General features: G+C 41.4%; 2 protein-coding genes across 8 annotated transcripts; both read left to right on the forward strand.

The window, feature by feature from the left end:
- Window positions 1–827: 827 nt before the first annotated feature.
- On the forward strand, window positions 828–35,218 carry bin1b (bridging integrator 1b). 7 transcript variants are annotated; one of them, XM_061716002.1, is made up of 16 exons: window positions 828–1,180; window positions 11,824–11,904; window positions 11,989–12,043; window positions 13,569–13,663; window positions 15,054–15,089; window positions 17,571–17,666; window positions 20,160–20,267; window positions 21,269–21,361; window positions 23,652–23,737; window positions 24,598–24,673; window positions 24,755–24,810; window positions 24,893–24,937; window positions 26,220–26,262; window positions 30,093–30,146; window positions 30,228–30,329; window positions 33,738–35,218. In XM_061716002.1, the coding sequence occupies exons 1-16, from the start codon at window positions 1,100–1,102 to the stop codon at window positions 33,837–33,839; spliced, it is 1,209 nt and encodes a 402-aa protein (XP_061571986.1). In that variant the 5' UTR covers window positions 828–1,099; the 3' UTR covers window positions 33,840–35,218. The 7 variants fall into 7 exon arrangements, with proteins under 7 accessions (XP_061571986.1, XP_061571981.1, XP_061571987.1 ...); XM_061715997.1 differs by lacking the exons at window positions 30,093–30,146; window positions 30,228–30,329; window positions 33,738–35,218 and adding exons at window positions 27,199–27,384; window positions 29,389–29,409; window positions 29,674–30,075; XM_061716003.1 differs by lacking the exon at window positions 24,893–24,937.
- Window positions 35,219–44,631: 9,413 nt separating this feature from the next.
- LOC133424847 (tubulin alpha chain-like) lies at window positions 44,632–51,196 on the forward strand. Its single transcript, XM_061715380.1, has 5 exons — window positions 44,632–44,665; window positions 46,622–46,844; window positions 47,814–47,962; window positions 48,854–49,534; window positions 50,656–51,196. Exons 1-5 carry the CDS (start codon window positions 44,663–44,665, stop codon window positions 50,947–50,949), a joined length of 1,350 nt encoding a protein of 449 aa, XP_061571364.1. The 5' UTR covers window positions 44,632–44,662; the 3' UTR covers window positions 50,950–51,196.
- The last annotated feature ends 235 nt before the right edge of the window (window positions 51,197–51,431 follow it).

The raw sequence follows: 51,431 nt of genomic DNA on the forward strand, positions 1-51,431 counted from the left end.
TTTTGCTCCATTAGCCCTGATTTTAACTCATGTTTGTTGCTCCATTAGCCCTGATTTTAGCTCAGTGAATCCAGGTTTTAGCTCCATTAGCCCTGATTTTAGCTCAGTTAATCCTGGTTTTTGCTCCATTAGTCCTGGTTTTAGCTCAATTAATCCTGGATTTTGCTCCATTGGCCCTGATTTTAGCTCAGTGAATCCAGGTTTTAGCTCCATTGGCCCTGGTTTTAGCTCCGTTAGCACTGTTTTTAGCTCTGTTAATCCTGGTTTCAGCTCCATAACCCTGGTTTTAGCTCTGTTACTCTTGGTTTCAGATCTGTTAATCCTGGTTTTTGCTCCATTAGCCCTGGTTTTGACTAGTTGAATCCAGGTTATAGTTCAGTTTATCCTGGTTTCAGCTCCATTAGCCCTGATTTTAGCTCAGTTTATCCTGGTTTTTGCTCCATTAGCCCTGTTTTAGCCCAGTGAATCAGTGAAAATAGCCAACTGTGATTGACAGTTAGTGGGTGTGTTCCAGCTGGTTCCAGGTCTGGGCGTTCCACCCATTTACAACATGGTAGCCTGCAGTAAGAAGAAGAAGAGGCTTTAAAAGCACTCTTGGTGCGTGATGTCACAGGTTGTGAGTCCAGTGTTACACCATCTATGGTTTTTATGAATGTATGGTTTCCCCCCTATAGTGGCCCTGAGCTCTGCTAGAAACAGCACTGGACGTGGTCGGTGAGCAGCGCAGCAGCTGCATGTGCAACAGTTGTCTGCTAATAATACCAACCTGCTGCGCCTTTAAGAGGAAGAGTTGAGAGGAAACCTAATATGTTTCCATTTGGAGCTGAACTCTGCATCAGTTGACAGAAAGAGTCGAGAGCAGCAGGATATCTGAATCTGCCTCTGCTTTGTAACCAAACGTCCCCCGACCTTTGTTTTCACACACAAAACCCGGATTAAGTTGCACACTGCGCCTTTAAGAAACTGTCAACTGGATTACTGATCCAGGTAGATCACCGGAGGGGTTCTTACGCGCCGCCGTTGCCCGAGGAGGCTCTCCCTCAGCCACATTTCTCCCTCTGCTTCTCATCCTCCTCTTCCTCGCCGGGAACCCTCAGACATGGCTGAGATAGGGAAGGGGGTGACCGCCGGGAAACTGGCCATCAACGTCCAGAAGAGACTAAACAGGGCGCAGGAGAAGGTAGGAGGACACGGTGTCCTGCTGTGAAACTGGATCCCTGACTCTGTAGCACAAATACCAGGAGCCCCCGGTCCTGCTGGACCGAACCGGGGCGACTGGGGCGACTGGGACACCCTGGGGTGACCCGGGTGGGCACCCGGACGCCCTCACCCCAGTCTCACCCCAAACCGCGTGATTGAGTCGCTCCTGTACGTATGAGGTCAAAAGTAAACCGCTTTTAAAGATTTAAAACCTTTAAATAAAACAAGAGATGCTGTTGACATTTGAAGAAAAAGCTTAAGCGAGGTATTTTAAAGCATTATTCTTATTTTTAAATGCTACTTCTGACCACATGTGAGCATAGAGAGCTGCCACTGAGGGGGGACGGTCTCTTTATTGTGATGTTCTCCCCCACCTGGTCACACGTGGTATTACTACATCTGGTGGCTTTAAGAAGTAATGTTTTAGGCCCCGTTTACACGTAGCAAAAACGGTGGTGTTTTCATGCGTTTTGGCCGTTCTTTACACGAAAACGAAGCTCAAAGTCACCAAAAACGATCATTTCTGAAAACTACGGCCAAAGTGGAGATTTGCAAAAACTCCAACTTCACGTTTGCTTGTAAACGGATGGAAACGGCCATTTAGGCTTCAGAACGTCACATTATGAGACAGAAACGTCACCAGCATCATGTGTTTACAATTTGTTTGGCTACGTGTCATTTGTTGATGTTTTTTTCCAGGATTCTGATTGGCTAGCATGACTTTATCTTCTCGTTACACTGCCCCCTGCAGGTTTGGCTGCTCATAGCACCTTAACAGCATATTTATGCCGGTTTGTGTAAATTATGGTATTTTTCAAAACGTAGAGGGGGAAATATCAGTTTTTGTAAATACCTGTCTATGTGTAAATGTGGCCTTAGACTACATGGAAGCTATTCTTTCAAGTCTACCTGAAAACTAATTAATCGAGGGCTTTTCAAGGCCTTTACATCAATTAAGAAAGTGCTAAGTAAGTTATGCTCGTTAAGGGGTTTAACATACATTTATGATTGCAGTATTTTAATGCGGTAAGTTAAGCCTTTTTTTAACAATCATGCACTTTTAAGGGTTCAAAGTTTTGAATTCATTGTTTCAAATCTCATTGAAGCCATCAGCCGATTAAACACCAGGAGCTTTTTGAAAGGTTTTGTACAATTAGATTACTACGATGGGTTTAAAATGTAAAAACAAACTGTAACAGTAACAAAATGTAACGTTGGCTGTGACCTAGACTTTAACCTGGGTGTTTTGTCAGTCAGACGTTTCTACACCATCTTGACATCTCTGTCCCTAAAACGTGAATCCAGAATATTCTCTTTCCCATTAGTAGTAAGACGTTAGTTTGAGGGGAGCTGCTGAATGAAATACTCGTCCAGGACAGAAAACCAAATGAAACCCGAGCGAGCGTCTGTGTCGGGCTCCGAGTTATTATTGTCCGTCCTAATCACTCTTGCTGCTTAAGCCTGCTGAGGTTTTACCCTCTAATCACCTTAGTGCCACGCCAGGAGTGCTGTCACTCAGTCAGCAGACGCTTCACGCTGACACCCCTCACGGCCGGCCTGGTCTGCAGCTCCGTCTCCACCTTAAACCCCTGGAAACGGATCTGGGAGTGGAGATAGATTCTCCTCCGGAGCTCCTCGGGTACCGACCGGGTCACTGGGGGTTTTTGTCCTGGACCTTGTTGTCCAACCAGGAAACAAGTCCTGCTCATCAAAACATTACACTTTGTTTACACAGAATATTTGAATGATTCGTCTTTACGAGTGGGTTCCTCTGCAGGTCCTCTACAGACCACCAGGATCTGGATCCAGACCTGCAGTTCCTCTGCAGACCACTAGGGTCTGGATCAACTTTACAGCAGAAATAAACATATTTACAGTCTAGAACAGGGGTCGGCAACCCGCATGCGGCTCTTTAGCGCCGCCCTAGTGGCTCCTGGAGCTTTTTCAAAAATGTTTGACCTTTTTTTCCTTCTCTTTTTTTTCCTTTTTTTCTATTTTTCCTTTCCTTTTTTTCTTTTTTCTCTTTTTTTCTTCCCTTTTCCTTTTTTAATCTCGACATTTCAACTTTTTTCTCGACATTTTGACTTTTTTCACAACATTTTTACTATTTCCTCGACATTTTGACTTTTTTCTCGACATTTTGACTTTTTTCTCGAAATTGTACTTCAACTTTTTTCTCGACATTTCAACTTTTTTTCTCGACATTTCGACTTTTTTTCTCGACATTTCGACTTTTTTCTCGAAGTGCATAATGAAAAAAAAATCTTCCCCCAGTTATAACTAATATAGAAACATGCAGCATGTGTTGCCTTCATTCTAAGGTTTATACAAGACTTTTCATTTTTTGCGGCTCCAGAAATATTTGTTTTTGTGTTTTTCGTCCAATATGGCTCTAAAACATTTTGGGTTGCCGACCCTTGGTCTAGAACAAAAAACAGTTTAGTCCCCGGAGTTGGAGATGAAATCTAGAATTGAGAACTAGTAATTAATTTATTTATTTATGCATAATTAGGGGGCGTGGATTTATGAATGACCGTGGAACGGCAGTCTGTTGACATGGCTTGGGCTGAGCTAGTAAGCAGGCTAAAGACTCGTCACCTTTCTGGACTAACCAGGGTTGGGCAGATCCAGTTTCTGAGAGTCCCACGGATCCAGAGACCTGAAACTGGACTTTAAACATTTAAAGGGGACCTATTATGGCATCTAATACCTATTTTAAACAGGCCTTGAATGTCTTAAAAACAAACTTTTGATTGTTTTTGCTAAATAAATTAGAAATTCAGCCTCTAAGCCATGTCTTTATCATCCCAGTCTCTAACCTCATTATCTATGCAGGATTCTGAGTGGGCGGGGCTATGATAATGAGGCTCTGTGCTGATTGGCTGCCTGAATGACGCGTAGAAAATGGCAGAAGCTCCGGCCGGCGGAGTTGTCGTTGTTGTTCCGGCCAGAGTTAGTTGTGGGCGTGGTTTCACGCATCGCTCCTGTCGTTACGTAACGACGGGAGCAGAATCTTATTGGCTCGTAGATCCACATCACACTGGACGGCTCATCCGGGCGGCTGTACAGACACTGCAGAATTTGGTTGCTTTCCTCCTTCTCTGAGTTTAGCAGGCTGAGGGGAGACCACTTTATATACAGGACTGTCTCAGGAAATTAGAATATTGTGATTTTCTGTAATGCAATTACAAAAACTAAAATGTCATACATTCTGGATTCATTACAAATCAACTGAAATATTGCAAGCCTTTTATTATTTTAATATTGCTGATCATGGTTTACAGCTTAAGAAAACTAAAATATCCTATCTCAAAAAATTAGAATATTCTGGAAATCTTAATCTTAAACTGTAAGCCATAATCAGCAATATTAAAATAATAAAAGGCTTGCAATATTTCAGTTGATTTGTAATGAATCCAGAATGTATGATATTTTTGTTTTTTTAATTGCATTACAGAAAATAAAGAACTTTATCACAATATTCTAATTTTCTGAGACAGTCCTGTATGTTAAAGCAAGAAAAACGTGTTTTTCATAATAGATTCCCTTTAAATGAGGTCACAGAGGCTTTGTCCAGTTTTCATCATACAGTGGATGATCAGTAAAGGGATATTGAAATATTACTGTACCTTTGACGGGTTGAATGTTGCTTTTATGGAACTTTAAAGGGGAGAGATTTTAAATAGTATGATAGTTAAAGGTTTATTCCTTCACAGAATGACGAAAAAATAAAATAAATACAGCAGCTCTGGAACGACCTGGTCAAAGTCCAGACCTGAACCTGGTTGAGATGCTGGTGGACCTTCAGAGATCTGTGGAGACGTGAAGGTCCAGGGACTTCAATTAACTGAAGTATCGTTAGAAATAAAAGCCAGAACTCCTCCAGAACCATGAGAGACTGATGAAGTCAGACAGGAAACATCTACTGCAGGGGTCGGCAACCCGCCGCTCTAGAGCCACATGCGGCTCTTTAGCGCCGCCCTAGTGGCTCCTGGAGCTTTTTCAAAAATGTTTGACCTTTTTTTTCCTTTTTCTTCTTTTTTCCTTTTTTTCTTTTTTTTCTTCTTTCTTTTCCTTTTTTTCTTCCTTATTTCTTTCCTTTTTAATCTCGACATTTCAACTTTTTTCTCGACATTTCAACTTTTTTCTCGAAATTTTGCCTTTTTTTCTCGAAATTTCTACTTTTTTCTCGAAATTTTGACATTTTTCACAAAGTTTTGACTATTTCCTCGACATTTCAACTTTTTTCTCGAGATTGTACTTCATTATTAATCCCGACATTTCGACTTTGTTCTCGAAACTTTGAATTTTTTCTCAACATTTTTCACGAAATTTTTACTATTTCCTCGACATTTCGACTTTTTTCCTCAAAATTTTTACTATTTCTTCGACATTTCGACTTTTTTCCTCAAAATTTTGACTTTTTTCTCGACATTTCGACTTTTTTCTCAACATTTCGACTTCTTTCTCGAGATTGTACTTCATTATTAATCGCGACATTTCAACTTTGTTTTCGAAACTTTGACTTTTTTCTCAACATTTTTCACGAAATGTTGACTATTTCCTCGACATTTCGAGTTTTTTCTCAAAATTTTGACTTTTTTCTCGACATTTCGACTTTTTTCTCGACATTTCGAGTTTTTTCTCAAAATTTTGACTTTTTTCTCGAAGTGCATAATGAAAAAAATAAATCTTCCCCCAGTTATAGCTAATATAGATACATGCAGCATGTGTTGTCTTCATTCTAAGGCTTATACAAAACTTTTCATTTTTTGCGGCTCCAGACATATTTGTTTTTTGTGTTTTTGGTCCAATATGGCTCTTTCAACATTTTGGGTTGCCGACCGCTGTTCTACTGAGTTCCTGCTGAAGCTGGACCTGTTGAATCACAGCTGTCTGTAGTTCTGCCCACATGCTTTTCTCCCTTTTTCTTGCAAAAATAACAGCACATTCACAACTCAAGTTATTTCACCATGTTCCTAAACAGAATCCTTCAGCTACAGAAAAGTCTTTTCTGTCCAAGGAGCAGAAAACGGTGTTAAACTGGCCTGAGGATCCGAGAACTCAGAGGAAGGTCAGGGTATCATCTTCCCTGTGAAGTCGGGCTGAGCTGGAGGTGAGGGGGTGGAGGGGGTGAGGGGGTGTGTCGGCTTCAGCTGTCTGTCTGCTGGCATGCTGCCCCCTCCACCTCCTCCACCTCCTCCAGCTCCAACCTCCTTAATCTAGTCTAAAACAAAAGAACCAATGCATCTGGATCAGGGGTGTCAAATGTGCGGCCCGAGAGAGATTTTCATGCGGCCCGCGAGAAGTTTCCAACGCAAAAAAACGAAATGTTAATTTACTAAAAAGGAAGGCATAAATAATTGCCATGAATCGCAGCATATCCGATAATATATTTCTTCTACAAATCCATCGTTATTCCACAAAGACAGTAGTTTTCGAATTTTTTTTAGTTTTCTAGAATGCATTTGCCGATTTTATTTCTTTGTAGACGGTCGTTTATTTTTATTAACTGACTACTATTATATATTTTCACAGGAAAAATATCACTGCTAAAAAAGATGATAGAAGATATTTATTCTGAGAATTTCAGTTTTGAATACGAGGATAGTGACAAAGTAAAACAGTTAAAAAAGAAGTGCTGACTTTTTCGGCACACTGGCGTAAATATCCGCGCCAATTTTTAAAAATAAATACACTTAATTGTACTGGAAAAATCTCTAAATCACAAAGAAACACTCGGATGTAATAAGAAAGATTTTGCTTTTAATTAAATTTCCTATAAAAAAATACTTGTTTCTGTTTATCTTTGTAAAATGATATTAAAAGTATCTTACATAATTTGAAAAAAATGAGAAATGTCAAGAAAAGATCCTGAAGAAATATATTTGACATAATTAGAGTGTAAACAAAGGGCATATTTCCTTTAAAATTAACTAAACTGATATTGGATTAAATAACAATAGTAAAAAAAGAATTAGAAAAAAAAAATTTCACACCGTTTTTGTTATTTTGAGCGTGCGGCCCGCGAGAAAAAAGTTTGTCAAATCCGGCCCGCCAAGCAAAATGAGTTTGACACCCCTGATCTAGATGATTGACAGCTCTATTACAATATCCCCTCAGTAAATATCCTGTAAGATTCAGGAAAAGATTGTGTCCTCCTGAGATGGCTACTTGTTGGTGCTCTTCCACCCTGCAGCAGAAACGATCCAAGACGGCAAAGACGACTTCGGTTGAGTCCGGTTTTCCTCTGGATTATGATTTATGAGGGCTGTAGACCAAATCCAGAGTTGGGCTGTTTTTGTGTCAGAGTGGTCATCTTCACGCGTTACAATCTGTACACTCTTATTTGGTTTGGTTAGTTTCCTGTGGTCGTTCTTAACGACGGGTTCGTTTAGCTGTTTGGAAGTTTTTTGGTGGAAATTACGTTTTTCCTCTTGATTTAAATACTTTTTCAGTCCACGCCAGCTTTTTTAAGGAAGTATTACGTTTGTAGGTGGCAGTAATGAGCAACCGTGCTTGTTGTTGGTGGAACCACGTTGGCCACGGTTACATGATGTTTTTTAATTCGGATTTTTTTTTTTTTTTTTTTTAAATTAACATACAGTGCAAACAACGACAAAAGACAACATCAATATGTGTGTGTGTGTGTGCGTGCGTGCCGTGTGTGAGTGTTAATAAGATGATGAAAATAGATACATAAATTGAGAATATTAATTCGAGAGTAAACAAATAAATAATTATCGAATAGAGTGGTGTAGCATGATATCATATAAATATAGCATAATAATATAGTAATATCCTAATATAACATAATTTTTATAAAATATTATAACATATAACCAAATTATATCACCATACTATTATATATAACAATATAATGATACTATTATAATATATATCCCATGAGATTTCATAACTTAATATAATAATATGAAACAATATATCATGTTAATGCCAGGAATAATTATTAGGGTTAGGGTTTTAATTCGGATTTAATTATTCCGAATTAAATAATTCCGAATTAAACTATTTTCCTTCAAGTTTATATGGATATAGTAATTCTGAATTGAGGTTTACATGGAAAACACGTTTGATCGGCTTTATCCAATTCCTCTACAGGTCTGGGGGTTGGGAAGGTTCTGATTGGATAGGGGGGCGGACCGGAAGTTACGTCTATCTATGTTTCCTGCCATCTGTTATTTTAATTATTTCCAGGTCCTCCAAGATATTTATTAAATAAATGTTCTCTGCTCTTGACCACCGTTTACTGCGTGCTGCCATCTTGAAACTTTGTTTGGAAAACAAGCCCAGCGGAATATAAGCGTCATGGAGACAGACGGGCGAGGGAACGAGCAGAAAGAAAGACCAGAATTAATTTAAAGAGGAATGAGTGTATACATGATCGTGGAATTATTCTATTTGGTAATTTTTACTCATTTTAAATCGGATTTAATCTTAATTCTGAATTAAAGAGGAATTAAACTTCCCATGTAAACGCACTGATTGAGACATCGACGGCGTTGCCGTGGCAACCGCGAGGATGTTCAGGTTCCTCACGACTGACTGACAGCCGTCACCAGGTCCAGTCCTGACCCCGGGGCCTCTGCTGGGGGCTCCATGGTTGCCATAGTGATATGTGATTGTAATGCCATCTGGTCGGCTGCACTATGCAGGGCATGCTGGGAAACTCCTCCCGGTCGAGCCGGGAGGAGTTTGGTTTTATGAAGCCGGCGGGGCGACGGGGCGACGGGAGCCGACCCGAACCCTGGCGAGCGGAAGTTGATAGATGAAAAGCAAACAAACGAGTTTTTATTTCCCTGGAAGACGAACGTATGAGAGGTGGAGGCGCCCGGCTCGGCTCCTGCACCTGTCCTCCCCGGACTCCCGGCTCCGGCGAGTGCATCTATATTTACCCTCAGACCGCCTCCCCGTCACCCTTAATACCCCACAAACCGCCCGTGCGCGTCTGCGCCGGGGTATTTTTGGGGCCTGAAACTGAACACCCGGCCCGACGCGAGACTCTTCTGGACCAGGTCCTGAGGGTCCGTCCCCACGGTGACCAGAACGTCCTCACTCAACACAGGAACCGACCGTGTCCTCGCAGTATGGAGCTAGAACAGTCTCATAATTCGCAAATGCACACACCGTTTCACAAATGCACAGGACAAGTTTCACAAATGCACAGGACAAGTTTCACAAATGCACAGGACAAGTTTCACAAATGCACAGGACAAGTTTTACAAATGCACACACCGATTTGCAAATGCACACACCGTTTCACACATGCACAGAACAATTCACACGTGCGTAGGACAAGATATACAAATGTATTTTTGTCTGTGAGCTGCGCTGGATTTGTGTGTGAGTTTTGAGACTCCCCTGACGTGACTCGATCCACAAATACATTTTTTTTAACACAGAAGGATCTGCAACCAGACAGATGTCTTCCTTTGTTTCATCCAATCATAAGAGCGCACCCCACGTGGGAGACGCAGAGCAGTGGATAAAACACGACTTACTCGTAAACCAATTAGATTAAAGGGGCGGATACACCTGCTGTTTGAACTGCATTAGCGCCGTTCGCTTAGAAAAGTAATTAATATTTCGAGTTGGTGGAGTAAAGATAAATAAACAGCAACAGGAGATAAAAGATAAATAAACAGGATGGAGAGGAGATCACTGTTCTGCTTTTCTTGTGATCTCGGTAAAGAAAACAGCGCGATCGGAGATGGTTTGTCGGGCCGTTCAACCAGAGCCGTGTGACGCACGTGTGAATTGTTCTGTGCATTTGTGAAACTTGTCCTGTGCAATTGTGAAACGGTGTGTGCATTTGTGAAACTTGTCCTGTGCATTTGTGAAACGGTGTGTGCATTTGTGAAACGGTGTGTGCATTTGTGAAACTTGTCCTGTGCATTTGTGAAACTTGTCCTGTGCATTTGTGAAACGGTGTGTGCATTTGTGAAACTTGTCCTGTGCATTTGTGAAACGGTGTGTGCATTTGTGAAACTTGTCCTGTGCATTTGTGAAACGGTGTGTGCATTTGCGAATTATAAGACTGTTCTAGCTCCATACCGCAGCGTCTGACACACAAGTACAACTGGAGGCTCTGCCAAACACTGAAACAGATCCCACAGTTGTCCTGAAATAGACCTCGATCTCATCTCTGAGCATTTTGTAAAGTGAAGGAAGATGGTTCTTCCTAGCGAGCTGTGAGAGTGTTAAACACACCTTGGCAGCGCTGCCGCGGAGGGGAAGTCCCGTCCGTCGCAGGATTAGGGAGGCAGGTGGTGGAGGTGACGAAGGAGAAGGAGAAGGAGGAGGAGGTTCGTCCACCTGCTCATCTGCTCAGATCTAGAAACGACAGAACACAAACAAACAACTTTGGTTTGAGTTTCGGAGTCTTGAAACAGGTTTTTGAGTCGGCAGATGAATGTGGACGCTGGATTTGGTTCCCGGTCCGCAGAGATGTTTTTACATGAGCCGCGAGGCCGCGAGGTCTTGATCTCTGACCCTAATAAATGAGGAAAGGAGGAGCTCAGGCCAACATGCCTCACCTCTGGTCGGCTGTGCACATTTCTGTCCTGGTGTCATGTTGAAGGAACATCTACTGAGTTCCTGTTGATTGAAACATTTACTGATGTTTCCAGTACTCGAGTTGTAAAAAAAAATCAGGGGGGATGGTGGATTTTATCCTATGGGGACAGATAATTTGTGCTGATTACAAATAATATAATATATTACAAATAATAGCAGTGACCAAAACACCTGCAGAAATACTGCAGGAATGACATAGCAGCAGTTAAATGCAGCCTTCTGTAAGCTTTAAATATCCACTGGGCTTACATCAAATACATCAAAACACAACAATAAAAAACACTTTTCTGAACTTATCAATATGACTCTGTCCTTCACAGGATAAGGAAAATGGATCACTGCAAAAACTCAAAATCTTAACAAAAATATTTGTCTTATTTCTAGTTAAAATGTCTCATTTTAGTAAAAAAAATCTCATTACACTTAAAACAAGACTCATCACTGGAAAAAACAACAATTTTCACCTGTTTCAAGTAGATTTTCACTTAAAATAAGTAGAAAAGATATTTTTGCTTGTAATGAGAAGATAAATCTTGTCCCACTGGCAGATTTTCCTACTTATTTCAAGTGAAAATTTACTTGAAACAGGTGAAAATTGTCAAATAAGTAATTTTTCTGGTGTTATTTTTCTGGTGATGACTCTAAATGTTGAAATAGCAGTAAAACCACATTCATTGATGAAATGACATAAGGGATGGAAAGGAGGGATGGCAGTTTTACAGGGGGGATGATTTGGACCGTTTTTATTTCAGGGGGGGATGCCATCCCCCCTCATCCCCCCTCAACTCCAGAACTGAATGTTTCCTACTGAAGGAACATCTACTGAGTTCCTGCTGCTGAAGCTGTCTGCAGTTTTGCCCACATGCTTTTCTATTTTGCTGGTTTGGATTCTCCTCTCTCCATCCTCCAGTTTCCTGTGAGGCGTTTTGCCTCTTGTGTGTTTATTTGCGTCGCTCCTCTGAGACGTGACCGCCGGGTCTTGGTGAAGGTGATGGAGTGACGGCGTCTGCTCGTCTCGCCCCGCAGGTCCTACAGAAGCTGGGAAAAGCAGACGAGACGCGCGATGCCGCCTTCGAGGAGATGGTGGCCAACTTCAACAAGCAGATGGTGGGCGGCCATTTTCCTCCGTTTCTGAGTCACGTGAGCCTCGGATGCAGAATCCCCCCCTCTCATCTGTGTTTGTCGTTTCAGGCAGAAGGAACCAAACTGCACAAAGACCTGAAGGCCTACCAGGCTGCGGTGAAGAGTGAGTGTCCCGGGTTTCATGGTCCGGCAGATAAACATCACCATTTATTTAACAAGATTGGAGCCAAAAACCAAACAAAAACATTGTGGGCAACCCCTTTAGTGATTCTCAACCGGGGGTCCGCGGCCCCCTAGTGGTCCGTGGTGTTAATGCAGGGGGTCAGTGATAATAAAATATAGATTTTTAAAGAAGATCCTCTGAAACTTTTATAGAAATAGATTATTTTTTTATTCAAATTTGACCGACACCTTTATCTACCTAAATTACAGAGGGTCACATGACCTTCTTTTACTGTTTTACAAAATGTTACTCTATTTTAATAAGAAATCTTGCAATCGTTTGCCTTGTTGAAGTTACTGCACAACAATAACAATAATAATAATAGATTATTTATAGAGCACTCTTCATTCAGGGAATCCCCGAGTGCTTACAAGATTAAAACAAGTTAAAACAAGTACAGGAAAAGGTCAGAATCAATAAAATGTAAAAACTCAGAGACTGAGAAGCGGCGAACAAATACACCAGCCTCCTCTCCTCTCTACTCTCCTTAACAGTTAAAAGCTTTCCTAAATAGGAAGGTTTTTGACACTGTTGATACAAACGTAACATGATCTGCATCCTTTTCAAATTAAAAGCCCCCCAGTTTCAGTGGGGATATGCCTTTCAGTTCTCCAAAAATGCTTTTATTTTGAAATATTTGCAGGAAGCTGTTGGGGGAACACTCATTAACTTCCAACGTTCAATTTAGCGCTTGATATTCCAATAATGTTAAAAAAAAACTAAAACAAAGAAGAACAGGATAAGTACAAAGAAGAAGAAGGAAAAAAGGAGTAGTAGATGATAATGGATCGTATAAAAAAAGACGGCTTGTTCTGAACGTAGCAGTACGGAAGAGTATTAGGGCCAGGCAGGAGAAAAAATATTTGAGAGGGGAAGATTTTTTTTTATTGTGCACTTCGAGAAAAAAGTCGAAATGTCGAGAAAAAAAGTTGAAATTTCGAGAATAATGTTGAAATACTATTTCAAGAATAAAGTCAAAATTTCGCCTTTTTTCTCAACATTTCAACTTTATTCACAAAATTTGGAATTTTTTCTCAACATTTCGACTTTTTTCTCGAAATTGTACTTCAACATTAATCTCGACATTTAGACTTTTTTCTCCTCAACATTTCGACTTTTTTCTCGAAATTTGGAATTTTTTCTCAACATTTCAACTTTATTCACAAAATTTGGAATTTTTTCTCAACATTTCGACTTTTTTCTCGAAATTGTATTTCAACATTAATCTCGACATTTCGAAAGAAAACAGACTCAGAGTTGACCAAAAATTTGCATTTGCAGGGGGTCCAGGACCCCAGAAAGGTTGAGAACCACTGACTTAGATCATTATTATTGGTGCCGAGACGCAGCGTTTCACCTCCAACCCGCCCTCAAGCACGGAGGTGGAGGGATGATGGTCTGGGCGGTACAAGGACGCGCCGCAGAAACGTCTGCTGAAGCTGAAAGGTGTGTGTTTGTGTTTCAGCGATGCACGACGCCTCGCGGCGGCTGCAGGACTGTCTGGCCGACATGTACGAGCCCGACTGGTTTGGAAAGGAGGAGATGAACGCGCTGGTGGAGGTGAGGCAGGGAACCGGGGAACCAGGGAACCAGGGAACCGGGGAACCAGGGCCAATTCAAACCTCAAGAATCAATTTGATTTCTATTCTTAAGATTCAGAATCGATTATCACGATTTGATTCAATCCTATTCAAGACTTCTTTCAGTCGTCTGTCTGTCAGATGACTAAAAGTAGTGATTCATAAACATACGGTGTATGATGTACATTCAGAATCTGCTCTCTTCAACTCGTACATGTCTTCTGTAGCATCTCATATAGGGCTGGGGATCGATTCAAATGTCAAGAATCGATTCGATTCCGATTCTTAAGATTCAGAATCGATTATCACGCTTTGATTCGATCCGATTCGATCCCATATTGATTTGGGTTAGTGTTATTAAAACTGTTTTTTGAGCTGTTGCCTGAATTACATGACTATATATTTATGCAACATATCAATACTAGTATTGTATTGAGATTCAACAGCAAGTATTGGCAGCTAATGATGCTGTAAGGACCAATCAGCTCCCAGAATGCTGATAGAACTGCTTTAGAAACATCATGTGGGGCAGAATTACCGAACACGGACGCCAGAGATGTTTATATCTGCTATTACGACACTAACCTGGTGCCTAATAAAAAATATGACTTTAAAATTCACCCTAAAGCTGTTATTAATTATGTACTAATGCACTTTTACTTTAAGTTTAACATGAAAAAGACATTCTCAGCCAGTGACAATGTAAACATTGTTTTTACTTTTATTAAAAGTCAAATAAAAATATATTATTTTTCAAATTTTCTTGGACCGACTGATACATGTCTATTACCTCTTGCGAGACACCATGACGTAGTTTGGTTCCGTTACTGAGATCCTCGTTTTCAACTACAGAATACGGCGCATATCTTTGCATATTAACCCTGCAATCTTTTGTACTTCTTCCTACTCCTTTTCAAGCATGTTAATTATGATGGATGCATGTTTTTATTCATATTTTAGTTTAGTTTTCTTATTTACATTTATTTGTTATTGATTATAACTGTTTTGTTTTGTATTCACTACTGTTTCATGTTCGATCAATTCAATTTAATGTAACAATGACAAAAAACGATCTCTATACATAGGAATCAATTTCTAGAAATTAATATGAGAATCAATTTGGAATCGGAAAATCTATTTTTTCAACACAGACCTGCATGAAACAAGTTCTCCAGAAAGGTCCTAGAAGCTGAACGGCGGTGGCGCCGTCTCTGCAGGCCCACGTTGGGTCAGGTCCTGGTCCAGGTCCTGGTTCAGGTCTTAGATTCAGGTCCTGGGTTCAGGTCCTACATGTGTGTTTTCTGAAGGTCCGGCTCATGTCTCCTCTCTTGTTTCCCTCTAACTGCATGCGTCTCTCTGCTCACCTGAAGGAGATGATAGAGAAGGAGTTGGACTGTAACTTGGAGGTAAAGTGCCAGAGGCTTCCAGTGTTTCCCACAGACCCCTGAACCATCACACCAGGGGTTCTGGGTCTGCTGCAGGTCCAGGTCCCTGAGGGGGTTCTGGGTCTGCTGCAGGTCCAGGTCCCTGAGGGGGTTCTGGGTCTGCTGCAGGTCCAGGTCCCTGAGGAGGTTCTGGGTCTGCTGCAGGTCCAGGTCCCTGATGGGGTTCTGGGTCTGCTGCAGGTCCAGGTCCCTGAGGGGGGTCTGTGGGACTCACTGTTGCAGCTCTGCAGGACAAGACCTTGTTTCCACACTGCCAGACACCCCACACCACGAAAAACTAAGTACACCCCTCGCTTGTAGATCCACCTCCAGCAGGAACCCCCAGTAGATGTTTCCTTCAGTAGATGTTTCCTTCAGTAGATGTTTCCTTCAGTAGGAACATCAGTAGATGTTTCAACCAGGTTCAGGTCTGGACTTTGACCAGGTCTCTCCAAAGACCAGCATCCCTCCACCTCCGTGCTTCACAGTGGGTCTAGTGCAGGGGTCGGCAACCCGCGGCTCTAGAGCCGCATGCGGCTCTTTAGCGCCGCCCTAGTGGCTTCCTGGAGCTTTTTCAAAAATGTTTGACCTTTTTTTTTCCTTTTTTTTTTTCTTTTTTCCTTTTTTTCTCTTTTTTCTCCTTTTTTTCCTTTTTTCTTCTTTTTTTCCTTTTTTTTCTTTTTTTTCTTCCCTTTTCCTTTCCTTTTTAATCTCAACATTTCGACTTTTTTCTCGAAATTTTGACTCTTTTCTCGACATTTCGACATTTTTCTCGACATTTAGATTTTTTCTCAATATTGTACTTCGACATTAATCTCGACATTTCAAATGTTTTTCTCGACATTTTGACTTTTTTCTCAACATTTTGACTTTTTTCTCGACATTTCGACTTTTTCTCAAGATTGTACTTCAACATTAATCTTGATATTTCGACTTTTTTCTCGAAATTTCAACTTTTTTCTTGACATTTCAACTTTTTTCCAGAAATTTCGACTTTTTCCCAGAAATTTAGACTTTTTTCTCAACATTTCGACTTTTTTCTCAACATTTCGCCTTTCGCCATTTGCCTTTATTCTAAGGCTGATACAAGACTTTTCATTTTTTGTGGCTCCAGACATGTTTGTTTTTTGTGTTTTTGGTCCAATATGGTTCTCTTTCAACATATTGGGTTGCCGACCCCTGGTCTAGTGGGTCCAGACGTCTGCTGGTTTGTTCAGATGTAGTGCAGCAACCTTTTCTTCTCAGGCCCTGACACACCAAGCCGACTGTCGGCCGTCGATGAGCATCAGTGCGCGTCGGGCGAGCTAGTTTCCCCGGTGTGTCCCGCATGTCGCCACAGGTCGGCCGCCCGTCGGCAGCTTTTCAGCCGACATGTCGAATTGGCATCGGCCGTCGGTCAATCACTCTGTGATTGGCTGTTCCCAGAATTTCCCAGAATGCTTTTCGACGTCATTTGCGGACTGAATAAAAAAAAAACAACATGGCGGACATTTCTTATTTTTTAGTGAATAAAATCAATATTTTGAGTTAGTTTCTGCATAAAAATGCGTTTTGATTACATTTCTAGCGAGAAATATATATTTTACCTTCATAATATTCACTCAGTGAATGTATATAATCACTCGTTTTCTCGTTATTGCGAAGTCTTTTTCAAACCTCGCCAGAATAAAGGCTGATTTATGGTTCTGCGTTACACCAACGCATGAGCCTACGGCGTAGGTTACGCGCCGACGCGCGCCCTTACGCCGTACCCTACGCTGTACCCTACGCCGTACCCTACGCCGTAGGCTCTGCATCGATTTAACGCAGAACCATAAATCAGCTCCCGAGCCGGCAGGCAAGCAGAAATCTTGAAATTTTCGAAGCAAATTTCTTAACAGGCGTAGCTACAACTGTTAGATTTCATCTATTAAACCAACATTTATCTTCCTAAATGATTTATTTCAGCCAGCGGTAATTCTCCACAGAGCTGCAGGTTTCTCCCCGGGACGACGGGAGGTTGACCTGGCGATCTGGGCTGCTGCTGCGCCCCGGACCGGCGGCTCTTCTCCGAAAATATTGCAGCAAATTGAAACGCAGACTGCGCAGAACGTACGCGATAGTCGGCCTTTGTGTGACGTCTTTGCGGTGTGTTCAAGTGCTTCTTTTTGAGCCCGACACAGGCGACGCGAGGCGACACAGCAGTCGGCCGACAGCGGGCGACGTCGGGTTGGTGTGTCCTCGGCTTTATACCATTGCTAATGTCTCTCCCTCTTAGCATTGTGTTGCTATACACCTGTTTACCCCATTAGATCCTGCAGAAGCAGTGGGGCTACATTTACTTTAGCTGTTGTGTGAGTATAGAATGAGACTGATCACTACGTCACTACGTGACTACATCACTCATGTGTTGGTGGCAGTGTGGAAACAGAAGGTTCAGGGGAAAGGCTTGAAGGAGAGTGATTCTGGGATGTTGTTTTTCAGGACACGGACACGCTGTGGCTGGACTACCACGTGAACATCACCGATAAATCCCTGCACGGCATGGACTCGTACCTGACCCAGTTTCCTGAAATCAAGGTGGGAACCCTTCTGAGAGGAAACACATGCAGACGCAGAATAGACTGCAGTCCTGCTGGCCTTTCAAAATAAGAGACTTTCATCATTCAATGTGGCACAAAATGACGAAAAGTTTCAGAGCAATGCAGAAGAATGGATGGCCTTGAAGACGACAAAATACGATGCATGTGATAAATGCAGAAAAACAAACAAATGGCACTTTTCCACTAGTACTTACTCAGCTCGGCTCTCCTCCACTCGGTTTGGTTCTTTCCCACTAGGGGTCTAACGTGCTGAGTAGATACTTTTCTGTAACTTTTCTGCCGAGGTTCTAAGCGGCTGAGTCGACTGTATCTGACGTCATCACACTACAGGCCACCGATTGGTCGGGGGGTTGGAGTCAGACGTCTGAGTCAGGATGTGACATCAGAGAAAGAGCGGCTTCTTATTTTATTTTATTCAACCAGCAAAAGTCTGTTCTGGTCCAACTCTGAGGTGCAGATGTTCATAAACCTGGTGCTGAGGAGAGAATTAAAAAGGGATCTAGACGGAGATAAGGAACGATCAGATCTACCAGGAGCTCTGTCACTTCATAGCTGCTCGCGGCTCCAACTGACTTTTCAGCAGCGCAGAGACAAACTAAAAAAATTAAAAAGCGTTGCCGCTTGAAGCTTCTCTCACTAATTTTTTAACTTGATATATAGAGGGTCTGCATTGACGTCACATTCCTGCTGGACCAGCCCCCTTACTCGCACTGAGTGGCAAAAATGTCTGCAACTAGTGGAAAAGACGGGATAACAGCTGATTATCAGCTTAAACTAAAGGCAGTTGGACTTGACAGTGACCCGTACAGTTACCCCAAGAACCAGTGGTCCATGGACATTAATATTTGGTACAGTTACCAAGAACCAGTGGTCCATGGACATTAATATTTGGTACAGTTACCAAGAACCAGTGGTCCATGGACATTAATATTTGGTACAATTACCCCAAGAACCAGTGGTCCATGGACATTAATATTTGGTACAGTTACCCCAAGAACCAGTGGTCCATGGACATTAATATTTGGTACAGTTACCAAGAACCAGTGGTCCATGGACATTAATATTTGGTACAGTTACCAAGAACCAGTGGTCCATGGACATTAATATTTGGTACAGTTACCAAGAACCAGTGGTCCATGGACATTAATATTTGGTACAGTTACCAAGAACCAGTGGTCCATGGACATTAATATTTGGTACAGTTACCAAGAACCAGTGGTCCATGGACATTAATATTTGGTACAGTTACCAAGAACCAGTGGTCCATGGACATTAATATTTGGTACAGTTACCCCAAGAACCAGTGGTCCATGGACATTAATATTTGGTACAGTTACCAAGAACCAGTGGTCCATGGACATTAATATTTGGTACAGTTACCAAGAACCAGTGGTCCATGGACATTAATATTTGGTACAGTTACCAAGAACCAGTGGTCCATGGACATTAATATTTGGCCACGAATCAAGTTTCCTGATATTTATATGAACTTAATTTCTACACCGGGGAAATACACAAAGCAAAGCTTGAAGGCTTACAAAAGTCTTGACGCTTGGTCCGACTTCAAGGCAGGATTTGTTGGCGAAATTAAAGTGATGAGGACACCGAACTTTATGATTTGACCGTTTAACGTTAGCTACCCAAAAATCCAACATTACCTGATACAAAATGGGAACCGCAAATCCACGTTTCGGTGTCTGGAATCCAGTTGTTTCTGCGAATTGCAGTGATCCATTTGTCTCTCTTAAGCCTATTTTTCGTCAGTCTGTAAAACAATGGCTGTGTCCGAAATTGCATACTTTCACCTTAATGAATAGCAAAAACAGTATGTGAGATTTATGAGTGCGTCCGAAACATAGTAGTATACATACTACTATGTATATCAATCCATACATAGTATGGATTGATGGACACTAGCTAAGCAGAAACTTCCCACAATGCAATGCAGCGGTGTTTGGTTGCTAGGTGCTGCGCAGATACGTATATGTCATAAGTATAATATTCCTCCCGACAGGAAGTGACCTGTGCACTCTGAATAGTACGTCCGAATTAATGCAGACTACTGATATTTACTCAAAGGTGTCCCGAACTTAAGTATACTTTTTAGTATTACTGTTTAGTATGGCATTTCGGACGCACCATTTCGAGTACAGTCGATAGCACAACAGCTCTTTCCCATTTTAGATGTTTTTGAGTTGCTCAAACTGAAAGTTTACGCTGCTGTTATGGAAAAGAAACCAGGCCAAGTAGAGCTGAGTTGAGATGAGTAGAGTTGAGATGAGTAGAGTTGAGTAGGTACTAGTGGAAAAGGGCCAACGTGAGGTTGTTTCCTGGGACGTCCTGGCGTCTCCGTCCAACAGGACACAGTTTCCCCTGCTGTGATCGTACTCGTGTTTATGTATGTGAGACACGGCGGCGGCTCGTCCGTCCAGCGCGGTTCATGACCGAAGCTTGTGCTCATGTGCGACAGGCTCGCATCGCCAAGCGCGAGAGGAAGATGGTGGACTTCGACAGCGCCCGCCATCACTTCGGCTCCTTACAGAAGGGCAAGAAGAAGGACGAGGCCAAGATCGCCAAGGTAACCAGCCAACCAGTTTGGACGTTCGGCCTGCAGTTTGTGTGCGTTTGAGCGTGCACGAGCGACTTAAGGTGGTATGAGAGATAAAACTGTTTCTGCAGCATTTATATGGGACATTTCTGTTTCAGGTAAATGACTTTCAGACTATTTCTTTATTTGATATAGTGATGCACCGAAATGAAAATTTGTGGCCGAAACCGAAACCGAAAATAATAATAAACACTTGGCCGAATACCGAACATGGTTCTTCGCAGTTTTTCATTTATTTTGCCAATTTTTTCACCATTTTTTTCAAAGAAAAAAATCTTTTACAAAATTACAAGGTAGAAAATATTTATTGAACATAAAAAACTGAACATTTTTTAATTTCCCAGCATTGTTATTTTGGTTCCACCTCGTGGTGAATGTTAGGTAAAATTCTTATGTGGTTACTTTTTGGTTGGCCAATGATTTACGTTTGTGGTGCGCAACTTTTACAGGAGTGGCCAGTCTATTTCCTTATATTACAACGCTGTTATTAATTGTTCGTTTTTTTTCCCACTTATTCCACCGAACACCAAGTGTTTTTTTGCCTTTTTCGGCCGAACAATTTCGGTTACCCAACAATCGGTGCATCACTAATTTTATATTTTACATAAAAACCTATGAAGCCGTTTTATTTTCCCAGACTGTGAATATGTTTATTGGCCATTTTAACCTGGAGGATCCAGACCTGCAGTTCCACCTCAGGTCCTGGTCCAGACCCTTGTGGTCAGTGGTGGAACTGCAGGTCTGGATCCTTCATTTTTTTTTGTCTTATTTATAGTTTTCTAGTTGGTGAAGAGGGAAAAGCGTCATTTCCATTCATGCCACCTTAAATCAGCGTTTGCAGTTTCACCCTTTACATCCAGCTCATGAAGTTTTGTTGGAGTCTTTCAGGCCGGCGTGTTCCAGCACTAACGTGTTTGCGTTTGCTCCGCCTCCTCCGCCTGCTGCATGCTGGGTGTGCTTGCTGTGGTTAGCCGGCGGCCTTGTTGGAGATGGCGGCTCCCAGCTGGGCCCAGGGTTTGATTTCAGCCCACCAGGTGGCTCAGACTAACCTCTCCTACAACCAGGTGAACGCTCTGGTTCTTCTCCTCTTCCTCACACCCCCCCTTTCCCCAGAGATAACTAAATAAAACACCAGAGTTGTCAAAAGTATTCACATCCATTACTCAGGTAGAAGTATAGATACTAGAGTTTAAAAATACTCCTGTAGAAGTTGAAGTATCAACTCAAGTTTTTTACTCAAGTAAAAGTATAAAAGTACTGGTTTCAAAACTACTTAAAGTATAAAAGTAAAAGTAATGTAAGGGGGAAAAAAGCCATTAAGGACAAAAGCCATTGAAAATGAATGTATCTTAGTATAATGCAAATATATTAAAGAACCATACATGTGTACTATTGAGCATTAACATGTGTTTCAGAGAGCAGGAGATATGATGACTAGTTGCCTATAAGTATTGTAATGGCGCAAAAAGTCAAACTTCAGAGGCATGTTATCATTTATCCTAACCTTTATTGGAATGTACATCCAAGTTTAGTTGCAGGAATCTGAGGGAACGGATGTAAGAACAAAACTGGACAAGAACATCTGAAACAACCACAACCAAATTCACTCTATCCGGATGGAGCAATTTAACTGGATAGTTTTTTTTAAAGGCCGAAATGAAATAGAGTAACGAGGCTGTTTTTAAAACGTAAGGTGTAAAAAGTACAGATAATTGCATGAAAATGTAAGGAGTAAAAGTAAAAAGTCCTCCAGTGAAGTATAGATAACCAAAATTTCTACTTAAGTAAGGTAATGAAGTATTTGTACTTCGTTATTTGACACCTCTGTAAAACACTCAAGTGTGCAGGCGGTCACATGATCAGCAGTGGGCGGAGCTGAACCTGGAGCTCCCGCAGTGTTTGAAATATCTGCTGCTCATCTTTGCAGTGATTTAAAAAGTGTCATGGTTTGGGCTGATGGCTGCAGACTAAAGTTGCTTTCGTTAACAAAATTTATGATTAAATATCGTCGTCAACGAACCTTCATCACCTGAGGAAAACGAGACAAGACGCAACGAAAATGCTGGCCATGTGACGATAACGATAATTAAATATATAATGCAATATCGTAGAGGAATAAAAACGAGACTAAAATGTAGATTACAAAATAAAAACTCTGTTAAAATGTGTCTTTATTTTCGTTGACCAAACGAGGCGAAATGTTCTAAAAAAGATCCTTAATGTCCATGTTTTCAGTAGTTTCTCTGGTTTAATGTCCATGTTTTCAGTAGTTTCTCTGGTTTAATGTCCATGTTTTCAGTAGTTTCTCTGGTTTAATGTCCATGTTTTCAGTAGTTTCCTCTGGTTTAATGTCCATGTTTTCAGTAGTTTCTCTGGTTTAATGTCCATGTTTTCAGTAGTTTCTCTGGTTTAGTTCTGCTGGGTGACGTTAGTCCTCAATCCCAGTCGCTGCAGCAGGAATCAGATCCAGAAGATGCAGCTGCAGAGTTAGAGGCTGATGCCGTTAACGCAGAGCTCTAGTTAACGTCATTAAAAACAAAGTTACAGAGAGAAACGCAGGGATCTGCTCTGGGGCTGGAGAAGAAGAAGATCCATCTTTGGATACACTTTCCTACATAGACGTGGAAAAGAAAACCCAATGTGTCGTTGAAAAAGAAAAAGACGGAGAGAAATGCGGAAAAATAAATATGTTGTAAACTCAAATTAGAGTCTTCTGTATCTGGAATGAATGTATTCTTGAGTCTATAAGGTAACAATAATATAATAATAAGATAACCTTGTTTGAATTGTAAAATGGGTTTGGCTAAATACAATATTGGACTAAAATAAGACTAAAATGCTCAGACTTTTAGTCGACTGAAACTTGAAATGACTAAAAGGAGTAGAACGTGACTAAAACTAATAAAAACTAAAATGATAGCTTGCCAGGCTGATAAAATCAACACTCCTGCAGACACGGTGAGGTGGGAAAGTTTCCTTTACCGTTACAATCCAAATTATCACCTCATCAATCAAAGAATCAGCAGTTCTTAGTTTACACGTGTCAGTCCTCTGATTGGCTGCTGAGAGGTTTGTTATCTTCCGTCCTTCTGCTGATCATGTCTGCCGACCTGATCGCAGCCCGATCAATCAGAACCATCGCTTGACTCTTTGGTCTCCCTGCAAGGACCCGTGTGGCCTTCAGGCTGGAGACGCAGCAGAGCCAGATCATTTAGGGTGTGTGTGTGTGTGTGTGTGTGTGTGTGTGTGTGTGTGTGTGTGTGTGTGTGTGTGTGTGTGTGTGTGTGTGTGTGTGTGTGTGTGTGTGTGTGTGTGTGTGTGTGTGTGTGTGTGTGTGTGTGTGTGTGTGTGCAGGCCGAGGAGGAGCTGGGCCGAGCTCAGAAGATCTTCGAGGAGCTGAACGTGGGCCTGCAGGACGAGCTCCCGGCGCTGTGGGACAGGTGAGACCCGCAGATACGCACCTTCATCCGTCACTCAGAACCAGTACTCGAATTGTAAAAAATAAATCAGGGGGGATGGTGGATTTTATCATATGGGGACAGATAATTTGTGCTGATTACAAATAATATAATATATTACAAATAATAGCAGTGACCAAAACAGCTGCAGAAATACTGCAGGAATGACATAGCAGCAGTTAAATGCAGCCTTCTGTAAGCTTTAAATATCCACTGGGCTTACATCAAATACATCAAAACACAACAATAAAAAACACTTTTCTGAACTTATCAATATGACTCTGTCCTTCACAGGATAAGTAAAATGGATCACTGCAAAAACTCAAAATCTTAACAAGAATATTTGTCTTATTTATAGTTAAAATGTCTCATTTTAGTAAAAAAAATCTCATTACACTTAAAACAAGACTCATCACTGGAAAAAACAACAATTTCCACCTGTTTCAAGTAGATTTTCACTTAAAATAAGTAGAAAAATCTGCCAGTGGAACAAGATTCTTTCGCTTGTAATAAGAAGATAGATAAATCTTGTCCCACTGGCAGATTTTCCTACTTATTTCAAGTGAAAATTTACTTGAAACAGGTGAAAATTGTCAAATAAGTTATTTTTCTGGTGTTATTTTTCTGGTGATGACTCTAAATGTTGAAATAGCAGTAAAAACACATTCATTGATGAAATGACATAAGGGATGGAAAGGGGGGATGGCAGTTTTACAGGGGGGATGATTTTGACCGTTTTTATTCCAGGGGGGGATGATTTGGACCGTTTTTATTCCCTCATCCCCCCTCAACTCCAGTACTGCTCAGAACCGACTGCTAACGGTGCGTTTTTGTCCATCCAGACGTGTCGGCATCTACGTGAACACATTCCAGAGCCTGGCGGGTCATCAGGAGAAGTTCCACAGAGAAATGAGCAAAGTGAGTCACTCTGATCCCGCGTGATCGATCACACTCAGCCGTAAATCGATTGATCGCTCGCTAACGTCTGAGTCTCCGCAGCTCAGCCTGAACCTGAACGACATCATGACCAAACTGGAGGAGCAGCGGCAGCTCGGGTAAGTTAGTCCCCACACTACTGAACATTTCTGGGCAGACAGGACATGAGAGTAATGTCCTCCATGACGCCCCCTGCTGTAGAAAAGGTGCGACTGCAGCCTCAAAGACCGGAGGAGGTGGAAAGAGGTAAAGCTGCTGCATGCGTCCCTGCAGACGTCCTGCGTCTCTGCAGACGTTCCACGTCTCTGCAGACGAACGTCTTCTTTAGGGACAGTCTTGCATCCTTCAGCAAGACAACGCATGAAAACAATTCAAGCAATATGAAAGGAAAAATATGGGAAATGTCCAGGTAGCTCCGGCAGCAACAGCAGACATCCACGTAGGCAGGTGGAAGCAGCAACGGGATGACCGGGGATGGGGGGGGGGGGCCGGGACCGCAGACCAGCACGCAGCTCCCGAGGCTCCGGCCTGCAAACATGCACAAAAGAGAAAAAAGGGGGGCCAGCAAAAGAAACTACAGGAGCGACAAAAACGATAGCTATGAGATATTTATTATAAATAAAAATGGAAATGGAGAAGAGAGGAAGGGAGGAGGAGAGGAGAAGAAGGGTGAGAGGCACCGCCTAGCGGATCATGTCGGTGCCCCCCTGCAGCATAGGCCTATAGCAGCATATCGACCGCGAAGATATATTTGAGACTAACTATTATAGTCTTGTTCTATAGCTGCAACTATGACTACTGACTCTAACACACTAGAGTTTACACTACCTAGAGATTTACCAACACCAGCTAGAGGTTTACTAAACACTAACTATAGGCTTTACTAAACAGGTTTTACGTTTAGTTTTAAAGGTGGAGGTGGTGTCAGCCTCCTTAACCCAGATTGGAAGTTGGTTCCATAGTAGTGGTGCCTGATAGCAGAACGCCCGCCCTCCAAATCTACATTTGGATACTCTAGGAACTACGAGTAAACCTGCACTCCGAGAACGGAGAGCTCTGCCAGGAACATAAGGCACTATCAGGTCTTGTAAATAATGTCTGTTATCAGACCATAACGGGACAATATTCCTCCTCCAGAGCTCCTGCTGACCTCAGTTGTATGTATGTGGACTGTTGTTAGAAGAAAAGATACTTCTCAGCTGTAAACATCAGCCTAAACCAACTTTCCTAAAACATTTTTCTTCCATCAAGAGAAAGAAATCTTTCTGAACACAGGGGTCGTGAATTAAAAAATTGTGTTTTTAAGATTTTCTGCATGTTCATTTCTTGAATTAATTTTTTCTGAGTGTCAACTTTTGTCTGCTGGTCTCTAAAATGTTGGTGTGCATGACGTTGCTGTGAAACCGGTACGACGCATCGAATATCTGCAGCGCGTTGTCTCCGGCTGGTGGCCTCAGCTGGGAACTGCAGCTGTTGTTTTGGGAGTTTGTCGCCTCTTTGACCCAAATTTGTCTTGTTCATTTCTCAGTGAGGAAACCAACCACAGTGAACCAACCACCTCAGCACCAAAGGTAAACTCAACTCACTCTAATTCAACTAATAAACTGGTGAATACTGTTAGCTGGGAGGGAATTCATGAAAATCGTGCACATAGTGACAAAGTTTTTGATATTTGGCATGGTGTTAGGTATGGACATAAGGTTTTCAAAAACCACAGCAAACAAATTGGAACGCCCCCTAGTGGCTGGTTTGCAGAAAATTCAAAATGAATCAATAAGCGAGGCGATAGAGGCAGGAATTGTTGGTGGTAAGTGAGTTTAAATATGCACAGCTGATGTTTTTTGTGTGTTATTTTAATAACATTCTATTCTTTCACTGTGACTTAGTTCTGGGCCACTGTTCTCACCCAATTAGATTATTGACACTACAGCGATAGTGACCTGTCCAATAAACAGAAAACTGCATTCCTTGGGGGTGAAAATATGGGCTTTAGAGCCCTATATCATTTTTCTCTGTGACTTAATTCTAGAGATATGGAGTTTTTTGGGCAAAAAAATGACCTTGAAAATTTAATTTGACCTTCAACATGACCTTGAAATAGGAAATTGATCTCAGAATTAATTCCTAGCACCAAAAAAGTAGAAAAAGTCACAATATACAACAATGTAGCTAAGATATGACCTTTGGTCTTTTCGGCGGGAGCCATTTTGAATTTTCTGCAAACTGGCCACTAGGGGGTGTCACAATTTGTTTGCGGTGGTTTTTTGAAAACCTTCTGTCCATAACTAACACCATGCCAAATATCAAAAACTTGTTACCAAGTGCACAATCTTCATAATTGACGTATTCCCTCCCAGCTATGTGAAGGACCTGAGAGAACTAGTCACACTAATAGTAGAGACTAGACTTACAAAGTGAGCACCGGCGCTGGCTGACATCACTAATCTGTTCACCCTCCTCCTTGCATGCCCACGTGCACGTGCATCCTGCGTGTTTGAACCCCGGAGATGGTTCACAAACCCGGGCCTCCCCCCAGTGGGCCTCCCCCCAGTGGGCCTCCCCCCAGTCGCCCTCCGCCCAGACTGACGCCGTCCCCGGACCCGAGGCCGCCGCCGCCCGACCCGGTGGAGAACGTGGCCCCGGAGGCTGCAGAGGCTGCAGGTCCCGCAGATCCCAGCAGCCCCACGCCACAGGTCAGCTGACCACGTCCACAGCAGAAACACACAGCTGAAACACTAGGCTCTTTTTATCGGTCATTTTTGGCGCTTTTACACTAGTACCTACTCAGCGCAACTCGACTCGCCCCGGTTTTGCGCTTTTCCACTACGGGTCAAGGCGGGTGGAGTAGATACTTTTTCTGTAACTATTCTGCAGAGGTTCTAAGCGGCTGAGTCGGCTGTATCTGACGTCATCACACTACAGGCCACCGATTGGTCAGGGGGTTGGAGTCAGACGTTTGAGTCAGGAAGCGGAAATCAGTGCATAGCGACTCGCGGCTTCTTCATTTTATTCGACCAGCAATGGCAGCAAAAGTCTGTTTGGTGATCCAACTCTGAGGTGCAGATGTTCATAAACCTGGTGGCTGAGGAGAGAATTAAAAAGGGATCTAGACGGGCGATAAGGAACGACCAGATCTACCAGGAACTCTGTCACTTCATAGCTGCTCGCAGCTCCAGCTGACTTTTCAGCGGCGCAGAGACAAACAAAGAAAAAAAAAGCATTGCCGCTTGAAGCTTCTCTCACTCTAATTTTTTAACTTGATATCGAACACAAGCCACAGACCCAGCAGCACATCTATCATTTCCTCCAGGTTCTACATCTTTAGTGTTGTTGTCTTCTTCGTTTAGATACACAATCAAATACGTGACAGCAGCTTCTCCAACCTCCTACTTCTGATCTGGGTGTCTAAAAACAAGCGAGGACGAGGCCAGTCGAGTCGCGCTGAGTAGGTACTAGTTTAAAAGCGCCATTTGTGTCAGCAGAAGTTCGTATATTTGTCATCTGCTGATTGTCGGTCCTCAGATCAATAACAACATGTAGGTTTATCGTGCCATTTTTTACTGAACAACAACAAAGCCAAAAAGGGTTGTGGCAACACCAAGTACCCCCTCCCGCCCACTGCATCAAACACTGTTTAATTTCTACCAGAGCAGTAAGTGTGTGTGTGTGTGTGTGTGTGTGTGTGTGTGTGTGTGTGTGTGTGTGTGTGTGTGTGTGTGTGTGTGTGTGTGTGTGTGTGTGTGTGTGTGTGTGTGTGTGTGTGTGTGTGTGTGTGTGTGTGTAGCAGTGTGAGCCCTGGTCAGGGGTGAACCTGTTGGACTGGGATGTGGCAGTTTTACAGCCTGTAACACTTCCAGTTCTGAAGGTGGGTGTGTGTGTGCGCATGTGTGTGTGTGTGTTTCTAGAGCCGCATGCGGCTCTTTAGCGCCGCCCTAGTGGCTCCTGAACCTTTTTCAAAAATGTTTGACTTTTTTTTCTCTTTTTCTTCTTTTTTCCCTTTTTTTTCTTATTTTTTTCTTCCTTTGTTCTTTAGACTTTTTTCTCGACATTTCGACTTTTTTTTCGACATTTTGACTTTTTTCTCGACATTTTGACTTTTTTCTCGACATTTTCAAATTTTTTCTCGACTTTTCGACTTTTTTCTCGAGATTGTACTTCAACATTAATCTCAACATTCCGACTTTTCTCTCAACATTTCGAATTTTTTCTCGACATTTCGACTTTTTTCTCGACATTTTGACTTTTTTCCTCGACATTTCGCCTTTCGCCATTTGCCTTCATTCTAATACAAGACTTTTCATTTTTTGCGGCTCCAGACATATTCGTTTTTTGTGTTTTTGGTCCAATATGGCTCTTTCAACATTTTGGGTTGCCGACCCCTGATCTAGACATTACTAAGTATTGACCTCCCTATCAACCATCTCCAGTGTGTGGCCACTTTCATGGTTTGTACCAGAATGATGAAAGAGCCTTTAAAACATCTGCTCCGGGGTGTAAAAGCATCAGACTGCATGTTTCTCGACTGCATGGCTCCGTACGAGTGTGGATCCTGAAATCAAACCCACTCTGCATGCGTCTTCACCGTTTCATCTGCTTCTTCTGCAAACCTCTTCACTTATTCTGGGTTAGACGTTTCTTAAAGCAGTAAAAATAAGTTAAACTTGTGTTTGGTCTTGTTCCTCACCGCTCCACGGCAGGAGCCTGCATGGGACTCGTGGGTAAGCATATGTCCATGTTTTATTCAAGTTTCCCCCTCAGAAGTCCAGAACACTCATTTCCAGAATTTTGGACTGAAATAAAGTCTCCAACTCTTCAACCTCCGTCATTCCATCCTTCCATCCTTCCGTCCTTCCTTGGCTTTTTTAAATCCTTCGCGACCCAAATGATGCCCCTTATGCTCTTGGTCCTCCTTCAATCCGCCTTCCTACCTTTCCACTTGATTCCAAACCTCCTGAAATGCTCCACAACCCCTGACCTGATAGCAAGAACAGACCCCCGCAGAGCAGGAAGCCCCCCAGGATGAAGACCCCTACCAAGAAGAGGCCCAGGCTGACTGGGATGACAGCGAGCGCTACTCCCAGAGCAACGCCCAGCCCGGGTGGGACGACGCGGAGACGGCCGGGGACGGCTGGAACGATGACCAAGGCAATGCGGCTCAGTCCTACGCCGAACCCAGCTGGGACGAGGACGGCGCCGGCGCGGGGCAGGGCGGCTGGGGGGAAGAGCCAGAGGTAGAGTTGGGAGGACACGAGCGGATGTCCGCGAGGTCTAGAGTAGTCCGGGACTTCTCAAAATTTGGTGGAAAACACAACTTTCCCTTCTGAGCTTTTCGTCTTTTTTCTCCACCTTGAGAACTTCTGCGTTTCCTCCTCAAACCGACGTCTTTTCCTTCTCGTTGCAGAGTTCGGTGACCAACGGATCCGGTGGTGAACTCCCTCCGGGGTTCCTCTACAAGGCCAGTCCGTTTTATATTTCACTTCCTCAAACACCAGCGCTCTCTGCTTTTTTTAACAGAAATCTGATTTCCTGACTGCAGGTGAAGGCAGTGCACGAGTACACCGCCACCGACGGCGACGAGCTGGAGCTGCAGGTTGGAGATGTCGTGCTGGTTTTGGCCTTCGACAACCCGGATGAACAGGTCAGAACCATGCAGGTCTTGTTATACAATTACCATAAAAAGAAAATAGACATATATGCAAGGAGGTCCAAAAAACTCTAGACTTGACAAGAGGACTTCCTTAAATGAGCATAAAAATGGACATTATCATGGACATAAATGCATACAAACACACACACACACACACACACACAGAAAAGTACATATCCCAACAAATAAAAAAGACAAAGGAAAGAAAGAAAAAAACTACAATACTGTATAAAAATGAGGAAAAGGGACAAATGTGAGTAATTAGAAGTTTACATCATATCATTAAGCTATTGATATAGCAAAATATGTTTCACAGATTTAAATAATTCATGAAAAAGTTTGACCAGGTGGGGAGGAAGTGAATAGAGGATCTGCATTAACGTCACATTCCCACTGGACCAGCCCCCTTACTCACACTGAGTGGCAAAAACAGCTGCAACTAGTGGAGAAGATGGGATAACAGCCGATTATTGGCTTAAATTAAAGGCAGTTGGACTTGACAGTGACCCGTACAGTTACCCCAAGAACCAGTGGTCCATGGACATTAATATTTGGTACAGTTACCCCAAGAACCAGTGGTCCATGGACATTAATATTTGGTACAGTTACCAAGAACCAGTGGTCCATGGACATTAATATTTGGTACAGTTACCAAGAACCAGTGGTCCATGGACATTAATATTTGGTACAGTTACCAAGAACCAGTGGTCCATCCATGGACATTAATATTTGGTACAGTTACCAAGAACCAGTGGTCCATGGACATTAATATTTGGTACAGTTACCAAGAACCAGTGGTCCATGGACATTAATATTTGGTACAGTTACCAAGAACCAGTGGTCCATGGACATTAATATTTGGTACAGTTACCAAGAACCAGTGGTCCATGGACATTAATATTTGGTACAGTTACCAAGAACCAGTGGTCCATGGACATTAATATTTGGACACGAATCCAGTTTCCTGATATTTATATGGACTTAATTTCTACGCCGGGGAAGTACACGAAGCAAAGCTTGAAGGCTTACAAAAGTCTTGACGCTTGGTCCGACTTCAGGGCAGGATTTGTTGTAAAAATTAAAGTGATGAGGACACCGAACTTTATGATTTGACCGTTTAACGTTAGCTACCCAAAAATCCAACATTACCTGATACAAAATGGGAACCGCAAATCCACGTTTCGGTGCCTGGAATCCAGTTGTTTCTGAGAATTGCAGCGATCCATTTGTCTTTCTTAAGCTTATTTTTCGGCAGTCTGTAAAACGATAACTATGATTTCTTGCTAAATCTATGAGTACAGTCGATCGCACAACAGCGTTTTCCCATTTTAGATGTTTTCCAGTCGCGCAAACTGAAAGTTTACGCTGCCACCAATGTTCCCTCTAAACTGCGCGCGTGCGCAATCGCGCACTGCCCGCATATTCTCAGCGCACAAGAAAGTCTATCCAGCGCAGTGCTTTAAGTGGGCCGGTACGCGCCGGTACGGAGTACCCCCACTTCTCAATATTAGCCTCTGGCGTACTGGGACTTCTCATGAGCTCAGTTCTCTGTTCTCTCCTTGCAATTTGGCTACAGTGGCGTCGCAACGCGACTGCCCCTCGTGAGACGTTCACTCGCAAAGCCTGATTTATGGTCCGCGCTAAATCGACGCAAGGCCTACGCCGTAGGGTACGCGGCAACGCGCAACGTACATGCGCGTCGCCGCGTACCTTACGGCGTAGGCTCTGCGTTGGTGTAACGCGGAACCATAAATCATTTTACGGAGGTCCCGCGAGTCGAGAGGAGGAGAAGTATTCAAGGATTTGGGGAATACAAGGAGCTGTGGGGATCCCGGACACGAGAAAGTCTGAAGCCTCTGCTAAAAGCTATCCATACCATTGCTGTGTCTACCAGCAGTACTGGAGTTAATGGGGGATGAGGGGAGATGGCACCCCCCCCTGAAATAAAAACGGTCCAAATCATCCCCCCCTGAAATAAAAACGGTTTAAGTCATCCCCACTGAAATAAAAACGGTTTAAATCATCCCTCCTGAAATAAAAACGGTTTAAATCATCCCCCCCTGAAATAAAAACGGTCCAAATCACCCCCCCCCCCCCTGAAATAAAAAAGGTCCAAATCATCCCCCCTGAAATAAAAACGGTCCAAATCATCCCCCCTGTAAAACTGTCATGCCTCCTTTCCATCCCTTATGTCATTTCATCAATGAATGTGGTTTTACTGCTATTTCAACATTTAGAGTCATCACCAGAAAAATAACACCAGAAAAATAACTTATTTGACAATTTTCACCTGTTTCAAGTAAATTTTCACTTGAAATAAGTAGAAAAATCTGCCAGTGGGACAAGATTTATCTTCTCATTACAAGCAAAAATCTTGTTCCACTAGCAGATTTTTCTACTTATTTCAAGTGAAAATTTACTTGAAACAGGTGAAAATGGTCAATTAAAACAAAATTTTGTCAACATTTCAACTTTTTTCATAAAATTTTGGACTTTTTTTTCCTCAAAATCTCAACTTTTCTCTGGACATTTTGACTTTTTTTCTCTAAATTTTGACTTTTTTCTCAAAACTTTTTTTCTCGACATTTCGATTTTTTTTCTCAAAATTTCGAGAAAAAAGTCGAAATTTTCACCTGTTTCAAGTAGATTTTCACTTAAAATAAGTAGAAAAATCTGCCAGTGGAACATGACTTTTTTGCTTGTAATGAGAAGATAAATCTTGTCCCAATGGCAGATTTTTCTACTTATTTCAAGTGAAAATTTACTTGAAACAGGTGAAAATTGTTGTTTTTTCCAGTGACGAGTCTTGTTTTAAGTGGAATGAGATACTTAAAAATAAAGCGTGCATATGTGATGTTGCTCACAGTTGTCCTCAGTTTGCTCAGGGAGCTTGTGTGTGTGCCCAGATACATGAAAAATTAGAGGGAACATTGGCTGCCACTCAGTCTTTCTGACACTCAGTCTTTCTGCCACTCAGTGGGCGTAACCCGCTGTGAAGTCGCATCTGTGACGTCATGCGCATTCCCTCTATTCCATATCTTGGAACCTCTGTAGGAGAGCTTAAATTGAGATGTAATAGTCGCGATTGTGGGGGCCGAAGCTGGGATGCTTTACGGGTTGAATAATTATGAAATTCATTGTTCGGGGAAAAGAAATTGTGAAAAAGGTTAGGAAGAGTTTTATTTAAAGAACCATATACAAATTGAGAAATGTGGAGATTATTAATCTGATAGATATTAAGGATGCCAAATTTTACGAAACAAAGGTAATGAGTGACTTCTTAGAGGCGAATGATGATTCTCACCACTGGTTTTTGCAACCTTAAACCCACACATGTACTTCCTGGTCCGTCGTTGATGACTGTCCCTGAATGTTGGTGCGTGTCTTTCCCGTCTGCAGGACGATGGCTGGCTCCTGGGCTTGAAGGAGTCCAAGTGGTTGCAGAAGAAAGATATTTCCACTAAAGGCGTTTTCCCGGAGAACTTTACCCAGAAGGTCTGAGGACAGGTCCGCCTACGGCTCCCCGTGAATGCTCCACCTCCTCAGACCCGTCACAATAACGTCTACTGACCCACGACATGATCCGAAAGAATTACTGAAAACAGTGCCTGGTTGCAACTATGCAAAGTTAAAAGATAAATGATTGGTTTTACTGGAACTCTTTGCTGTAAAACTCAAACAAAAATTGCATGTTTTTGTCCTGATTAATTATTCCAGGATTAAGAGCTTGTTTCCACATACACGTACGTGAACCTTCACACTGCAGAATAATTAAACATTTGTGTTGGATTAACGACAAGCTGCAGTGTTCGCCAGGAGGTTTTATAATAAAACTCAAAAAGGGGCTAACAACCAAAACTGAACATTTTCCTATGAATATGTCACAGTTGCTTTCAGCGAACATTTTACATTGAAATGATGGAAAGGTGCGTAACAAGGATGCATCTACAGCGGCTTATATGTCTTAACATCTGAGCCTCAGTTCAACGTGAAGTCGTACAGTTTTACGGACTGGACACACATGTATGTGGAAATGAAGCACAAGTGCAGTTACCGTGCTGGACTCACAACACAGACCCATGTGGTGGTACTAATTAAACCTGGTCAAAAGTAAAAGATGTACTGTATAAAAGTCAAAATGTTTGCAGTTCATTGCATGAAGCATCGCGTTGTCTTGTCATTTACTGTGAAACGATCGCCGTGACTCCACGATGTCGGGCTGCAGAATGAGGCTGGGATTGTTTAAAAACCATGCAGTTGTCCTGAAATAGAGCCTTGTGGAACGCCACATTTAAAAACAACAAAACTGTTTCCTAGGCTCTGCATTTTAATGATTTTTATGGTTTCTCGTAGGTTTATTGGAGGTAAAAGTCGTGTTTAATTTCCATCATTGGCCATTTTGAGGACATCATTGTGTGGCTTGAATTTTCTAATGCACATGTGGTTTCATTTTACTTATTCTCACGTTTTCATTGAGGGATGGAACGCTTACAGTGAATATCTATGTTCTGACTTGACTTTTTTTTCATCTATTTATGACACAATATAAGCATTTTTAAGCTCTGAACTTCATCTGGGGCCTTCAGTCCTCAACAGGCCGAGTCACATCTATGCAAAGCTATTTTCTTTTGTTCATTTCCAGTGAAATTCATGTTCTGAATGAACAATTTGAGTCCAGTTAAATGGGATGCCGATAGTGAACCATTTCAAAAGTAAAACAGTTCTGTCTTCACCGAATATGCTGCAGAAAGCAAAGTGAAGCACATCCAAAAGATATTTTTACACCACATAGAATTAACAAATACAAAACTGGTTTAAGTTATAACTAATGTCTAATGTACTGGATCAAATCAGTGTCATTAAAGATGAATGAAACATCATGTGTGCTGCCAGAGTGTTATCTTACCATTTATTTCCTGAATGATGGGTCAAAGTCGTTCAGGGGGCTTTTTCTTGACGGGTTGTTTGGTTCAGCAGACTGAAAGAAAACAAGGAAGACATCAGGAAACAAGCTGTTAACCTTCACCAATCAGGCTCAGGAGACACGAGACGAGCTAAAAGAGCCTGATTCAAGAGAAACCCCACTGTTCCAACACCACAGTAAAAAAAACCCCAACAGATTAGAGTATACAGCCGACATGGAGACAAATATCTTCCACTTTTAAAAATGTTTCCAACACTAAAAAGGAGTTTGGTCTTCCTGGTGGACAATGACCCCAAGTGTCAGACATGGTACAAAGTGGTTTAAGGTCAACAAAGTGGCGTTTTTGGACTGTCCATCACACGGCTCTGGCCTCAGTCCTCCAGAAAAGTCCTCCAGAGTTCTGTCAGGAGGAGTGGACCAAGGTAAGGCAAGTTTATTTGTATGGCACAATTCAATACAAGGTAATTCAAAGGGCTTTACATCAACATTAAAAGCGGCAAGACACAATTAAACAGTAAATAACAAATAAAATGATAAGAAAGGAGGTAAAATAATAAAAAGCATAAGTTGTTAAAAAGTAAGGGCAGTAGAGTACAGCAGGTACATCTCATTCTTACAATGGCAAGAATTATGTTTCTATACGGTTAAAACGTACAAAGACCAGGTCAAATACATTATTACAACAGTAATCTGTAACAATTCGTACGGTGAATTAAATAGGCCTGTGTTGAAAATCGATTTTTACGATTCTAAATCGATTCTCATATTACCGGTAATTCCTAAAAATCGATTCTTATGTCTAAAGATCGATTTTTTTTTTCCATCATTTTCGCCAGGTGAACTTTAATCCCAGTAGTCGGACACACAGTTTGTTATGACACTTCTGAAAAATGCCAGGTGCTTCATGGCAATATGTGTGCGTGGTGACAGAATAAATTAGATAAGCTAAAATGATTTGTTTACTGCATGAACTGTTGCAATTTCTTTCTTTTTTGCACTTTAAATGGATATTGAAAGGCCTTTTTGAGTTATTTATTTCTTAGTTATTTCACAATAATTATTGTGAAATTATTATTTCACTAGTTATTTTACAGTCATATAATTCAGGAAACAGCTCAAAAAACATTTTAAATAACACTAAGCCAAATCAATATCGAATCGAATCATTATAATCGATTCTGAATATTAAGAATCGGAATCGAATCGATTCTTGACATTTGAATCGATACCCAGCCCTAGAATTAAACCAATTTGACAATTCTACATCACCAAAACCACATCATCCCTTTGTTCAGACGCCTGTGGAGGGATACCCAGAACATTTAGGCCAAGTTACAGTTTGGGTAAGAGATAACGGTGAATACGCCCTCACCATCAAGTTGGTGTGGCCTGGATGCAGAGGCTGCCTGGTGTTCCTCTATCCACCACCAGATGGCAGCGTGCTCAGCATCAACCACCTCACCCGTCCTCTTATGCATCGACTACTTCTTTTAAACTTTTTTTGTCTTTTAAAATGTGTGTTGCCATGACGAGGAATACCAAACACACATGCCTCCAGGAGCAACGAGACCTTCAGTATAGCCGAAGCAACGGGACATCCAGCCATGTAGGAGACCCGGCAGACCGGAACCTCGAGGGGAGAAGAGAGCAAGACTTCCTGTTCACCACCAAACGCAATGAAGTGAAGATTCCGACCAAAATATCTTACATTTCAGATCCATCCGTCTTTGCATCCACCCATAAATCCATCCGTCCATCATCCATCCATCCATCCATCCATCCATCCATCCATCCATCCATCCATCCATCCATCCATCCATCCATCCATCCATCCATCCGTCCATCATCCATCATCCGTCCATCATCCATCCATCCATCCATCCATCCGTCCATCCATCCATCATCCATCCATCCATCCATCCATCCATCCATCCATCCATCCATCCATCCATCCATCCATCCGTCCATCATCCATCCATCCATCCATCATCCATCCATCCATCCATCCATCCATCCATCCATCCATCCATCCATCCATCCGTCCATCATCCATCCATCCTTCCATCATCCATCCATCCATCCATCCATCATCCATCCATCCATCCATCCGTCCATCCATCCATCCATCATCCATCCATCCATCCATCCATCCATCCATCCGTCCATCCGTCCATCATCCATCATCCGTCCATCATCCATCCATCCATCCATCCATCCATCCATCCATCCATCCATCCATCCGTCCATCATCCATCCATCCTTCCATCCATCCATCCATCCATCCTTCCATCCGTCCATCCGTCCATCTCCAAGGATTTCCAGGTGATTTCTGGATGCAGATGTTCAGGAGGTCCCTGGTCTTCCTGGGTGGTTGATGAGTCTCCATGGAGACAGCACGTTCCCTCAGGGTCCCACTTCGTTACTCGGTACAAACAAACCCCCTCTGTGCTTCGTGGCCGGGTCCTAATGAGCTTCACGTGTCTGCCGTGGGGACTCATGGTTACACATTATCTTTGTGCTGGACGACGGGTCATCGCTGTGTGGCGGTGCATGAACCTCGTGTGTGTGTGTGTGTGTGTGTGTGTGTGTGTGTCACGTTACTACACCACACACCACATAGAGCGTCGTTATGAAAAAAATGGCTGGTAGCATAGTAGCAACTATGCTACCAGCTAAGATCCGGATCCAGACCTGCAGGTCCTCTACAGACCACTAGGGTCCAGATCCAGACCTGCAGGTCCTCTACAGACCACTAGGGTCCAGATCCAGACCTGCAGGTCCTCTACAGACCACTAGGGTCCAGATCCAGACCTGCAGGTCCTCTACAGACCACTAGGGTCCAGATCCAGACCTGCAGGTCCTCTACAGACCACTAGGGTCCAGATCCAGACCTGCAGGTCCTCTACAGACCACTAGGGTCCAGATCCAGACCTGCAGGTCCTCTACAGACCACTAGGATCCATTGACCTCAAGATTCCAATATTATATTTTACAACAGCAATAAACAAATTTACAGTCATAGATAGATAGATGTATGTGTTATGTACGTGTTGTGTTGGTCGCCAGGTTTGTCCTGCCCTCGTCACATGTGTTCAGTCCCCCCCCCTCCAGCAGTCTTCAACGTTTGAATTGCAAATTAACCCTAACCAAAGTGGTGATGCAACGGCGCTTCGTAACAAAGGCCCTTTCAGCTGACACCAGACAGGTATCCGGGTAACGTCCAAGTGAAATCTCTGATGTGAAACCTAGAAAACCAGTTCTGGGCCTCATTTCTCAGGTGATGGTTAGATATGTTCTGCTGGTTGTTTTCTGTAATAAAGGAGAAGTTGTCGGTTCAGACTGAACCACGACCGGAGGGAGGACTCTTCCTCACCACAGGTTTCCTGATCACCCCGGGGGCCAATCAGCTAAAATCTCCAGTACTTCCTGGCTATATCGCCACGGTAACCTGAACTGGTATGGGTTCCTGTTCAGTTTCAGGTTACATTTTCTGCCACCGACTTTTTCCTGATCACATCTCAGATTCGGTCCTGTGACAGCAGGGAATCAGTCTCATTTGAGGGGATATATTGATCACTTTTAAGAAGGGTTTTCTCCCGTTTCACCCCGTTGCGGCCCTGCATCACACAGACGGAGGCTTCACGAACCACCGGTGGAGATGGAAACGGGAAACTGGCTGAACACGACACCAGACGAGAGGAAACACGGGCCTGCTGAGCCGTAACCGGGTGAACCAAAGAGGCTTTGCAGCCGCAGCTGAACCGTTGGGTCGTGTTACCACGGCAACCCCGAGGGGCAGCTTATCACAAATACTTTGCCCTGATCCGGGGCAATGTTCTCACCACGCCAGCCTAACTAAATAACTAAATAAATCCCCTTCTCGTCGTTTCGGATCGTAACTGAGACTCAACCTCGTACGAAGATGGTTTCAGGTGGGATTCCCACGGATGCGTCTCCAACTGAGCGATCCAGGCGCTCAAATTATCTCAAACAATGTCAATATCTCACGCAACGTCTATGCAGAGGTTACCACGGCAAGCACTCAGATTAGAGAGCCAAAACATCTGATCCCCTTGTGATAAATATACTGTTTCCATTTATCCTTTTCCTGTGTTTGATATTTGTATTTTCCTTTTTTTTAAACTCACATTTAGTGACTTTAACTTGGTTGGCTCAGGTCTTCAAGTACTCCCGGGCAGGCCAACTGACAGTCTTGCCGGGGCCCGGGACAAAATAATCTAAGATGGGCCCCCCGGATCTCTCCTTCTCCCTCTTCCTCTCCTCTCCCTCTGCTCTTCAGGTTTTTATACAAGCTAATGGACGTTAACATTAGAGCTAGCCAGTTAGGTTAAGTTACAAGGTTGGTAAACGTTGGCTGCTGTTTCTTACCTTGCTCTACGCTGACTTTAGTAATTCCAGCTTCACCGTCACCACCTTTTTAAAATATTTGTGTAGAGAATCTTTGAGGACTCTATTTTCTTCTTCTCTTCTTCTCTTTTCTCTTCTTTTCTGAGCACCGGACTTGTGCTGACCGGACATTTTGACCATTCTAATGGTTGAATTAAATGATAACATCAAATTTTGATCAGCAGCCATATATATATATATATATATATATATATATATATATATATATATATATATATATATATATATATATATATATATATAACCCACTAAGCATGTTTTTTTTGGACTGTGGGAGGACGCCGGAGTAACCGGAGGGCACCCACGCAGGCACAGGGAGAACATGCAAACTCCACACAGAAAGACCCTGCCAGGCAACAGTGCTAACCACCAAGCCACCGTGCTGCCATATATATATATATATATATATATATATATATATATATATATATATATATACATAAATATACATATACATACATATATATACACAAATACATACATACATACATACATACATACATACATACATACATACACATATAGACACAAACATATTTACACACACATACATACATCCATCCATCCGTCCATTATCTTTACCCTCTATATCCTTTGCAGGGTTAATTAATTTGAATGAATGAATTTGAATAAATGTATAAAAAAAATAAAAATAAACAGTAACATCTTCATATGCACATAGGTTCGAAAAAGGAGTAGGAAGAAGTATACACTTTTTCCTAGTTCCTACCCCATTATAACTCTATGAATTTACATTATTGCTATTATTATATCTACACAATATCCATATAAATATAGTCTATATAAATACTACGTAATGAAAGATAGTCCGTGTTCGTTTGTCTGGTGAATCAAGAAAGACTAGTGGAAAGAATTACAGGTTAATACAACTTTTAATCACGTCAAGCACAAGGTTTTTCCGGCCGGAGATACATTTGTCTCCGGCCGGAGGTGCACCTCTGTCAGACCACGGTGGGTCGGAGAGAAATGTACTACGTTTTCATGAGTCCAGTTGATTTTATACTCTAAAGGGGGGTGTTCTTTGCAAGTGAATTTCATTGGTGGAGGGAACGGGAAAAGACCCTCGAACTTTGTCACTTCCAGCTCTACATTTCCTTTACTGTCTGTCTCCCATCTGAGGTGTCAAACCAGACCGCAGATCAGACCCCCCAATGCTAAACATCTGTTTCTTTCCATTGTCGTCTCTCAACAAATTGTATGTGTATTGCTATCAAGGGGAAATCACCTTAAGGTGTCGCCTTTCCCCAGTCTTTTCTCCAACAATATGTGTATTGTATTTAACTTCTAATCTAATCTCTGTCTACCCTTTGCTCTTAATCAGAATGAGATTACTTTGAAGAGAGAGCCTAGACAGTTTTGAGCTTCAATAATTTCATGAAATCCTAACAGTAAACATGCCTATTACTACATAATTATCCATATAAGTATATAGAAAATATAAATATGAAATAAATATTATATAAATATATAGAAAATATGATTTAGAATCATCAATTAACCTACTATGCATGTTCTTTTTGGACTGTGGGAGGAAGCCGGAGTAACCGGAGGTAACCCACACAAGCACGGGGAGAACATGCAAACTCCACACAGAAAGACCCTGCTGGGCCTGGGAGTCGAAACAGAGACCTCTTTTGGTCTGTCCTGTATATATATATATATATATATATATATATATATATATATATATATATATATATATATATATATATATATATATATATATATATATATATATATATATATATATATATATATATATATATATATATATATATATATATATATATATATATATATATATATACATACCTGTATGTATGTATGTATATATATATATATATATATACATACCTGTATGTATGTATGTATGTATATATATATATATATATATATATATATATATATATATATATATATGTATGTATGTATGTATATATATATATATATATATATACATACCTGTATGTATGTATGTATGTATATATATATATATATATATATATATATATATATATATATATAAATATACATACATACATACATAATATATATATATATATATAATATATAAAAAAATATATATATATACATACATACATACACATATATATATATATATATATATATATATATATATATATATATATATATATATATGTATATATATATATATATATATATATATATATATATATATATATATATATATATATATGTATATATATATATATATATATATATGTATATGTATATATATATATATATATATATATATATATATATATATATATATATATATATATATATATATATATGTATATATATATATATATATACATTTATTCATGGGTATACTGCTGGATACAGACATCTCTGATGAATAAAATGACACCGCAGCCACGCCCGGGGCAGGGATTATAAATAGTTCACATAGATTTGCTGGTCCTGCACGGTTCTCCAGTCTTTTGTTTTCAAAGTGCAGCTATCATCATTCTGGCGTGACCAAACTGATCCCGTTTCTGCTGGTGCAGGCCGACTTTGTTTTCAGGGTGAGATCACGCCGCAAAGCTCATGTTTCCAGAACTCAACCCTCCTGCTCAGTGAGCTCTGAACAGCTCGGCGTTACGTCACAGAAATACCTCAGGATTAAACCTGAGAGGCTTCGAAGGCGTCAGAGTAGGAGTGATGTGAAATAAGTGAGAATGTTGTGACCATCAGACCCGCAGAGCTGCTTCTGGCTGAGCTGTGCTGCGTTCAGGGACCTCCCCCTGCTTCTGTTCTGGCTGAGCTGTGCTGCGTTCAGGGACCTCCCCCTGCTTCTCTTCTGGTTGAGCTGTGCTGCGTTCAGGGACCTCCCCCTGCTTCTGTTCTGGTTGAGCTGTGCTGCGTTCAGGGACCTCCCCCTGCTTCTGTTCTGCTTGAGCTGCACTGCTTTCCCTCCCAACGGCCAAAGATAAGATCGGCCGCCACTTCCCTCCCAAAAAAGTCAGTTGCCGACTCAAATCCAAACCGTTTAAAGTACATTTAATAAATAACCATCAACATGTTTAAAATTCATCAAAAACAAGTGGCATTTCTCTTGTAAATATTTGAACATGTAGTAGCCTAATATGTAGCCCACATCCTTCTTAAAAAAAAAAAGAAAATGTTGGGTACTTTTAAATCTAAATTGAAAATACTTGAGGCTGACTCCATTACATGCACCTGTTTTTTGTGATTTACTTGCTTTTTTAATTTAATTTTAATTGTATTTTATCTGTTGGTGTTTTATCTGTCATTTGTAACTCTGTGTAACTATGTGTTGTAATTGCTGCTGCCTATCTTGGCCATGTCTCCCTTGGAAAAAGAGGTTTTTAATCTCAATGGGATCTTCCTTACGACGGAGTATTAGGGCCAAACTAAGGAAATTGGAATTGGAATTGGAAATTACGAGAATAAAGTCATAATAATATGAGAATAAAGTCGTAAAATTATGAGAATAAAGTCGTAAAATTATGAGAATAAAGTCGTAATATTTTGAGAATAAAGTTGTAATATTGGCAGCACGGTGGCTAGGTGGTTAGCACTGTTGCCTCACAGCAAGAAGGTCCCCAGTTCGACTCCCAGGCCCAGCAGGGTCTTTCTGTGTGGAGTTTGCATGATCTCCCTGTGCCTGCGTGGGTGCCCTCCAGTTACTCCGGCTTCCTCCCACAGTCCAAAAAAAAAAAACATGCATAGTGGGATATATATATATATATGTATGTATGTATGTATATATACTTTACTCAAGTTTTTAAAAAAAATCAGGGGGGATGGTGGACATATGGGGACAGATGATAATATATTACAAATAATAGCAGTGACCAAAACACCTGCAGAAATACTGCAGGAATGACATAGCAGCAGTTAAATGCAGCCTTCTGTAAGCTTTAAATATCCACTGGGCTTACATCAAATACATCAAAACACAACGATAAAAAACACTTTTCTGAACTTATCAATATGACTCTGTCCTTCACAGGATAAGTAAAATGGATCACTGCAAAAACTCAAAATCTTAACAAGAATATTCGTCTTATTTCAGAATCAGAATCAGAAAAGGGTTTATTGCCAAGTTTTCACACGGGGAATTTGTTATGGTGATTGGTGCAACACAATACAATTATAAAAACAAATATATAAGAGATAAAATAAAATGTATAAACAATAAAAAGTATAAACAATAAAATAAAATGTAGACCAGAAATGTACAAAATGAGGTTTTAAAGTGCCGGGTGAGTCTGTACAAAAGTGACTTAGGAACTTAGGAACTTAGGATAGGTAAAAGATTTCTAGTTAAAATGTCTCATTTTAGTAAAAAAAATCTCATTACACTTAAAACAAGACTCATAACTGGAAAAAAACAACAATTTTCACTTAAGTAGATTTTCACTTAAAATAAGTAGAAAAATCTGCCAGTGGAACAAGATTTTTTTTTGCTTGTAATGAGAAGATAAATCTTGTCCCACTGACAGATTTTTCTACTTATTTCAAGTGAAAATTTACTTGAAACAGGTAAAAATTGTCAAATAAGTTATTTTTCTGGTGATGACTCTAAATGTTGAAATAGCAGTAAAACCACATTCATTGATGAAATGACATAAGGGATGGAAATGGGGGGATGGCAGTTTTACAGGGGGGATGATTAGGACCGTTTTTATTTCAGTGGGGATGCCATCCCCCCTCATCCCCCCTCAACTCGAGTACTGGTTAAATAAAGGTTAAATAAAAAATATGTATTATTATTTCCGTGCCCCTGAACGCAGCACGCCTCAACGTCCGCTCCCGCCGTCCGGAGATTCAAACGGCCGTTGGCCCCGCCCCCTCCGGGGAGGGCATAAATAGCTCCGCCACAGCTCCTCGCCATCACTCTGCCTCCGGAACCCGATACTTGGACGTCGGTGAGAAGGCGCGAAAAAAAAACACAAAGATGGTAAGTAACGAGTAACAAACGCTCGGGAATTATTATATATATATATTGGAAGAGCGAAATTTACGCATTACTGACGATTTTCAGTGATTTCAATTTTTTATTTTTTTTGTCGACTGTTGGAAATGTGACGTATTTTCCTACATTACACAGAAAATGCTGACAAACCGCATCGGAAGCGGATTTATGTCAGACGGGGCTGATTATGGTCAATTCCCTCCATTTAGCTGATTCGAAATTGGAGCGAACTTGTGGCGCAGTTTCAAAAGGATATCGAGAAAATTACTTTTTTCTTTTTTTTTTTCAGCATTTAATGAGTCCTGATTTTAATTTTACATATTTTGTAACACTGGTTGGACAGAATTCAACTGAATGGAAGTAAATTTTTAATGGTCTTTTATTTCAAATACTGAGCAAAATGGCCCTACCTGTCTGTGAACGTGTGGGAGGAGCGTCACTTCCGGCCCCCATAACTCCGCCTCCTCGCGTTGTCATTGGCTACCACCTGCAGTAAGCGGTCACGTGACGCAGCAAGAGGGTACAGCTTCATACGTGAAGCTTTTTGTGTGTAATGATTAATTAACTAACTTATTAAAGTAATGAAATAACGTTTTTTTTAATGTGTTAATTAGGATATAAGTTAAAAAAAGATAAATGTATTTCATTTGGGTTGGAATCCATGTGTTATATTGGTTGAGGGTGCAATTTGCATCATTAAGAAATGGATATGGATTAATTTGGTTGCGAGGCTGTAGTCCTGAGACTGAGTGTGTTCTTACTAGAGAATACCTGTGATTTTTGTTGTACTTTTTATAGTTATACTTAATACAAACGAGTGAAGGCGAGAACTGTGTTTTTTCTTTTATACCTCTTTCCTCACTACTTTTCCCTGTTTAAGGCCACAACATAAGCAGTCAATGAATGAACAATAATAATAACTTAAAGGCTCATCAATTGTAGTAACGGGGAACATATCATTCTAAATGAACAAGTAAACGTCTAAAATTGGCTTCAAACCAGACCAAAATATAATAGAATACTTTTATTGTCATTATACACGGGTACAGTGAGATTAAGAGCAGCATCACCTCTCCAGTGCAAGACAGTGCAAACGGATAAGAAATATAAATAATATAACAAGGTTAAGGTGCATTTTGAATGGTGAAATCAAGACCTAAGATCCTATCTACAGATGATAACATAACTACACATGTGGTGAAATATTGCACATATGGGCTGGGAAAAGTATTGCATGGTATGGTTAAAAAAACGACAGTAATGAAGACATTCACATGTTCAGGGCGATTATGGCTTTGGGGGGAAAGCTGTTTTTCAGTCTGTTAAATTTTTAACAATTATTGTTGAGATCACCCTTTGAACTCTTAAATAAATAGACTGGAGCTTTTTATTTTGGCTGAAAATGTATCTGTGTTGCTCTGATGGATAACACATTCTGTGTTCTGGGTACAGTTTAAAGTTTACCTTATCTACATATATTTACCTTTTTACCTAGAATTAACTGTATTTACTACATTATTACTTTATGGTTTGTTTGAAGGCTTTTCACCAGTTTAACACAAAACTCAACTGCTTACCCTTTTACTGATTTTAACTGGGACATTTTGCAACAAACCACTTTTTTTTTTTATTATTTTGCTTTTCCACCACCTGCAGAATCGTCACAGACCACTGGGTTTACGCAAATCATTAACATTTTCTAGTGGGTACACAGCGTGTACCTGTGTATCACGTAGACTACACCACTGTGTGTCATTAGTATTTTAATACTATAAGTGGTACATTTGATTAAATTTCAGAATTTGAACATGAAATGGACAAAAAAATGTGCTGGTGGCATTCTGGTTCAATTCAAATGTGTAAAATATAAAAAAAACACTTGAAAAATCACTGAATTAAATTCTGATGTAACTGTTTAAACTTCTATCTACTTTTCCACAGCGTGAATGTATTTCAATGCACGTCGGCCAGGCCGGCGCCCAGATGGGCAATGCTTGCTGGGAGCTCTACTGCCTGGAGCACGGCATCCAGCCGGACGGCCAGATGCCCAGCGACAAGACCCTGGGAGGAGGAGACGACTCTTTCAACACCTTTTTCAGCGAGACCGGGGCTGGAAAACACGTTCCCCGGGCGATCTTCGTGGACCTGGAGCCGACGGTCATCGGTACGTTCTGCTCAACACAAACCGGACGGCCCCAGGGATTAAAAATGTCTTGGAAAACAGATTCTTACATAAATGCAGTAGAGCTGAGTATCGATTCAAATGTCACGAATCGATTCGATTCCGATTCTTAAGATTCAGAATCGATTATCACCATTTGATTCGATATTGATTTGGGTTAGTGTTGCCTGGATTATATGACTGTAAAATAACTTGAAATAATAATTTCACAATAATTATTGTGAAATAACTAAAAAATACTAAAATATGCATTTCAATATCCATTTAAAGTGCAAAAAAAGAAAGAAATTGCAACAGCGCAAGCAGTAAACAAATTATTTTAGCTTGTCTGATTTATTTTGTCACCAGACACACAGCTCGCCATGAAGCACCGTGCATTTTTCAGGTATTTCATGACAAACCGTGTCCGATAACAGAGAAACCAAATAAGCGATAGTGATAATATGAACTTCATTGAACTAATATAACATTACATAACACAGAAATTTAAGCTGAAATGTCAAGCATTTTCTCTAAAGAAATGTTAATTTAGTTCAGGAGTTTTCAAAACTACTGGGATTAAAGTTCACCAGGACAAATGTAATGATGAAAAAAAAAAAATATATATATATATATATATATATTTTTTTTTTAATAAAAAAAAAAATCGATCTTTAGACATGCAAATCGATTTTTAGGAATTAATATGAGAATCAATTTAGAATCAGAAAATCAATTTTTTTTTTTCAACACAGGCTTAAAATGCAGTAAATGTTAAATGGCAACTGCATAAAGTGCTTTAACGGCCATAACCGTATTTGTTCTTGTCCGAAGTCTATAAACAATATATTACAAATGTTAGACTCTTGACTTTTTTTATAAACTAGTTTAGGTTCTGTTAGTGTGGCGCTGATGGACTGGGTACCACGTGTACAAGAACTTTGTGTAAATGAGTGTTTTGCTCCTGCTCAGATGAAGTCCGTACGGGAATATACCGGCAGCTCTTCCACCCCGAGCAGCTGATCACCGGCAAGGAGGACGCGGCCAATAACTACGCCCGCGGCCACTACACCGTAGGGAAGGAGATCATCGACCTGGTTCTGGACAGGACTCGCAAACTGGTGGGTTTGGCCTCAGGGCTGGCGTGAGCGGTGCATTATGGGTGTGCTGAGGTGTCCTGATCAGTTTTGGGTGTAACGAGATTACATTTGACAGTAACGCAGTAATGTACCGCGTTACAGTTGTAATTTGGGTAATCACATTATAGTTACTCTAAGACAAAAAACATTACGTTACTTTAGTTACTTGAAGCTTTTCAGCTACATATAGAACGGGATAACAGAAAAGAAAATCAAACTTGCCTTTCATGCGTCTTCACGCGTTGCGCAACACTTGTCTGACTTAACGTGATTTTACGGGACTTTACGAATACACATTTGTGCTGATCTGGGCACTGCAGTAATAAGGTTCCAACTACAGGACTGTCTCAGAAAATTAGAATATTGTGATAAAGTTCTTTATTTTCTATAATGAAATTTAAAAAAACAAATGTCATACAATCTGGATTAATTACAAATCAACTGTAATATTGCAAACCTTTTATTCTTTTAATATTGCTGATTATGGCTTACAGTTTAAGATTAAGATTCCCAGAATATTCAAATTTTTTGAGATAGGATATTTGAGTTTTCTTAAGCTGTAAGCCATGATCAGCAATATTAAAATAATAAAAGGCTTGCAATATTTCAGTTGATTTGTAATGAATCCAGAATGTATGACATTTTTTCATTACAGAAAATAAAGGACTATTACAATATTCAAATTTTCTGAGACAGTCCTGTATATGTTGTTCATTGGCAATCGAGTTATGATGCAGCTCAGGTGATATTGTGGAGTAATCCAAAAGTAATGTAACTAATTACTTTCAGCAACCAGTAACTAAGTAGTGTAAGGGATTACTTTTTTTGAGTAACTACCCCAACACTGGTCCTGATGAGCGTCTTTCCCCGCAGGCGGACCAGTGCACGGGTCTCCAGGGTTTCCTCATCTTCCATTCCTTCGGCGGAGGCACCGGCTCCGGCTTCACCTCCCTGCTGATGGAGCGTCTCTCCGTCGACTACGGCAAGAAGTCCAAGCTGGAGTTTGCGGTTTACCCGGCTCCTCAGGTGTCCACCGCCGTGGTGGAGCCGTACAACTCCATCCTGACCACCCACACAACCCTGGAGCACTCCGACTGCGCCTTCATGGTGGACAACGAGGCAATCTACGACATCTGCCGCAGGAACCTGGACATCGAGCGTCCCACCTACACCAACCTGAACCGGCTGATTGGTCAGATCGTTTCCTCCATCACTGCCTCCCTCCGCTTCGACGGCGCCCTCAACGTGGACCTGACGGAGTTCCAGACCAACCTGGTGCCCTACCCTCGTATCCACTTCCCTCTGGCCACCTACGCCCCCGTCATCTCGGCGGAGAAGGCCTACCACGAGCAGCTGTCGGTGGCCGACATCACCAACGCCTGCTTCGAGCCGGCCAACCAGATGGTGAAGTGCGACCCTCGCCACGGCAAGTACATGGCCTGCTGCCTGCTGTACCGCGGAGACGTGGTGCCCAAAGACGTCAACTCCGCCATCGCCACCATCAAGACCAAGCGCAGCATCCAGTTCGTGGACTGGTGTCCCACCGGCTTCAAGGTGAGTAACAGTTTTGATTTTGATTTTGAGTTTTTTTATTTCGGTCCATTTGGATACAACATAGTACAACGTTAAAAAAAAAAAAAAAAAAGGTCCAATATTTTTTAAGTGGAACCGAAAAGGTATAGGCTGAAGCCAAGGCTTATTATGCCTACCCTTTTATGAACCTTGATTCAGGAAGTTTTATACAAAAACAAAACTAATAATTTGGGTTCAAACATTGAAAGACAGTTAGTGATGCACCAAAATGAACATTTTTGGCCGAAACCGAAAATAATAATGAATACCGAACATGGTTCTTCGCAGTTTTTCATTTATTTAGCCAATTTTTTCATCATTGCATAAATCAAATAAATTTAATTTAGGCATGCTTTTCAAAGAAAAAAATCTTTTACAAAATTACAAGGTATAAAATATTTATTGAACATAAAAAAACTGAAAATTTTTTAATTTCCCAGCATTATGTTTTGGTTCCACCTCCTGGTGAATGTTAGGTAAAATTCTTATGTGGTTACTTTTTAGTTGGCCAACGATTTTATGTTTGTGGTGCGCAACGTATATTACAATGCCGTTATTAATTGTTCGTTTTTTTTCCCCACTTATTCGGGGTTTCCGCGGGGTTTTAAAAAGTAATAAAGTGATAAATGAAAATTGCCAAATTTAAGGTCATTAAAAGTGTTGAATTCACTGTCGGAGGTATTATTTTTTTTTTAAAGATTGGTATGTTTTACATTTTAAGCAGTCTATTTTATTGTCATTCACAAAGTGAAAGAAATGTGAAACATCTGGTCAACATAAATGAGTCTATAAATCTGTTCTGTATAGTGTTCTATAGGTCAAAATCTGTATAATGTTAAAAGGTCCGTGATTAACACTTAAAGTTGTGAGTTTTTAAAAACAATCTGATGGTAGTGAAAAAGGTATTAAATTGGTATTTAACATAAGGATTGCTGTATAAACCCTGTTATTCCACCGAACACAAAGTGTTTTTTTTGCCATTTTCGGCTGAACAATTTCGGTTACCGAACAATCGGTGCATCCCTAGTAACAGTACTACAGTAAGATGTCCAGCTCCAGATACTTTCATCCTTTTGATGCCTCTTTTTGTTCTTTGTCACCAGGTGGGAATCAACTACCAGCCCCCCACCGTGGTCCCCGGGGGAGACCTGGCCAAGGTGCAGAGAGCCGTGTGCATGCTGAGCAACACCACCGCCATCGCCGAGGCCTGGGCTCGCCTGGACCACAAGTTCGACCTCATGTACGCCAAGCGGGCCTTCGTCCACTGGTACGTGGGAGAGGGGATGGAGGAGGGAGAGTTCTCCGAGGCCCGGGAGGACATGGCCGCCCTGGAGAAGGATTACGAGGAGGTGGGAACCGACAGCGTCGGAGACGAGGACGAGGGAGAGGAGTACTAGATCCTGGAAGGTCCGTCAGCCGCAAAGTTCTGAGTTCGTGACTGACATACAGGAAGTTGAAGTCTGTTTGAGTTTGGCAAGTGTTTTGTAACTCTGGAAATGTCTATATTGAAACATCCGTCAGCCGCCACAAAGTTCTGAGTTCATGACTGAAATACAGGAAGTTGAAGTCTGTTTGAGTTTGGCATCAGAAGTGTTTTGTAACTCTGGAAATGTCTATATTAAAGTCAATCATTCAAATCTACAACTATCTTGAGTCCTGTGTTGTGCATGAACACGTTCATTTCTGTGAGAATGTTTAACTGAATTCAACATATTTGCAAATGAAGAACTTGTTCAGATCTGCAGATCAGGAACTGGAATTTGAACTGTTCAGATTATTAAGAGTTTCAGCTTCAGTGTTTAGGTCCAATTATTACACAATAATCCTCATTTCACCAGCGAGCAGCACATTTAAAATACTCGACGAGACTCCACACTAC

Source organism: Cololabis saira, chromosome 24, assembly GCF_033807715.1.
Source record: "Cololabis saira isolate AMF1-May2022 chromosome 24, fColSai1.1, whole genome shotgun sequence".
Classification (NCBI taxonomy): domain Eukaryota; kingdom Metazoa; phylum Chordata; class Actinopteri; order Beloniformes; family Belonidae; genus Cololabis; species Cololabis saira.

Coding starts and splice junctions, on each gene's coding strand:
- bin1b (XM_061715997.1), top strand. CDS start 1,100: ATGGCTGAGATAGGGAAGGGGGTGACCGCCGGGAAACTGGCCATCAAC. Junction 11,905..11,988: donor CCAACTTCAACAAGCAGATG/GTGGGCGGCCAT, acceptor TTGTCGTTTCAG/GCAGAAGGAACCAAACTGCA. Junction 24,938..26,219: donor ACCGGAGGAGGTGGAAAGAG/GTAAAGCTGCTG, acceptor TTCATTTCTCAG/TGAGGAAACCAACCACAGTG.
- LOC133424847 (XM_061715380.1), top strand. Junction 47,963..48,853: donor TGGACAGGACTCGCAAACTG/GTGGGTTTGGCC, acceptor CTTTCCCCGCAG/GCGGACCAGTGCACGGGTCT. Junction 49,535..50,655: donor GGTGTCCCACCGGCTTCAAG/GTGAGTAACAGT, acceptor CTTTGTCACCAG/GTGGGAATCAACTACCAGCC.